General features: G+C 44.6%; 1 protein-coding gene across 1 annotated transcript; it reads left to right on the top strand.

The window, feature by feature from the left end:
- LONRF2 (LON peptidase N-terminal domain and ring finger 2) lies at positions 13,708 to 48,275 on the top strand. Its single transcript, XM_021413280.1, has 12 exons — positions 13,708 to 14,452; positions 29,644 to 29,762; positions 32,536 to 32,658; positions 33,546 to 33,707; positions 34,209 to 34,434; positions 36,587 to 36,683; positions 37,045 to 37,159; positions 37,817 to 37,938; positions 38,764 to 38,922; positions 41,769 to 41,931; positions 43,881 to 44,030; positions 44,387 to 48,275. The coding sequence occupies exons 1-12, from the start codon at positions 13,711 to 13,713 to the stop codon at positions 44,543 to 44,545; spliced, it is 2,337 nt and encodes a 778-aa protein (XP_021268955.1). The 5' UTR covers positions 13,708 to 13,710; the 3' UTR covers positions 44,546 to 48,275.

The raw sequence follows: 71,632 nt of genomic DNA, 5'->3' as shown, positions 1-71,632 counted from the left end.
AGTCCCAATCCCCTGCCATGGGCAGGACTGCCCAGGGCCCCATCCAACCTGGCCTTGAGCGCCTCCAGGGATGGGACACACACAGCTTCTCTGGGCAGCCTCTGCCAGCGCCTCACCGCCCTCTGAGTGAAGAATTTCATCCTAATATCTAATCTAAATCTCCCCTTTTAGTTTAAAACATTCCTCCTTGCCCAATCACTATTAGACCACGTAAAAAGTTGGTCTCCCTTCTATTCATAAGCTCCCTTCAAGTACAGGAAGGCTGCAGTGAGGTCTCCCCAGAGCCTTCTCCAAGCTGAACAAGCTCAGCTCAGTCAGCCTCTCTTCACAGGAGAGATGCTCCAGCCCTCTGATCATTCTTGTGTTCCTCCTCTGGCCCTACTCCAACGGCTCCATGTCCTTCTTGTGCTGGAGGCCCCAGGCCTGGATGCCGTACTCCAGATGGGGCCTCACAAGGGCAGAGCAGAGGAGGGACAATCCCCTTCCCCTTCCTGCTGGCCACCCCTCTGTTGATGCAGCCCAGGATACAGTTGGCCTTCTAGGCTGCAGGCACACTGCTGGCTCATGTGCAGCTTTCTATCCATCAGGACCCCCAAGTCTTTCTTCACAGGGCTGCTCTCAATGGGTTCTCACAGTCTGTACTCATATCTGGGATTGCTCCAGCCCAAGTACAACACCTTGCACTTGGCCTTGTTGAACTTCATTAGGTTCACATGGACGCAGGTCGCCCAGGTCTCTCTGGATGGCATCCCTTCCTTCTGTTGTATCAACTGCATCACCAACTTAGTGTCATTTGCAAACTTGCTGAGAGTGCACTCAATCCCACTCTCCCACAATCGATTCAGCAGTCTTCACAAAAGTTTGAGTGATGCTAATTAAGTCGTATAACTGTCTTTTCACAAATGGCCACTAATGATGAGTTCCTCGTTCACTGACCACAAGCTTTGGGATGTGACTTGCACAAGTACTGTTTGTCCACAGCTGCAACTGAAGACAGCTGATGCCATAGTCTGAATATAAAATTAAATCAGATTTTAGGTGCCACAGATGAGACTTGAAAACAGGTGGACATTTTTTCCTTAGGCTTTCTGTATGTCAGATCTCCACCTTTACGTCTGTGTTAGTACATGCTCCTTTACCTCACGGGCCTTTAGGGAAAATAATTGCTGGCAGGAAAACTCTATAGCAATAGAGTTGATTTTCTCAGTCATGCTCTAGGCAGTGCCATATAAATACCTGATTTGTGCAGGTGTTAGCATTGCTTACCTTTTGACCTTGACCACACAGCTTCAACACTGATCAAGTCTGGGGGAGAATGGTGTTAGTGTGAGCAGCTACGTGCCCTGACAGACTCAGTGCGTTTTTTGAGGGATAGTCACACTAGTTCTCTCTAGTGGTGAATATGTGAAGAGCACATGTCAAAATAAAGTCACAATATGCACTTTCCTAATTCCAGGAAAAGAATTTGTCTGTGTAATTCTTCTCCGTTATGGGATGTGTATTAATGTACTGCGGAATTCTTAATGCATTGCATGTGTTTTGCTTACAAATGCTTGGGGCTGGATGGGGCTCAACCAGAGGGTGATGTGAGTGCCAGGTTGCTGCTGACCATCTACAGAAAATCCTGGAGACCTCCCAGCTGATGAGAAGAGTTAACGCTAATGGATAAGGATTTAAGGAGCAGGATGGCAGTCAACTTCTCCTTTGACATCAAGGACTGTCAAGCACAAGCCCTGGGAATTTGTTTTCAGGCTCATGAAGCTACCAGGTGGCAGACAGGGTCAGGCCTGGTTCTGCCTTCTGTGCTGGGATGGCTGGTTCTGGAGACGGGGGTACAGTCATGGATATGTCTTGTCTCCAGCGTGACTTTTGACATGGCCTCCCACAAGACTCTCATCTGAATGCTGAGAAACATGGGCTGGAGGAAGGATGGGGCAGGCAGATTGGAAGACCTCTGACCTGCTGGACTCAAAAGTAAGTAAGCAACAGCTTGACATCAAGTGGCACAGCATGACAGGCAGGGTGATGCAAGGAGTCAGTATTATTTGATATCCCTGATCTCGGATGATGAGCCAGCATGCACCTTCAGCTGTTGTGTGGGAGGCATTAAGCTACGCACTGGGCAGGGAAAGGCTTGCTGTGCTGGGTGACAGAACAGGACTGTAAAACCTGGGAGGTGGGCCAGTGAAAACCTCATGAAGTTTAGCAAGAAGTGCAGAGTTCAGCACCTGGAGCAGAAAAATCCCAGGCATCAGTGCAGGCTAGGAACATACTAGCTGGGGAGCACGTGTCATATAAACATACCTTCTTTTACCTCATTTAAATACTGTATGACCTCCAGAGATCCTTCCCAACCTTAGCTGCTATACAATTATGGGCTGGGGAGGCAGTAAGCATAGTTCTCCTCTCCTTACTTCTTGCCTTTGCTTCATCTTTCCATCCTTTTTCACTTGAAAACAGAAGCCATACAGAGTAGGAGGAACCTACGGAACATGCCTGTTATAATTCCGTGAAAGAACCAATGCAGTAGGTGAAATGCTGGCCAATTCCATCCACTGCAGATGTGTTAGGGAGATTTCCCTGGCCCTGTCTACTGCTAGCCTTTTCTCTCCAGACAAGGAGCAGTGGCCTAAAACTTGAATGTAGGAAGTTCCATACAAACATGCAAAAGAACTTATTTACAGTGAAGGGTGATGGAGCACTAGAAAAGGTTGCCCAGAGAGGCTGTAGAGTCTCCTTCTATGGAGATATGTAACACTTGTCTGGTCGCCTGCCTGCGTGACCTATTGTAGGGTACCTGCTTTGGCAGGGGGGTTGGACTCAGTGATCTCTTGAGGTCCCTTCCATCCCCTGCAATTCTGTGATTCTGTGATTCTCTCTCTCCAGCCCACTCGGCATGCAAGTAGGGCTCATTGTAGGATTCCTTGGACCACAAACAAAGCAAGCTTGCTTAGCTGTCCTCCTGACCTCCTTACCTTGTTTTCCATGAGCACCTCCTTACCCCGGCCATGTGATCTCCTGCTCACACGCTGTTTTCACAGTAACATGTACTGGGTGTGACGTGCTGAGCAACACGCAAACAGCAATTTCACTTCTCAGGGAGTTCCTCTGGCTTGACAGCTCATGCTGTTGACTCATGACAGGTCTTTAACGTGGAGAACCACTGCTCCAGACTCAGTTTTTCTGGAGGACAGGACTGCTTGTGCACCCGAGCTGCTCTGTGCGTGTGCTGTGCGTTTCAGAAGTGTGCAGCGAGTGTTGGACAGCTGCTAAGTGTTGTATTGATTCACACCCACAGTTTATAGTAGGAACACTAAGCCCCCCGTTTGTTCACAATACATTCACAGCTGCAGAAGCCATAAGGTATTTGTGTGAAGGTAATGAAACGTGCACAGAGAAAATCCTTGTTAATTGGTAATGGTTAGCTTTCACCATTATTGCTTATTTAGCCTATTGGGTTAGTCTTTTGGTTTCTTTTATGGGTTGGGAGGGGGTCCAGCGTCAGATTCTGGAAACAAAGAGAGTCTTTTTTGCTAATTAAGAAAAATGATGTTTGAGTTCTAAATTAAATGAGAATACCCTTAAGCTGCCCTGCTGTGAGTGCTTTTACGCAGAACTTCTGGCTGAAAGTCAAGCGTTGTCACCATTCCTCAGCCCAGTGTTTGCTATTTAGACATGTATTCAGTGATTTCTGGTGAAGACAGGGCAATATTAATGCCTCTGTGCAAGCCAAAGTGAAACTTCACCCAAACATGGGCACACAAATCCAAGACAGTCTGTGTCCAACCAGCATGAATGCACAGGGGCTAGAAAATGTTGTGCTGCAATCTGCATCCTCAACTGGTTCACGTATAGTTCACTGGTTCGCTATAAAGAGACTGTACTCATCTATTCTGACTTTCTGCATCATAAAGCCTTTAAACAATATTCCAGAACTTATTCTGTGTTGACCAAAGGTGCACATTTAGGAAAGAGGAAGAAGAAGGAATCTGACTTGAATTTACAGACGTCCATTAATGGAGAATTCATCGCAGTCCTTAGTAAAATGTCTTAGTGTTAATTACCTTCAGTTGATTACCTTCAATTATCATCACAGTTAAGTATTTAATATTTATTTCTAGTCTAAGCTTTCATCAGCCTTTACGTACCAAAGCTTACGATGCCTCTGTTTGCTGCAACCAGGAGATTAAATGTGATATCAGTTCTGACGTAAATGCTGGACCTCCCCATAACAATCATCAGCACTGGGAAGAACTGGGACTGACATGTTGTAGTGGGGTTTCTGCCTTCCCCAATTTTTTTCAGATACATCACAGCTTGTGTAACCTTCCATGGAGTAAGGCTCTGTTCTTGGCATGGCCTGCAGAAGCACTGTCAGATTTTCAACTTCTTTGACCACATATGCCAGCCCCATGATATACGGGCTGAAGAGAAATGGAAAGGGATAAGTGTGAAAAATATTGCAGAGCTTTGTTTCTCCAGTATTGTTTCCACAGATTTGCTTTAAGAAACAAGTCAGGATGGCATAAGGAGCTCTTTTGTTCCCTTGTGGTATAAATCTAAAACACTTGCTTGCTACGGAGAAGACATTAAATTTTGACGCTGTGCGGCAGCAACCTGTATCTTCCTGGAAATCACCTGCATTTATTCACCCTTAACGGCACCGTCACTTGTTCTCCTTGACCCAATGAAAGAGATGCAAGGATTAGATTTACAGACACTGTGAATCCCTTTCTTAGAGACCGGTTTGAATTTCAGTCTGAAGCAAGACATTTTGCTGGGTGCGTGTTGGAACAAATTCGTCATGAATGCGGTTGTAACCCATCAGTGACATTTGTCTGTGTTACTCTACCTGGTTAGCTGACATCAACTGCATGGTACTTGAAATCTGCTGTCTTTACTGAAGGACTGGGCTTGCTACCCCACCTAGAAAAATAAGGTAGTTGAAAGACACCATTTAAATAAAGTTTATAAAAGATCAGAGCCAATCATTATGGGGAGAAGAGACATCTCAAAGGGACAAGAGTTTTGGAGCCTGCTGATGACTCATTTCATAAAACCAGAAAATCAGCGTGTATATGTGCGATGAATAAAGGTAGACTATATATCGTGCACAGGTTGCTTGAGAGTAGGCTGGAAAAGGGCTTATCCTCGAGGTTATGTATAAAATAATGATCAGCATTAGCAGACAGCTATGAGTATTCTTTACTAGGACATTTAAAATACACCTCCTGTTTGTTGTTAAGAGTAAGCACCATGCAATTCTGGCTGTTGGCCTATGAGATTTTACTCACATCGTTGCATGAGTATAAGAATGAGCTTTATGTATGAGCTTCACACATCTTTGAAAGTTGTACTTGGTTCTACTTAGCCCTATTTGCTGCTCAGAATAAATTCTGCTGGAAATCTTAATGGGTTTAACAGATCTCATTCTAAATATCTCTGCAGAAGAGATTCTTAGCATGTTTTTACTCACTCTAATCTCTGCTGCATTATTAAAAAAACACTTTGAATCAAAATGGCTACAAACTCGCTATTTTGGTACTCTTTCCATTTCTGAAAGGTTTGCTATTCAGGGAGGTTGTAGACTAGCTAATGCAGTGCAGTTGAAATTAATCACAGAAGTTTTTTCCCCCCATGTTTTACTTTTTTTTTTTTTTTCCCCCCAAATCATTACTTTTAATTGAGGAGATGGTGATTATTACGCTGGCATTTACTTTCCAGACAGCATGATTCTCAAAATACCCATTTGTTTGTGATTGAGTTGATACCTACATTTTACTTGCACAGTCCTTCTGGTAGACAGAGCTGCTTTCAGTTATTTCATATAAAGGGACTGACCTAACCTTTTGAAGTTTTACTCTTGGCTTCCTTAAAATATGCATCAATCTTAGACATGATCAGTTCTTGGCTGGATAACACCCTATTAATCTGGATGAAGACGCTGAGTAAAGCAGCATAAAGGATCGTCTGTTGCACCTGAGCCAAGCTGTGCACACGTAACCTTATATTTGGCTGCCAATTCCCTAACATGATTTTGCTTTTGTTTAGTGAGTAATGCATGACTCCACTGGAGGTAGGCTAAAAAAAATCAAACAAAGCAAGCATTTTACCTCTTCCGTTCTTTCACCTTCTTGGTTCTGAAGCTGCATTCAATATTTTTCACTCAAAATCCTCTCTGCTCAGACTCTTACTAACTTCTTCAAAACACACGGACATTCAAGGAGACCTCCCAGCCATCTGGAAGAGTCCATTGTGGTTCACCCCCCCATAGTACTCCTGCCATGGAAGCTTCCAAATGCTTGCTCTCTCCAGCCTCTCCTTCCCCTCCTGCAGCCTTCTTCCTTCTCTTATTGTCATCCATCCCCTTCAGATTCTAACTAGCCTGTCTGGAAGATGTCTCTTCTTGCATCTGTCACCAACAGACTGGTCTGCCCCTCTCCACTGAGCACTGCCCTTCCTGCCTTCTTCCCATTTGCCTCCAAGCATGTTCAATGTACTTCCCAGAGCCACTGACTTTTGCTTTTCCCCAAATCTACTTTAGGTTTCTTCCAGTCTATTTTTGTCCCCTACATAACATATTACATGCTGTTACATCCTATCATCTCTGGAAGGTTCATGACCGTTGTCTTCTGGTTCCCTTCCTTTCAGGTCCTCATCCTTTCCATTCTTTTTGCAGAAGGATGCTGCCCCTCAGGGCTGCTCTTGGCTTTCCTCTCTGCTGCCACTCTGGGCAATGTCAGCCCCAAACACAACTTTGACTTTTATCTTATTTCTCCCCACAGCTATAAAAAAACGTGTCCTCCTGACATCCCTTGGTGGATACCAAGGACCTTGGTCATGGCCAAGAGGCCAGATCTTTTCATACTTTCTCCCAGCTGTACTTCTTGTTACACAGACCTGTAATCTTGGCTTCCTATGATTTGGCCCTAATGTTCAGGCTTTGTGCAAATATTTCCATTCCTTCCTGCCCTGTGCTTTCCAGACAAGTTCTCGTGTCTGTTCATCCTCCTGTGCTATTTTCCCAGTTTCAGCCATTCTGTTCCCATAGGACTGGCTCTGCTCTCCTTGCACTGTGTGTTCACTAACCAGTTGTTCAAGCTGCCTGCCCTGATGATTATTCTGTTATGCTTCCTTCAGGTCCTTCTACCACCTCTTCTCTGCAAACAGAAATCTCCCCTGGTCTCCTCCATCACTTCCTTCAGCTCTACTTGTCAGGCTTTTTGATTCCTGAGATGCTGAGCTTTCTCCAGCTGAAGCCAGGGCAGACGGGCCATTTCCCTGGTGGAGGAACCTCTCACCACGTAACCTTGCTCTTCACCTCAGCACCTTCTTCTGGAGAAGTTCAGCACACTGGTTTTCATCCCTGGGGCAGCAAGTACCAACTTCACCTTCTCAGCTAAGGCTTTTGGAGCCAGCTCCCTGTTCCAGTCCCCCAGTGACCATACAGTGATCTGCCCTGAACTGCACCTCAGCATGGCCTGCTGAGTGGAAAAACAGAAGGCTCTGACTCAGAAATGCCCCGATTTGGAAAGGATGATGGCCGCACCCATGGAACAGAATGGCTGACCTTAGCTGGAGCAGCTGCTCTGCTACAGTGACCCAAAAGCAACGTTAAGTCAAAATATGAAAAGCTGCTATGCTCTCCTTCCAAAGTTACCTCTGCCAAAGAGAAAAAAAAAGGACAAACACTCATTGTTCAGGAGGTGGAAACTTGCCTTGCCCCGTCTGCTCTTGACTGGCAAAGAATAACAGATATTATTTTGCTGTGTTCTCTCCAGTCTGTATCTCCCATCCTGCTTGTGCCCACAAATTTTGTAGCCCACAAAACTCTGATGGCCAAGTATGACATTTGGAGTTCTCTAATGCTTGAACTGATTATAGCATTGAAGGTCAAGTTGACTGGCACCCATGCTGAATGCCCTACAAGGAATCACAGCAGAATTGTTGTAGCCCAGACTCCCAGTGTTCCTGGAGTAGGGATATGAGGGGGGAGATCAGTAGTTTCCAGGGGGGAAGAAGACCTTGCACTCCTCTGCAATGTAGAAATGCGATCAATTTTCTGCCTCAGCACTATCAGATCCTCATAATGTTTTTCCCATCTGACCCACATTTATTTTTCTAAGCATAGTGTCTGGGTGTTTCAGGAAAATGTGTCATGTGCTGACTCACAGTAAAGCACAGTAAAGTGATCAAAGCAGGACAAGAAATTTTCTTTCAGGCAAAGCAGTGGTGTCCCATGCGTGCATCTAACCAATGTTATCCACCTTTCTCATGATGGATTGCAAGCAACCAAAAGCTGGGCAAAGAAATTCATGCCTCAAGTCCACTGTGCCTGTGGAACTCACATGGAAGCCATGGTGCTGCTAATTAATAAACCTGGGTCTCAGAATGCAAACTGTGGCACACCATGGCCATGAGATGCTTGAGCATAGCACCAGGGCATCTTTCTCCAGACTCCTAGAAAATGGGCTCTGACCTAAGAGCCTAGAGCCTCTTGCTCCACACAGGAGCAGTGTGAAGGGAATCCAGTAGTATACTTCAACTAATTGGCTCCTTCTGCATCATCGGATGTGCTAATGATTTGTTGGACAGTTATCAAGCTGTTTAATCTTCAGCCCATGCAGGATGTAGTTAGGAATAATATCTTTTGTACACGATCCATGTGTGTTATGCTGCAAGGACAGGATTCGTCTCCCCAGTGGGATGTTGCAAGGAAGGAGGAAAACCACAAAAAACAATCTTAGCTCCTATGACTCACAGCATCTAGATTAAAGGTACTAAAGTTCTTCTGGGGGTAAGGGGGAAATCTTAATTATGTTTATATCAATGGATTTCAGCTAGCACCTTTTTTATCACTGCACTACCCTACACTTTTCTTACAAGAATGATGCTTCTGCAAAAAGGCTTTCTTTTTAAAAAGTAAAACAGTACTATTGCTATTTCATCTAGGGCAAATTCTCTAAACCAACAAAGAATCTGTTAATAATAATCATACGGTGACCTTTTCTTTTGAAAGCTGGAAAGTTTTTGATAAATGAGGCAGTGATTAGGGAAAGAAAAGCAGTGGAGCACTGGCTAGAAGAGCTGGGTTCTGCACTCTGCTGTGGGTTTTCCGTGTGCCAAAGTATAAGTCATTTAAAGCATGCCTTGGGAGAGAGACTGCTAATTGTACGGCTCTCATATTCAGAGCGCTCATGCTGAGGGCCAAACTCCGAACTCCTGGTGCTTGAGTCCAATCGCAGCTCAAGCAAAGCTGTGCTTCTGACAGTCTGTGTATCTGACAAACAATATTCAGAAATTTCAAGCACTATGTTTGATCAACTCGATCAACACAGGATCGAGTGCCACGTGTTAGTGGCTGCTCTGAACTTTGTTCATCTGTACCTCACCTTCCCATTTTACGGGGGGCAGTATGAATCCCTTTTGACTCCTGTGGTTGAAAATGTAGATGTGAGAGTATTTGTGAAATATTCCAACACAGTAGCCCTAAATTTTCTAGTAAAGCACACAGGAAAATGTGCTACTGCAGCGCAGCATGACTATTACAAATTAAAAGGTGTGGGGGACTGCATAGTGAACACTGGGAAATCGCTGGGAAGCCTGTCAACAGAGCATCTTCTTCCCTGTGTCTTGTAGAGAAAATAGTACAGGATGAATTAAAAAAAATGTAACAGGTAAAGGAGACATGAAAGAAGCAAATTAAATAAGCATACACAGCCTTAATTATGCTGTATGCTAATTTTAGTGTGTTTGAGTTTACAACTTCAGTAACATTTTAGCACGGTGGTGATACTTGTGCACTGATTATATCCGCACACGCCTTTCTAATTAAGCTATTCCAAAACAGTAACAGACAGATCTCCTCTACAGGAACATCAAAACAAACTGGAGTTTAACACTTCAAACTATCTTGGAATGGAAATGTGCTAGAGGAATTGAACATGCCCTCCCGATATGTAAATGCTCTCATTTTCAAGTTGCTTCCTCCCCTCCTTTCCCCTTCAAGTATAATTCTACCCTGGAGGGAAATCTCGGGAAAGCCGGGCCTCAGGAAGAAGCTGAGAACTAGGCTGCAAACTTAAAGGAAACCCAGTGTTAACCCTGAAGAGTTTATCAGTGACTCAGAGGAGTAAGCACTCGGAATTCTCCCTTGGGAAAGCAGATGGACTTCTGCAACTGCACAGTGCTTGATTTAGTGGCATGAGGCCACTCCTGGGTGGAATACACCAGTCACAGGAACAATAATGCTGCTGACCAGGGGCACCTCTAACAAATTGCCACACAGAAGCTAGAGTAGGGTGAGGGGCATTTTATAAGCTGAGGAAGCCGGGAAAAGTTTTGCCTTGAGTACAAGTGCAGGTCCTTCATCTCCTGCAGGAGGCAATGTTTCCAAGATATACCTTTTCTGCTGGTGAAACTGTAAGTTAGTACTGGTGTTTTGATCAGCTTACAGAAGTTCTATGAGAAGTCCACTCAGCTCTGTGGCTGTTGAAATCTGTCACTCTCAGCTCATCCAATAAGAATCCATAAACTGCATGGCCATGTCATGGGGCACCCATTCCAAGGAAAGTTTTTGGCAGGCCTTTCCTAAGTCACGTACTCTGACCTCAACTGAATAACCTGGGAATACTACCAATAATCCCAGTCAGAAGCATGAGTTTTTTAATTATAGGCCACTGATAGTTTTGCTGTAGTTTCTTGCCTTTCGTTCCTTGCTGTTTCACAGGATATCAGTCCTACCTGCTAAGCAATAACAGGCACCTAGATGAATGCTTCACCTCCACGGCCACTGTGCATCCTCTGTCACCATCCCGCGAGCAGCAGCTCATTTTGCTGTCATTTTTCATGCAATCGTAGAATCATTAAGGTTGGAAAAGACTACTAAGATGATCTAGTCCAACTACCAACCCATCCCCACCATGCCCAATAACCGTGTCCCTCAGTGCCACATCCACACGGTTCTTGAACACCTCCAGGGACGGTAACTCCACCACCTCCCTGGGCAGCCCGTGCCAGTGTCTCACCACTCCTTCTGAGCAGAAATTGTTCCTAATATCCAACCTGAACCTCCTCTGCCACAGCTGAAAGCCATTACCTCTCATCTTTCTCTTATCACACCACATTAGTCTCAGCAGACTGGCAAACCAAGGCACCAGCCCCTATAATAACACACATAGCAAGGGAAGCTCAATCTGAAGCTGGCACAGAAGGAAACTGTATTGGAAGAACGACCAGTATTTGGGATGGCTGTATTCTCCCCCTGCAAAATGTTGCTCTTGGGCCTTGGTGGCCTGCAGTTCTATATGAGGCAAGGTAAGAAGGGAAAGATGGCACACTGAGCCAGCCTTGAACGGGAGCGAGGTAATTTTGTCCCCTTGCAAACAGCTGCCTTCTGAAAACCAAAGGCTGCATACCAGGAGACCATCGATAGTGCTGCTAAATAAAGCAGTTCTCTCCCTTGGGGAAAGGTGCTGCTGCTGTGCCTGCTAAGTGCTTATGAGCAGAGGACAGCGGCCACCCAGCAGGCTGCAACACGCACAGCAGTGTGCTGGCTGCCCAGCTGGCCCCACTCGATACTGCTGGCTGAGCTGGTGCCACCATGCCACGCTGTCATGCAGTGAAGAAAGGGCTGTCATGCAGCAGCCGGGACACGTGGGGTGAAACAACGTGGCCGGACGCGCTCACCTGCTGCCTGCTTTCACAGGAGGGCTGCAGGGAGGTTCCCAGCATGAACTGGATGGGGCAATCGGCAAAAATGCTGCTGCTCCTCATCAGGGTCCCAGGAAGCAGAGGCGGGGTGGCTCAAGGGGCAAGCCTAAATGTACTCATCCTTCCATATTCCTGAGACCTGGCCTCGACACAGTGGAGCAGAACCAGGCACATTTGTTCTGCCTTTTATGAATAATATCCCCAGCATACTTTGATAACATGGCAATGGGATTGATGCCATCTTATCTCCAAGTAAAGATGCCAAGGAAGGGGATCATAGAATCACTGAGCTTGGAAAAGACCTCATGTAGTCCAACCAACAGCCCACTCCCACCATGTCCAATAACCATGTCCCTCAGTGCCACATCCACACGGTTCTCGAACACCTTCAGGGACAGTGACTCCACTACCTCTCTGGGCAGCCTGTGCCAGTGCCTCACCACTCGTTCTGAGAAGAAATTTTTTCTAACAACCAACCCAGACCTCCCCTGGCACAACTTAAGGCTGTTACCTCTCATTCTATCGCTGTTATCTGGGAGAACAGGCCGACCCCCACCTCACCTCAACCTCCTTTCAGGCCGTTGTAGAGAGCGATAAGCTCTCCCCTGAGCCTCCTTTTCTCCAGACTGAACAATCCCAGTTCTCTCAGCCGCTCCCCATAGGACTTGTGCTCCAGATCTTTCACAGCTTCGTTGCCCTTCTCTGGACACTTTCCAGGGCCTCGATGTTTTCCTTGTAGTGAGGCACCCAAAACTGAACTTAGCACTTGAGGTGTGCCAAGTACAGAGGGACGATCACTTCCCTGCTCCTGCTGGCTGCACTATTTCTGATACAAGCCAGGATGCCGTTGCCCTTCTTGGCCACCCAGGCACACCGCTGGCTCATGTTCAGCCAGCTAACAACTAATGCCCCCAGAATGATGAAGCAGCAGCACGATGTGGAGGTCAGCTTTTGGATGGCAACCTTGAGCCCACAAGGCAAGCATCAGGCCAGTCATCACTGCTCAGAGAACCATCACCAGAAACATTAACTGTGCAGAGTGGGCAAGGCCAAGAGGCAGTGGGGCTGCAGACCAAAGTCATGGCTGGAGGCATGGTGACAGGTCCCCACCTGGGCCTTGTGGCCTCACAGGAGGAAGGCAGAAACCACAACAACCTCCCTGGTGCAGCTGCAGCCCAACTGGAAAACAGTGCTGCTCCTCGTGCTGCCGGGCTCCCGTTCCTCAGAACGGTTTGTTTACAGCTGTGTCTAAAATAAACGTTGCCTACATTTTTTTTTTTTTTTACTCCTGTTATTCCTGCGGAGCAAGTTGGATTCCTTTCTGACTCACGCATGATTAACTAACTTCCAGCTGCATTATCTTTATTGTTGCTGCCGATGCGCCAGCCAGCGCTCAGCACGACGTGCAGACCCCAAGCTGAGTTGGCAGGGCTGCCGCTTACAGAAAAGGATTTTTTTCTGAGAGCCGGGGCTCGGCAATTTATTGTTATTGTTTTTTTTATTCCTTATTATTTTTTTTTTCAGGCGAGCACACGTGCTCGGCTCTCGGGAAGCGCAGCGCACCCTTCCCGAGCGCAGCCGACCCACACCGGGCGTTACACCGAGCCCAGCCCGTACAGAGCGCGGCTCCACACGGCGGGCAGCCCAGCCCCGGGGCTCAGTGCTCGGGCCTCAGGGCCGGCGGTTAAGGCCGGAGCAGCCCCAGAGCCCGGGACCAGGAAGCGGGAAGAGGAAGGAAAAGGCCGAGCTCAGCGAGAGCCACTCGGCAGAGGACGGGCACCTGGCCCCGGGGCGCCGCCCCTCGCGGGGTAGCGCTGCGGGCCGCCCCCGCCTCCGGCCGTCCGCCGCCCGGGAGCCGCCCCCCGCCGCTGCGGCGCGGCCCGCCCCCGGCCCGCCCTCCCTTCCCGTCGCCGTCCCCTCCCAGGAAGGAGCCGGAGTCGGCGGCGCCGCGGGCCCGGCATGGAGTAGGGCGGCCCGGGGCCGGCGGCGCCGCGCGGCATGGAGCTGGGCCCGGGGCCCTGCGCGCTGCCCGCCGGGGCCGGCGCCGGGAGCGGTTCGGGCGGCCCGTGCGCCGAGATGCTGCAGGTGGCCGAGGAGGCCTTCCGCGGCGGCAACTTCGAGCTGGCGGCCGAGATCTACGGCTCGGAGCTGGCCGAGCTGCCGCAGCCCGAGCGGGGCCTGTGCCTCCGGCGCGCCGACGCGCTGGCGCGGGCCGGCCGCATGGCCGAGGCGCTGGACGCCTACGGCGCGGCGGCGCGGCTGGCGCGGCTGCGGCCCGAGGAGCTGCGGGAGCTGGCCGAGAGCTTGGCGCTCAGCATCCGCGACAAGGAGCTGCGCCTGCCGCCCCCGCCGCTCGGCTCCGAGGGCGGCGGAACCGAGGGCGAAGCCCTGGGCGACCCGGCCTGCTGCCGTCCGCCGGAGCTCTTCGCCTGCCCGCTGTGCCGGCGGCTGCTGTGCGAGCCCGTCACCCTGCACTGCGGGCACACCCACTGCCGCCGCTGCGCCGAGCCCGGGGACTGCGGCCGCTGCCACCGGGCGCGCCGCCCGGCCGAGCCCTCCGCCGCCCAGCCTCAGCCGCCCGCCGCCCGGCCGCGGGTCAACGTGGTGCTGGGCAACCTGCTGCAGAAGTGGTTCGGCGCCGAGAGCCGGGCGCGGCGGCTGCGCGCCGAGGGGGACGAGCTGCGGGAGCGGCAGGAGCTGCCGGCCGCGCTGGAGAAGTACAACCAGGCGCTGGAAATGGGTGAGCGGCGGCCGGGGGGGCGCGGCCGGAGACGGAGGAGCCCGGCGGGAGGGGAGCGCCGGGAGGGGCGGCTGGGGGGGCCGGGAGCGGGAAGGAGTTGCGGCCGCAAGTTTGGAGAACGAGCCCTCCCCGCGGTCGGCCGGCGGGGAGCTGCTATTTTTGTCCCGCGGTTATTTTCGTCCCCGCTCGGAAGGTGTCTTGCGTTGAGCCGCCTGCAGTTGATGACTCATTATGCAGCATTTCTAGAAAACCCCCTCTCGTGTTTGTGGGGGAACCATCTTCCACGGAAGCGTGCGCGGCCGCGTTGGCGTCCGGCTGCGGCGTGGCCCCGTGTCTGGCGGCTGCGATCCGCGAGCGCTCGGTGCGTGCCGCTGTGTTTCCAGCCAGACGCGGCCATCGAAAGCACTCAGTAACATATAAATAGGTGGGAAGGCTCAGATTATTTTTGTCGTAACGCCGTGTCGGGATAAATCAACGTTGTGACTTGTGGAGAGCATCAGCCCGTGTTTTGAATGTAACCTCTTTAGACAATTCTACCTCCTTAGGTTCGTTTGTGCCTGGTGTTCTCGGAGGAGTGGGGGTTTAAATGGAAGGGCCCCCCGGAGTGGGGGGGGGCAGCCCTGGCTGCCTGTGGGAGGTGGGTCCTCTGCATTGGTTGTAGCCCCGTAGTAGCACGGTGTATGGGCGTAGGCACGGGCCTGGGAGCTGGGATCCCTGCACAGCCCCCCCCCCCCCGCCATAGACGTCTGCTTCGGTGGGGGAGGAAGGAGAGCCAGCCGCCGTGGCGTTACGGAGGCGAAATCCTGCGGGCAGATCTCACCGAGACGAATGAAACGTGAAGAAAGCAGCGTTCCCCCTCTGTGGAGGAGCTCCTTTTCCTTCTTTGAGCAGAACTGCGTCCCTCGCCCCCACCTTCCGTTGTCTCAGCGAGGGGCTGAGGCACTTGGCTTTGTTCTGCGCTGGTGAGCAGCGCGTCGCTATGCCTGGACGCAGGCTTCTTTCTCGCCACGGCTCTTGGTTGGCAGTGGGAAGCCGAGGGCTGCGTGCAGCATGGCTGGTCCGGCTGTTCGTGGCTCCTCCACAGCCCGCGCTCTCCATAAAACTATTACACGGTTTAGCTGAAGTAATCTCTGGTAAAGTAGGGCAGGATGGAGAGCTTGGGAAGGAAGGTGAAGCAGAGGGAGGGAGAGGCTCAATGTAGGTCACAGGGAGTTTTTAGCAAGGCAGCCTCTTTTTAAAAAAAAAAAAAAAAAATCCCAAAAAATAGCTGGAGAGGCAGGAGAGGGAGGTGTGGCAGCAGCATGCTCCATGCTGCTCTTTGTGTGGTGGCCCAGGGGGACGTGGTGTGCCTGTCCCTGCAGCATGTCCTCCAGCCCTGGCTGTGTGCCTCAGGGTCCTGAGGTAATGCCGTCACCGTGGCTTATCCCTGTGAGAATAACAGCAGGCATCTTGCTGGCTTTCAGAACCCTAACACCAGAAGTAACTGACGGTTTGCAAGTCCAGATCCATGCTGCTGAAGGACAGCCACCCCACCCCAAAGTCTGCAGCCTCCCCTTGTGTGCCCTCAGGCTGTGGTTGCGCTTAGGCCAAGCTGTCATCAGAGCTCTGAAGGTCTTAAGCTTCCATCACAGGTACCGCCTCTTCCGCCTCCATTGCTGCTGGGTGTCATGGCAGTGAAGATATCCGTGGCTTTTCAGAAACTGGAGTGGAGGCTGAAGGACATGTGGGTAATGTGAGCCCTTTGGTGAAGAAGACTCCAGGCCTCTTGGTCTGTGGCTCAGTGGGATTTTACTCCCATGTCCCTGCAGCACGTGGCTTGGTGTGACAACATTTGTAACATTAAAGCGGACCTTCTGTTAGCAGTTGGGTCGTGCGAGGGGAAAATGCTCAGAATCAAAGATTTCTAATTAGGCAGAGATCTTCGTGAAGTAGCAATGTTTGTTCATTATTGCAATAATGGGCGCACGCCCCCTACTGGCGAGGGAGAAATGGCGCGCCTAGTCAGTGAAATCCATTCCGTTATGTACCCTGGGTCCGACGCAGGTAGCGTATCTCCTGGCACTCACTGGTTGAGCATCTCAGGCTCACAGTCTTCTCGACACTATTGCTACGATACATGTTACCAACCTGTTTTTAGGTACGTTTTTCACTTTTCTGTGGAGGTAGGGCAATGTTTCCAAAAGTTAGCACATTTGTTCTGTCATGTGCTAGCCTCTCCCCACCCTGCGTATTTACCTTATCTTGTGCCTGTCTCAATTCTTCCTAAGTCAGAACGTCTCGATCTCAGCTTTACTCTGTTCAGCAGCTTTCTTTGTGAAAAACAACTCATAACTGTTTCGCAGGAAGGTTATAAGTTCAGTAAGGGCCTACACTACTTACAGAAAATACTGGAAACGTCCACTGCAAAAACACAATCCACCTCTCACAGTCTCGTTGTGGCCTCTTGTCTTCCGATCTGCACTTTGATCCTTGGGGTGCTTCAAGTGTGCTGTAGTTCTCTTCTTCCCAGTGGGATCTGGAGTACCTGCTCCTTGTTTCAGATAGGAAAAGATACCCACGTGCCTTCAAGGTTGTGGCTGTTTCCAGCGGAACTAGTCAGTCTTGCTGAATCTTACTCCTGACCTCGGATACGTTCATCCTTTTGTCCTTAACTATCAGGTTTGCACTGCCCCCGCTGCTTCTGTCTTTATTCTGAAGGATTCTGCTGGAGGTTCAAGTGTGGGGTTTTCTGTTACTGTTTTTGAGAAAATTGGTTTTATGACATGCTCCTCCTGGTCCTCTTGAGAAGGCCACAGTTTGGTTATCTCCACCGCTTACACAATGCGGCAGGCACTTTCACTGCTACAGACATCAGAATAGGTCTCTGTTGTTGCAAGGTATCTAATTACCGCTTCTTCAAAGCAAGCACGTGTCAGGCCACTTGAAAGGAAGCATTTGTTTCCAGCTGGATTGCGCTCAGTGCCAAGCTTTGTGCCGCTCAGTCATCACAACATCCAGCATTGCCATTTGGGCAATACCCAGCACTCTGGCTGCTCTTCAGGCACATGAGGTGGGGGTACCAGAGGTGGATTTCCTCCTTGCCACCCCTCAGTTTATTCTCTCTTCTCTTGCTGGTCTTATGGACATGGACAGAACTGTCTGGGAGCAGTACAGGTGTGCGTGTGTGTGCTCTCAGAGACTGAGGGTGGCTGGATTTCAGTGACAAATTAACAGGTATTTTGTGGATGTGCTTTTGAATGTATAGGTTTTATTTTTGTTTTGTCCTTCCAGAGAGCAAATCCTTATTACAGAGGTAGCAGGTGGCTGTCCCTTACTAGGGAAGTTAACGAGTAAGGCTTTTCCCATGTAAGGTGCGTAACTATAGGGCCAAAGACTACATCACAGCAGGGGAGGGATACATCTACACTGTTCATTCTCAGGGAGCAGTATTTATCGAAAAATAGTCTGTCTCGTGCAGACCAGGGGGGAGCTCATTGCACATTTGGTGCTATAGTCTTCTGGCTTTAAAATTAGATTCAGCACGAATCTGAAGGAGACTGCGCTCTTCTCAGGGTGAGAGCACGCTAGTAAGCAAATAAACACAGAGACCATAAGGGGATTTGGGTACTGGTGACTCATTCCTTCAGCTGCGTCCGTGCCTTTCTTCCTATTGAGGCAGCCTATTAGCATCCCATGGCTTTCCTATAAATAAGCCTACAAATGCTTGCTCAGAGTGTGTGGCTGCCTCCTGCACCAGCTTCAGCGGAACTAGGTTTCTTCTGGGGGACTGCTGATGCACGTATCCACTCAGATTGCCCAGCTCCTTTATTTTTATCCCCTTCGAGGGGTTCAGAATAAGACTGTAGGAGATTGCTGAGGTTGAAGACCATGGTGGAGTTAAGGATGGGTTAGTTTGGGTACAAGGCGTTTTTTTTTTTTCCCAAGCCTACAGAGAGGGCCACCTTGCCCGCACATCTCCATTTCCAGTGGATAAAGGGCCAAAAGAGAGGTGGAGTGCTGGAGGACATGTGGGTGGAATGCTGCCATGTGTGCCTGGTGCTGCCACTTCCATCTCTGGGGTGCAAACTAGCATGCTGGCCCTGAGAGATGGGGTAGTATTTGGAGCATGGCTATAAACAAAACTGGGTGCTTTCCTGGGCTTTGGTGGTGGGAGGAGGCTCAGCCTCTCTTGAGTGAACCTCAGGGGAGAGAGGTTTCTTTTCCCTTCTTTTCATTTCAGCAGAGGTTCGCCAGAAATTGGCCTGACCCAAAAGAAAACCTAATGCAGCCACTCAGCACTAATTTGTTTTGTGGTAAAGCCATTCATGGAAACTTATTTGGCACCCAATGAATTCTCCCTTAATAAGAATTCAATTACAGGGGGGGGAAAGCAAGCCGGGAGGCAGTAGAAGAGTGCCATAAAGGGAGACTCAGGCTCATGAGGACAACACCTCAGGCAAGCTGTGCCTGTTCTCCAGCAGACTTAGCCTTTTTGGACAGCTGTTGAGTGCTAGGCCCTGCACCTCTATCTTGTGCACTGCTTTCTGTAGTACGCTATGGTTCATGTACTGTGCTGTGCCCTCTCTGCCTGCACAGAGCATCAAGGGTGGAGCATCTGCAAGCCATCATGGCCTTCTTGGAATCACATTCTTGGAATGATAGAGTATCCCAAGTTGGAAAGGACCCACACAGGCAATTGAGTCCAGCTCCTGACTCCACACTGCACCAACCAAAATCCAAACCCTATGTCTGAGAGCACTGTCAAAACGTTCCTTGAACTCTGTCAGCTTGGGGCTGTGCCCACTGCCCTGGGCAGCCTGTTCCATGCCCACCGCCCTCTGGTGCAGACCCTTTCCCTAAGCCCCAGCTGCCCCTCCCCTGACAGCTCCATGCCTGTTCCCTCGGGCCCTGTCGCTGTCCCAGAGAGTAGAGCCCAGCGCTGCCCTTCCGCTCCCTGTGAGGAGCTGCAGCCTCCATGAGGCCTCCCCTCGGCTCCTCTGCTCTTTTCCCATTGCATCTCCCCTCTTCTGTATACATGTTTGGTGTTTGTTCATGTCAGTGTTTTTGCATACGAATTCAGTTATGTTCCACTCTGTACCCTTCCCCCTCCCCATAGTTTTACATCAATACTGAGGATGAACATCTGCATTTTCACTGACACTGGCTTTCAGGCTTAAATCTGCTAACAATATGCAGATTTTGGAGCCCAGACTTAGCTTGCTGAAGAACAGCTCATCTGTTCCGGAGTGCAGGGCAAGTGTGAGTTGCCCGTTTCCCAGCTGTGAGGGAGCTGCTAACAGCTTGTGTCTGATTTTGTAGGCTGGGTGTGACTTTACATCAATCTGTTAAATAGGAGGGGGAAAAAAAGAAATTGTGAATAGAAAATAAGTGTCTTTGACCTTCCATACAGACTTTCTTATTTTAAGCAATGCTTCAGTAGAAGTTGATTCCAAAACAGCTGCCATGGATGTTCCTGCCAGGTGAAAGCCAAGTTGTGGGGGACTTCTGCTTCTCCAGAAGCACAGTGTGAATGAATGAACTTCCACCAGAGCATTCCTGGTGTCTGGCTGAATGCTTACAGCTGTGAGTAAAAAAGGCTATGGGCAAGTGATCCCAAAAATGATTTGCTGGGGCATCTGCTTTCCAAGCCTGCATCCAAGTTGATTTTTTAGATTTGAGGAAGAAAGCTGATGACAATTCTTGGTCAGCCTCCTGTTGCTGTCACGCCATAGGAGTGGTGGTTGAGAGATTGGCCACTCTGATCACAGTCAGAAAAAGCAGAGAACTGCAGAGTCCCCTCTGTGTCTGCACAGGGAAGCTGTGCTTAATCTGTTTAGGAAGCTGTGCTTAAATGTTCTGTAAAAATGACTGATGATATAGGACATAGTTTTTATTGTTGCTGTTTTCTTAGGACTTGTGCTTCTTAGTGGTATGCTTGCATTGAAGAGGCGTTGTTCAAAGAGATCATCCACAGTCCCTGCATGTGAATTATGTGCATTAGTGCACTTTAATGGTCTTTTCTTGTTGGTGCACTATTTCTAGAAGACTGCTATCAAAGGTAAGGTCATCTGTCTTTCTCATGTGGTTAAAAAAAGAGATTGACCGAATCTTCCTTTCTCACAGTATGCCTTGGGAACACTTCTGATTTCCAATAGTAAAGAAATGTCTCTTGACTTTGTACCAACCATTAAAGAAAAGGCACAAAAACAAAGGGAGGAAAAAAGCTGGTAGATGACTGTCATGACTCTTGGAATGGCAAATAATTCAGTCATTTTAATAATTCATCAAAAAAGTATTTAATTTTGTAGCTACTGAAGTATGACTTCTAAATGAAGAATGAGAGGTAGTCTTTCTGAAATTGCATGCTGCAAAAAATAGCAGATGCTTTCTTCTTAGAGAAGTTGTGCTAAAAAAGGAACTCTTCCATCCTTCTATAAAAGCACCTTTTGAAATCTGCCTAAATTAAACATGTCTCCCAAACTTGCTTTTTCTGTTTTACATTGGCACTAAAATACGTAAAGAGATTACCTAGAAACTGTGTACACTGAATGTTATTTTAAACTTAAAATATTTTGCAGAGTACTCCGCACACACTTTTTTTTTTTAATACTGAGGTACTGCTTGAAAAAATTGTGTCATACATGAAGTATTTACAGCTTCTGCAAATGTGTGAAGTCCTCTGAAGAAGGAACCTGTATTGCTCTTGATTTTTGAAGAGCTGACAGCTTAAAGCTCAAATCCTGTTGCTGAACCTGACAGTTCTGTCCATTTGCAAGGGCCTGCTTAAGGCAGGGGCTTTGCAGGGTTGCAAGACCAAGGACCACTTGAGTCCTATGCATGGTGGGCAGGGGTGTGTCTGTAGTGATCACCAGGAGATGATCTTTAGGTGTTTTTAAAAGTAGTTAAGAATGCTCCTGTAACTTAGTTATTGCACCACTCAGGATAGTTACTCCCCTCCTGCTCTCTGTATCATCTAGACGTAATTTCCTATAAACAGTACAAAATCCTTCAAATTTTCTTGCGTGTAGGCATAGTTTGCTCTCTAGGATTATTCACATAGCTCTTAAAAGAGCAGCATATTCACTTTTACTGAGATAAAGTGGAACAAAGGTATCTTTTGCTTTTGCAAGAAGACATTTATGGAACTGACTTGCTCTTCTTAATCTGAAGATGAGTGGGTTACTTCACCACTCCTCTTCTCTTATACAAATGTGTTATGTGATCTGCTGTATTTCAGGACAAAAGCAGTGAAGTAGTAACTAAGAAACAAGAAGGTCCTTTTTGCAGTTTGCAGAGAGTCAGAAATCCTAGACTATAATAAACTTTAACTGGAAAAAAAAAAAAGAAACTTGAATTGAAACTTGAAAAGTAACTGCTAGAAATATAGTTTATATGCTGATTGAAAGCAAAAAAAGAAAAGGCAACTAGATAATCATCTGTGAGGTTGTATTATGATAGCGAATCTTGCTGTAAATCGATCTTGGTTTCTGTGATCTTGGGATCTCTTTGCAATCACTGACTTGTGTGCACCTCAGCTGTGCATTTGTATGGGGCATGTGGACATCTGCTTGAGTCTTTTGAAGATTAATCACGAATGTTGACCTCTTGGGTTTGGTTTGTGTTGGTTTTGCTTGTTATATCTTAATACTTTATTCTGTTAGTATTTTGGTTTTTACCTGCTCTTGGAGCGAGTACATTGATTCTAACTGAATCTACTGTCCTCTCTAAGAAAAGGCTTTGTTAGAAAACCTTACCTGAACCCCTAACTAAATGCTGTGAGAACCAGTAAACATTGAAAATGAGTCACATTTGTATGCTCCTCGGTAGTTTTATTATACTAGTGCCAAGAAGCCACAGATAGAGTTGGGGTATGTCACCTAAGACAGTGCCCAGATATCCAAGGGGTAGAGTGGAAACTGACAATGTGGGGAGGAGGTGCTGGTTCATGCAGTCAGATCTGGAAAGAGTGGAAAACATTTAACAAAAATGTGGAAAGACAGGATTTTGATAGGAAATGTGGATAATCCATTACATTTAGCTGTACTCTGAACAATCTTGAATTAAGGACTTGTGCTGTACCATGAAATTCACCACTTAGTTGGTTTGTACAGAAGGTTCTCATTGGCTTTACAATTGTGGGAATGTAAACTAAGCCGTAGGGTAATGTAATTGGTCTGACTTGCTTCTGCCTCATTAAGTTGGAGGTACAGTCTGGAAGACGGGGCACAAAGTTAACTATACCCTCTTTATTACAGCTCTTCTTCTAGGCAGAATACAGCTTCTCTTACAGCGTTTCCCTTGAGTAATCAGGGGAGGTGTGATTAACTGTGCAGAGTGATGATGACAGTCCAGCTTTAAATAATATGCAGAGCTTCCTAGTTGAGGAATTACTCACTGAGCCCAAAATAAAACCATTGGGAATCCAAAGTGTTTTGTCAAACATACAAAAAAATCTGTATTCTTAAGTCTGAATTCTTTCCAGAGGGTGTTCTTGACAGCAAGAGGCAAAGAACCAAGGCCCAGAGAGAACTTAACTTGTCTAGAAATTATGTGTTCTTAATAGCTCAGCTGATCTGTCAACTGTGTTGTATTAGCACTTCAACTGAAGAAAATAAGGAACTGCCTTGATGTCTCCCCTGGACCAGAAAGTATCTAGGTAAGTATGCTCTAGGACAAGGAAGTGAATGGTTCCACATCCTTGTATTTTTAGGAGGAAAGGCAAGGGGACAGAGCTGTAGCTTTAGTGCTACTCATGAAGTAGTGGCTGTAACTTGGACACTCCAATTGTAGAATAGTTTAAGAACCATTTAGGTTGGAAAAGGCCTTCAAGGTTGCCAAGTCCAACCATCACTGACCTACTGAGTTCCTTCACTGGACTGTGTCCCTTAGTGCCACGTCCACACGTCTCATCAATACCTGCAGGGATGGGGACTCCACCATCTCCCTGGGCAGACCATTCCAATGTCTAACCACGTTTTCAGGAAGCACTTCTTCCTGATATCCAATCTAAACCTCCCTTGGCACAACCTGGGCTGTGTCCTACATGCTATCTGTTGAATGGAGACCACACCCTCCTCACTACAGTCTCCTCTCAGGTGCTTGTAGAGGGTGATGTGGCCTCCTCTCAGCCTCCTTTTCTCCAGCCCAAAGCCCCAGTTCCTAGAGATACTCCTCATGTATTGTTTTCTAGTCTCCTTTATGGGTGAAGGGAGATTTTGGTTTGGGGTGGCTATAGGAAATGTGTAATGCACACCTTTGTTCTCTGTACACAGTTACCTTCTCAAGTAGTGTCAGTCATTTGCCTTACAGCTGTGAAGTCAAACACTTCATATCTTTATGAAGAATTAAAAAAAAAAAAAAGAGCTGTGTTGTAGACGGAACTAGCAGTAGGAGGATATGCATTTTCATTATGACTGCTGTGGGTAGTGTGAGCATGGAAGAAGGAAGTGACTTTGGACAGGTCTTTTAGACAGCAGTATGGTGGCCATATTGCTCAGACCTTGAGTGCAGGAGCGTGGTGGTACCCATGCCCTTGCTTCTTGGGGCAGGTTCTCACTACAGCTTGTAGCTTAATTTGCCGCAATGTCTGGCAGCATTGCTCCTGTAGTGGAACTAGGTGCTTGTGTAACGGTCGTACTGTAAAGCAGCGTGCTGCTTCTGCATGGCAGTAAGCTTATGAAAGGGATTAGTCTTACTTTGCTGAGTTGTATAATCTTGGTTATGGATGAGTTCAGGGCTGGGAAGGTCTTGGGGTTGCTTCATGTGATCCTACAGAGATGTGTTCTGGCTACACAGGAAGTTTGAATAATTCTCCTTTTATGGATTTACTTTTTTCTTTAGCGATTTTTAAAGAAACCATAGAACCAACTACTACAGAATATCCCAAGTTGGAAGGGACCCACAAGGACCGTCAAGTCCAGCTCCTGGCTCTGCACAGGACCACCCAAAACTCAAGCCCTGTGTCTGAGAGCGGTGTCCAAGTGCTCCTTAAACTCCGACACTTGGGGCTGCACCCACTGCCCTGGGCAGCCTGTTCCATGCCCACCGCCCTCTGGTGCAGACCCTTTCCCCAACCCCCAGCTGCCCCTCCCCTGACAGCTCCATGCCTGTTCCCTCGGGCCCTGTCGCTGTCACCAGAGAGCAGAGCTCAGAGCTGCCCCTTCGCTCCCTGTGAGGAGCTGCAGCCACCATGAGGCCTCCCGTCAGCTCCTCTGCTCTGGGCTGAGCACACCAAGGGGCCTCAGCTGCACCTCATGTCTTCCCCTCCATACCCATCACCATCATCATAGCTCTCCCATGGGACACTCTCTAATGGTTGTATGTCCTTCATATATTCTGGTGCTCAGAACTGCACACAAACTCTTTACGAAGTCCCCGTACCCATCCAGGACTTGAACGTTGCTTCCCCATATAGAACTGTTTGTAAGTGCCCATTCCAAATCAGCTTAAGTCTGTGGGGCTGCAAGAATGGGCTAGTGGAGAAAGAAGCTCCCAGCTCTGTAGTCTTTCTGCGCTAAAACTTCTTGCATACTGCATCTGGAGTTTTGATTTGTTTTCATGTACTGTAAGACTGGCAGTGATACAAATGCAAGGAAAAATCACTGTGAGGCTCAGAAAGCCTTTTTTTTTTTTTTAATAATCCAATTAGTGTGGGTTGATAAATGAGAAACCATGGGCTTGCTGACTGTAAACATACAGCGTGATTGTCGCCATTCTTCAGTTCTGGGGAGCGAAACTTGTTTTTCATCTTTGCTACAGATGGAAGTTTTATTTGCATTCCTGACTGTCTTTACTGCTTTTGCTAATTATCTCATCAAGCACACTTCTGCCCCTGTTCCTCAACCAGACCACCAGAGCTGAATGCAGAACGCAACAAAGGAAGCCAAATTTCTTGCTCTTTCCAGTGGTGGATGTTATGTCAAAATGTGGGAAAGCTTTTTCTTTTAGAATCCTGTGTGGATTGACTCTTGCTAGGAGGACTCAGAGGTGTTTTTGTCATGACACTGTTTCAAATATGCGTTTAGGAAACGAGCTTAGGGCTGAAGTGGATTTGAATAAAACATGCTCTTCTAGGAAGAAATGTCAGATAAGAAGGATTAGAGAGTTCTAGCCACTTTCAGCTAGTTCGTTCTTTGCTGAATTCCTGGAAGAAATCTCTAGAGTAGTTTATTGCAGAAAAACTCTTAGCGTCATCCATGTCCTGTTTAGAAAATTCTCCAATTGCACTCATTTTCCTCTTAGCACAAGGAGCTTTGGGGGAGTCATGTTCTTTTCTGTCAGCCTCCTGCATTCTGCCATACAGTATTTTTAATACATGAAGCCTTGGGCCTATCTGGAAAAGTAATTTTGGCTGTTAGCTTCTGCCTAAGTAAAAGTGCAATCTAATGAACGTCTGCACATGAGCACAAAGGTGATGTGAGCAAAGTTGAGGTTAAATTTACGAGGAGGGGTAGTAAGCTAATGTTTCTGGAAAATCTGAGCCAGCTATTGCATCAGTTTCAACAAGCTGGCAAGTACTCTCTGTGTTGGTGATACTTGGCTGTCCCAAAGAGGATCCAGGATGCGGGGAGCTGCCAAGCCCCTTGATGTTGTGCAATGCTCAGGCATCATCTCATGCTGTGGGATGAAGGCTGGGAGGGAGGATGCCATGTGCAAAGGTTCCCATGACCTGTGGCTCCCAGGAAATCTGTGTCCTGGCTGCCCGGAGCCGCGGATCCTGGGAGGCTCACTGGTGGATCCGTGATGCTGACAAGAACATAAATTTTGCTGTACAGCTGCAGGCTCCCAGAAGATTTTGATTCAGGAAATGCCATCTGTTGGTATTGTGGAAACAGTAACATTTTCTATGCTTTTATGCTTTAATTTGGCCTGAGATACCAAGTCATTTCATAAAAGAAATCTTTTATTCTTAACCTCAATGAGAAAGAATGGGCGTGTTATGTTAAAGCAAACCACTGGTTATTGTGTGACCTTGTGGTTTTGTTTTAAATAAACTTGACGCTTCTTGTAGTATATCAGCACCTAGCAGTGTTCCTGAACTCTGTACATCCTCAAGCCCTCTCCATCCACCTCGTGATTTTTTTTTTCCCCCCACATGAGTGGAACAACTAAGCAGTGCTTATAGAATCTGTGTCTTTCTTAAAGGTATACCTGGATACTCTTTGTCTTTCTACTCCACACCTACCTGCAGCTATGTTGGCATCAGTCAGCTGCCAGAGTCAGCTCTTCCTGGTGCTGGTTTCACTGTACAGCTATAGGATGCCTCAGTCCATCTAACCTTGGGAAGTCACGTAGCCTTGGGTGGCTTTGTGTTGCTGTTTGTTCTGGCCCACAGTGCCCTTCACATGGTGCTGGTATCTGTTAGCTCATGGTTTCTGAGATGTGCAGCAGAGCCCTGCCACCAGCCTTGCTCCCTCTCCACGGTGCCCAGGTGCAGCTGCCTGTGGGCTGGCCCCAGCCCCATGCTGGTGGTGGGACGTGCCGGCAGCCTCACAGCTAAATGGGGTGAACTTGAATGAAGGAGGCTGGGCAGCGCTCCAGCTACCGAGCCCTGTCTGACCGCCTAATCTCACTATAGAAAACCTGTTATTCTGTATTCTCATAAATGCCATTCCCTTTCTCTTCCTCAATTAATGAATAACTGGCTAGGAATGTTTAGTTAAAATGGACCACACCTTTTGCTTTCTAATTCAGACTTAGTGAACAGAGGAACGAGTCGTGAGTAGATGTAGCTTTTTGTGGTGTGGCTTAAAGTTTTTTCAGTAGCTTATTTTCCCTTCATGTTATGAGAGTCTGTGGACTTCGCTTTGGGAAGATTTGTGGCCCTTGCAACACAGTTGTGTTCTGCGTGACATTTTTGATTAAAACAAAGACTTTTGCAGTTGAGACGATCCCAGAAATGAACTGATGATGTTCTCTGAGTCTGCTGAATGTATGAACCACTCTGAATTGTCTGCTGAAAAACATAAGGAAACGTCAGTGTGGCTGAAATGTCAGTGGTGCGCTAGTGAACAGAAGCAGGAAGCTGGCTTGCCTGCCCAATGAGCTTGCACTGCTTCCTTTCCCTCCTTGGTGCCAAAAAGTACCCCACCCAATGCTCTGCCTAATGCTGGAGCGTTACCACATCTACCCCCATCAATATTTGCAGAAAAAATGTGCAGCAGATACAGTGATGGAAATATAGGCAGAGTATACATGTGGGTTTAGTACAGTCAGAAGATTATTAAGTGTTAACAAAATTGAATAATCTTGTATTTGAGCATCTTTGCAAAGGAAGAAAATAAAGAGCTTGCTTCTGAAGGCACGGGGTTAATTGTTTTCAGTTTAATTTGCAGTCTTAAGAGTTATTCTCTAGTAGTGTGGATCACTGCAGCAGTCTGCATGTGTGATAGTGAAAGGAGAAAACCAACAGCCAGCAAATCAAAGAATGAACGAGCTTTTGTAGAGCTCTGTGTTTTAGAAGTAGGCTGCAGCCTTTGCTGTCTAGGCCCCATGAGGCAGCATCAGCTGTGGTGTATCATTCTGCAGTTAGTAAATCTGGTATTGGTCCGTGCCTTGGCTAAAAAAGGCATCAGTCTTCACTGCTTCTTTCTCTCTCATCCCTTGTCCTGGCATTCGCATTTGTGAGGCTGCACAGTGAACCAGTTGAGGGGAAAGTGATCCTCTTAAACCTTTATATTTATTTGTTTTCACTGTGTTAGCTTTCAGTCAATTAATTTCTTGGTCTAGTTTGATGTGCAACCACGCGGACCTGCTTTGCTGCACAAGAGCTGGCATCAGTTCCAGGGCAGGGAGGGGATGGCGGGGTGGTGTTGGTCCATCCCTCTGTGTGGTGCTTGAACCTCAGCAGCACCCGTTCCAGTTACATGCTTATTCTGTGTCCATACTCACTTGCATACATGCCCAAGCTTCACATGGAGAATGTGTTCTAACTGAGGATATGTTTGGGGTGTTTGTGCAGAACAGGAAGGGTATGGAGATGAGAACCCAACATAGAGCCTTAAAAAAAGTGACGCTAGTTGGAAATGTCTCTGAAGTTAGTTTGGAGGCAGAGTTTCAGACCTGTAGAAACATGGTAGTATTGCCTCTCAGTGCACCTTGAAGTATTTTTGAAGTTTAATCCCAGTTATGAAAGTTTTAACCTGTTCACTTTTGAGTGAGAATTCCACCACCCTGAGGCTTTCCTGGCATGCAAAGGTTGAGAGCACCCAAACCATTAGGGATGGGTAGGAGCTGGCTGGGCTGCTGGGCACTAGGTGCCAGTTCCTGACTCCAGGGCTGTGGGGTGGCTGGATACCAGCAGCAATGCTGAGGTGTTGGTTGTGGGTTTGATGCAGTTTAATATCTTATTAACAATCTTGATGACCAAACGGAGTGTGCAGTTGCCAAGTTTGCGTGTCATCAAACTTAGAGGGGGCAGAAATGGTTGCAGGGCTGCCAACCCGAGGCATGGGCTGGCAACTCTTGTGTGCTTTAGCTAAGGTAAATACATCTGGGACAAAATAACCACTGTGCAGCAGGATAGGTTGAGCAGCATCTGGTTAGATGGCCGCACCGCAGGAAAGACCTGGCCATCTTGCTGGACAGGCTGAATGTGGAGCCGCTTGAGTTTTTCTGCAGTTCCCCAAAACGTCATGCTGAAGCTAGATTGCCATCTTAAAACATATTAGACTTGAGATCTTTATAATCGATGCAGTCTAAAAAGAATTCATGAGTGTACAGCTGCTAAGGCAGTGATACGTGCTCGCCAGAAGTTTGCCTGCTATGAGGATGGCAAGTGGACATAATTTGAAGACTGCATGTGTTTTGTTTAGTGGGTGGCTTCTGGGATGTTGTGTAACTGATGTTTTTCGTGGTGTTTTCTGCACGTAGTATTTTCTTTCAACCAAAACCACAATACGGGGAGAAAAAGCTTGGTGCTTTTTTTCCCTTGCGTAAGCGTCATGTAAGCTAGGCCAGGGAATTAGCAGGTGACATCCCATATGTGAATATGGAATCACTCTTGTGAGAGAGAATGCAGAGATTGCTTACGGACTGAGAGGAATGTATTTCAGGAAGGAAGGGAAGAATTACCTTTTTCTCCATTACAGGGAAGTAAAAATGTAATGATTATGCAGCTGTGCTTTTTAGGTTACTCTATTTGAAATTAGGTTACTGCATTTAACACACACGACTGCTTCTTTTAACCTTCTTGTAACCTTTTTGTCTTCCAGCTTCTTGCAAGTGTTCACTAATAGCACAGCGAGCAGAGCTCTGTACATCAATGAAAAACTACCAGCAAGCTCTCCATGATGCGGACATCCTCTGCCGAAGCAAACCCCACTGGCCTGCGGTATGGTGCTTGCATGCTGCAAAGAAAAAAATGCAAACTGCTTGTTCTCAGGCTTTCTCTTTGGGGGCACTGGTGAGGTCGTCGTTAGAAGAGCATTGTGGTGTTATCAGGACTGGAAACACAGACACAAACTGGAGGCTAAGTTCCTTCATAGGACAAGTCTGGAAGGTCCTTAGCATGGGACTTCTGTGGTGGGCATCCAGTGAAGTGATTTTGTTTGTGCTGGTGCCCATTGATCTGTTAGAGCTTGCGCAGTAGCTTGGAGCAGAAACGCATTTAGAGGTCACCGGTGGCATGGGATCACTTTTCCCTTTGGGATGGTGTGCTCTGGCAGTGAGTGGCTTTGCCAGCCTCCTGGCCACTGTGTCTTTCTGAGGAGTATCCCAGACCGTATTTCAGGATTTCAATACTGAGTTCATACATCAGATTCCTGCCTGTGTGACATAGTGATTCATACTTGGGTGGGATTTTTTCATAACAGATGAGGTTCTAAGAAGCAGTAGTGCTGCAGCTTGCTCTCTATTTGAGCTAGGTAGGATGTGGGTGAGCAAAGAGGTGCCATCTGATGAATCTAGCTTCTAACAAGTTAGATATTCATCTCCCAAAGATACCTGTCTTGTCACTCATTAAAACCTTTTCTGTTTGAAGGCAGATCATAATCTTACCCCCACCTCCAATTCTACTCTTCAAAATTTGACTTTCCATTTAGGATCGCTTTCTAGTCAAGTCAGGAATTCATGCTGAGCAGTGTTGACTGTGTTTCTGCACAAAGGGAGACAAATGAATTAAGCACGTTCAAATGTTTTCTTGGAGTGTCTTGTCTGTTTGCCTCGCATCCATGGAAATGTGATGTGTGTCGGTCGTAGGCAGATAAAGATTTTGTTAATCGCATCTCTGAAGAATGCTAATTGAAAATGAAAGTTGTCATCACGGCATACCAGCAGTATCACAAATACATTTTGCTTGTGTATGTCAGAATTTCCACAGAAGCTTTGGTGATCCAGAATGAGTGTTATTCAGGAATTCTGCTTTGTTCTGTTTCTTGCGATGTTTCATCCAGTGGCAAAGACTAGCGCAAATGTGTAGCGCAAAAATCCACCATAAAATAGACCCCTTCTGGGACTAGCTCCTGGGAGGTGAGCATTCACCTACCAGAAACTTTTGGCATATTGCTAACTGAAATTTGATGTCTTACTGAGTTCCGAAAGCTCTTGGGTCCACTGTAGTAGTTAGAACAATAGGCCGATTTGTTTATTTTCAGTTGCTGAAACCACATCCTTGGAGTCTGTAAGGAAGAAGTTTCCAGTTGTACTTTGCAAGTGGCAAATAGAATTAGATGCCCTCTCCGAAGCTGCTTGACGTTCTGGCTAGATCTTACCCTACAGATCTGATGCTTTACTTGACACTGTGAAAATAGAAGAGGGAAGGTGACAGTGCTTGTAAGTGCAGAGGTCTGTTGTTCCTGGGCATAATTTTTGGTGTTGGATCTTCAGATATTTCTTCCACAGACAGCCCAGATGAGCCCTCAATTTGCAGTATGGGTGAGGAAATTACTCTTGTAATAGGAAAACTGGAAGACACCAAACTACACTGTAGCTTTTCCAGGGCAGGAGAGTAAACTTCTCTGCAGTGTCAGGATGGTTAGGAGCTCCTGAAAAAATGTTTAGAGGGGCTGTGTAAGCATCAAAATAAAAAGGTCAGGGTTAGGCCTCTGCAGTACCTTTCTTCTTATCGTATTCAGAACAAAAAACATGCAGATCTTGATGTGAAATGTCTCCAGCATGCTAACTGTATCCCGGTTCTCAGAACCCAAGAGACATTGCTTGGGAACCAAATCAAGCTCTTGCATGCTCCTTGGACTCAGCCTCCTATTGGAAAATACGACTTCTGCTTGCTGGAATAAATAGGCTGCTCTTTTCTGTGTTTTGGGAAGTAGTCAAATTTACCTGCTCGGTCCTCGTCTTGAGAGATGGCTGCATACTGAGGCTTCTTGTTCATGACATACGGTGATTAGCATGCCCTACATAGTGTATGTTACTTTCTTTTGCTGCAAGCCTCCTCCTTTTCTACCAGACAGTGAAAAGGTAGAGATCATAACAGGCCTCAACTTGAAGGGCTGCACTGAAAGGGTGAGGGAAGTTTACCTGCTGGGTAAGATTACGTGATACTGGATCTTTTTGCAATAGTATGAGGAACACAAAAAGACATCTGCTTATCTGACCAGTCTCTCAGCCTTCAGCACAGCCTAAAGATAATTGTGTGAAGCAGAGGTGGACTAGTGTCCATTTGCAAGAGAGGGTGTTTACATACACATTTAGTTTCTCTCCATCTTTAAGGAAATTATTTCCAGAGTCGGATTAGAACTGCAAATTGACATCCACAGGGAAATTCAGAGGTGAAGCATTCCTCTCTCACCACTAATAAGCAAAGTAGGACTTGTCTCCAAGCTGATTTTTTTTTTTACCTCTGCCACGGGTGTGTCACTCCAGGATGTGGAGAGGTAGGATCAGCTAAAAGGTTTCAGGTTAAACACTGTCAAGTTGCCCTACATTCATAGTATATTGATTAAGTCCTCTGCTTAAAGGAAAGGAGCTGTGTCTTTGGCTGGGTATGCTGCAGCACTGGGTCCCTGGGGACGTTTTGTTCAGCAGGAGGGAATGGCTTTCTTGTTCTTCACCCGCAGAATGGAGGGAATGGCCAAGTTTGTGTGCTGGTGTCTTACAGCCACTTCAGAAATGATCTCTAGATTTGTACGTTTTCTCTGTGCGAACAGGGTCATTATGTGAAAGCAAAAGCTCTTTCTGGATTGGAAAGGACTGAGGAAGCATTGAAGGAGTTTCTCTATTGTGTTGCCTTAAATCCTGAATGGAGCTCAATGAAGAAAGAAGCCCAGAAGGTATCAAATGTGTTTACTGTTTGCTTCTTAGCCATTACACTGCTCTGTGGAGGTGCCTCCATCGCAGAGATTTTGTATTTGTAGATTACACTGCAAATTTGTAGGTTGGACCACTGCCATTTGTAGATGATGCTTGCAGTGTGTCAGCAGGATTTGAGTACACCTGGATTTCATGAGCTCAAGGCTCCTAATTTTAGTGCCCAACAGAAAACCTCTTCACGTGGAAAATGGAAGGGTGGGGGGAGTTCCATGGCAGTAAAAAAAAAAAAAAAACTGTAGTCCTTGTATAACTTCCCATAAGGGGACGCTGCTGTTTGCCCCTAGTCAGGTTTTCTCTTTCAGTCCATACACACAGCTTTTTCAAAAAACAAATGGGGAGTTCAGCAAGGTGCTTGGTGGAGACTGGTGAGAAGGGGAACAGCTGTACATAGCTTTTATCTTGGTTTGAAATCAGCTTGAGAGTAGAGCAGTGACCTGCTTGAATGCAGACAATGAGAACTCAGAGACATCTGTATTAATCTGATTCAATAAAAGAGCATGGTTTGAAGCCTTCTGAAGGCAGAGATCTGAGGATCAGAGTGCAGAGTGACAGCAGCAGGGGAAGAGGAGGGCAAGCTGCCATCCTCAATGCATCGTGGGGAGCAGAGGCCTTTGAGAAGGGAGGTGGACCCCAAGTTCCCACAGAGTGGAGGGCCTTGGGATGTGCCTGTGGTTGTGGTGGGCACTGCCACATGAGTTTCCTGTGGTCTTTGGGGAATGTAGGATGTCAAAGTTGTTGCAAGCCTCTTGGCATTCAAAAGGTACACAGTTTGTTCATCTGTGTTTGTACAAACATAAAGATCTGTGTTGTAATTATTCTTTTTTTCTCTCTCTCTCTAATTGACTAGATAATGTGTGAGATGTTTTTCCCAGCCTTTGAAAATGTGCATGATAGTCTAACAGCACCTTTCTCTAGTCGAACATCCCATACGAGATTGAAACCTGCATTTTTAAGTAGCATAAACACACAGTCAGCTGCTGAAGATAGTTCTATTGCTGGGTCCTCAAAGGTATAGTAAAAAGTATTCAACATATAAATACCAAAAATAATGCAAGGATCTGTCTGATCTGTGTGACATTGTCTTTGTCGGCACTCGTGTAGGTACTTATTTCATGGTAAGCCTGTTTTCTCTAGTTACTGCTGTTTCTCTTGTTGGGACATGTTTTTTCAGAAAAACAGATTGAAACTCTTTCTTCAGAAAACAATGTGAAGCCTTCATGTGGAGATCTGTTCTATTTTGTCTTTCTTTTGTATTTTTTTCTCTCCTTCATGTCCTTTATGCACTTGGGATTTTAGTATGATAGAAATGCAGTTGCTAGACAGAAGCCATAGGGAGAGAAGTGTCTCTATTTAATGCAACTTGAGAGTGGCCTTGTTTCATGTGGACCTTTTGTTCCTTTCTAAGCTCAGTATAGTTACATTGATCTATTACTGACATATATAACTAATAACAATAATAGTAAAATAAAACGTGTCTTATGCTATGTATAACTGTTCTTACTTTCTTTAGGATACTGTGTTCAGGTTAACAAAAAACCCGTCCCAAGAATCTGATGTATTTAGAAGCACTGATTCTCCCGTTTCCCATAATGTACTGGATCGCTATTATGAAGACAGCAAGAAGTCTTTGGGAGCTATTCTCTCCAGTTTACCTGGGGCTGGCTTAAAAAGAAAGCTATCCAGTGATATGAGGGATATACAAAGCTTGGACGTCCCCAGTAAGATCCCTAAAAAAGGTTTGTGCTGTGGCTTGGGGGTTTTCTTTTGCTCATGTTCAAAAAAATAAACTACTTTTTTTCCCGCTCCCTTTTTAAGTGTAAATAAAACATTTCCTGTATGGATGTGTTGTCCAGTATATACATATCTGCTCTTAACAGCATTACTCAGCCATTCCTGTCTTACTGGAACATGTGGAGTTTAAAGATGTTAAAGGCACTGAAGTTCAAATACTATTCACGTTATTCCAGAGCAGTTTCAATTCATTCAGTGAACGCTGCATTTTTCTTCTCATAACTTGTAATCCACTAACAGTTTAGTCTTTGTATTGCTGGCGTTTGCATTTTCGAAGTCTCAGAGGTATAGTGGAATGTCATTGTTTTTCTATATGAAGCAAAGATACAGTAAGCCTGGAAACTGATCTTTAACTGGCATCAGAAAGAGTCACATGCAACTTTACATGAAATTTGCCGAGGAAACAAAGAAGCCTTTTGAAGGGTAATAAGCCCACCCAGTTTTCTGTTGCTTGATAGCTGTGCTTACAGTCAGTATGCTTCTCAGGCTTCCAACAAAGACCTCTCAAGTGTTTTTAGTACTCTGGGAAAAAATGCTGAAGGCAATATATTGCACTGTGTAATGAAATAATTGGTAAAAGAGGCTTTAAAAATGCCACTGTATTAGCGTACATTTTTAAAAAGAAAGAAAAGGCCGCACCTCCTTGACCAATCTGAATTCTGCCTTGAAATATCACAAGTCTTCAAGTGCTGCTGCTTGTCTGCTGCCTCAGCAAATTACCAATTTATGACCAGTTTCTGTTCGTGGTGTTCTGAAGGGAAAAATCCTGTGTTCATCTGTAACTGTAGATTCAGTAAATAGATTGTGAAATCTGACACTCCTCTATCTCCACAGCAAAGGGCAGAGATCGAGTTTTACCCAGAACCATTAGTTTCTGGTCTGTGCTAGATCCTGATGCCACGCGACTATTTGCAGAATAACGCAGTTAGGTTCTCGCTGTTACTAAAGGCTAACATGCAAGATGTAGGTTAAAGATAACACTGTTTTTCTTTGTAGGCCACACCATTGCCCTCTCCCCTTTCCTGTCTGTACTCAAGATAAACCAGATGCTGAGCATAAGTTATCTTTTAACAAAATATCCCAGTGTTTTAACTTAACATAAAAAAGCTGAACATTTTTTTTTTTTTGCGGTCAAGAATTTGGCCAATAAAAAGGACATGAAGGCTCTATTGCAGTTCTTACTGAGCAACAAAGATGTGGACTGTAAAAGAAGTTGCAGAATCTCATGAGGTATTGGAACAGACTGCCCAGGGAGGTGGTGGGGTCGCTATCCCTGGAAGTCTTCAAGAAAAGGGTAGATGTCACGCTGAGTGACATGGTTTAGAGCAGTCACAAGCATGGGTTGACAGTTGGACTTAGATGATCTTAGTGATCGTACCAACCTTTATGATTCTATGATTAATCTGCTTGCATTAATGTCATCAGAACCCTAAGCTGGAAGCTCTTGAGCTGAAATATTGCTATGGAGTTTGAGGCCTGTAATCTTTATATGTGTTCACTACAGCACACACCACCTTCAAGAAACAGGATGGACAGAATTTTTAGTGAAGTATTCTGTCTCTGTTTGCCAGCTGCATTAGCTGTTATAATGCCAATAGTCCTTCGAAGTGAAGCTGTGTGAAACGTGGGATTTCCACAGCAGGGTAGTCTAGAAGAGTGCGAGCCTTTTTATACTGGTAAGAAAAAGTATCCCTGCTGAGACATCTATAATAAACACTGATGAAATAGTTTAACTGTGTGTAAACAAATTAAATTCTGGTCTTAACATACTTAAAAACATCTGGCCTGGCTGATGTGGGAGTAGTGATGGTGGTGGGAAAGCAACAGCAGAATATTTTAAAAACTAGACTGAAAAAACCAACCATTTTTGGAGAAGCAAATCATGGGTATTCAGCTCTAAAATGCTTTCTCTGGCCATCATCCTCTGCTTTCCAAAAAACTTCCTGCCAGAGAGTCTAAAACTTAAATGGAAAATATGTTTATTTGAAACAAAGCTTCAAAAAAGAAAAGAGAGAAATTAGTTATGGAAAAACAACTCAGCATTTGAAATTGCAGCAATACTAAAATATTTACTGTAATCATCACCTTAACTTCTAGATGCAGATGTTTTACCTGAAAACACTGTCATCACTTCAAGTGAGATACCAACAACTCTTGTTGATGCTTCGGATTTCGAGTGTTCCCTCTGCATGAGGTATGGCTGTGTTGACCTGCTATTAAGATCTGAGAGTCTTTCTAGCTTCTGAAAAATGTTTTTGTGGTGTCAGAAGGGAAAGCAGCCAATGAATGCTGAAACCGTTGCTTCATCTCTTTTTCCTGAAATTTGGATCCAATAAATCTTTACAGACGCAGTCTTCATTATGCACCATCTTTATCTACCACTTCTAAAAATGAAAACCTTTTTTTATGTCTTTGGATAAAATTGTCACCTGTAATTTATACAAAAGCAGGAAGGGGTGAGATAGTGAGGTCTGCTCCCTCGTTTCCACAGTTGAGGGATCTGTATTGTTTATGTTGGCAGCTTAGGTGTTTTTGTTCCGTGTTTTCATGTTCAGGTTGTTCTATGAACCTGTTACCACTCCCTGTGGACACACCTTTTGCCTCAAATGCCTTGAGCGTTGCCTTGACCATAATCCGCATTGCCCACTCTGCAAAGAAAAGCTGTCAGAAGTAAGTATATCCTTGCCCCAGTTTATAAAAATGTTCAAAGCTTTGTTCATCTGAAAACATGTATAGGGGGTGAATCTGTGCTCAGAATGATGCGGTAATACTCATAGCATCAAGCTGTGTACAGACCTCATTTGCTCCAGAATGTATTTTGTTGTTCCTTGGGGAAAAAAAAAAAAAGTAGGATTTGCTGGTGCTTGAAGGAATAGATACTTACAGTATCATGTCATGCTCACGCCTGAGGAGTCCCAGTGTGTTCCTACCATCAGTCTGTATTTCTACTAGCAGTGAAGGAGAAATGGGCACTCGTTGGTCAAACCTTGTGCTCCAGTAGACATAATGTGTCTCATTGTTGGAGTAATTCTTGACGAACAGTAGCCTGACAGCTCTAGGTGAAAATAATACATGTATCTTCAGAAGCAAGGAGGAACTGCCTGTTCTTGGTGGTAGTACAAGTTCTGCCAAAAAGAGTGAGGCTAGTGGGCACTAGAGTGAGCCACATATCCTGAAGTAGAAGTTTTTATGCCCAAAGGCTGGAGAGGAGGAGGAGGAGTCACGACAATCAGGAGCTAATTTGCCTTAGGAAAGGGGATGGGTTGGGGGAAAGAGTTCTTACCTGATTTCTTGTTATCAGACTTCAGAGTTGACTCTTCCTTGCAGTTCTTGGCGAGCAGAACTTACAAAAAGACCGTCCTTACAGAAGAACTGATAGTCCGTTACTTGCCAGAGGAATTATCTGAAAGGAAGAAAGTCTATGAAGAAGAAATGAAGGAATTGTCAAAGTAGGCTCTCTGTTTACTGCTGATAACTGTTATAAAAACTGTTATGTAGTCTAAGTTACTGAAGAAACTTCATGTTTGCTTATGAAAATGCACAAAATGAATGAATTTCCAAAACAAACCTGTTACACGTTTTGTAATTTTTACATGGTTGGTGCAGATAAACAACATGCTTGGATGGTAGAGAGGCACAACAGTATTCTTAAAACAAATATAATTGCTTTATTCCTCCGAATCAATATAATATCAGCTTTAGAAGTTTTAATGGGGTTTCTCTAGGTATAGAAACCTGATTATAAATGTGTTATACTTCATTTCAGTAGAAGTTCAAGGAATCATTGCTGTGTTAGTTACATGTGAAGCTTACTCCACAACTTAACTGAAAAGGAAAATAAAACGTGGAATTAAACCTGAAAAAATAACACGAGGATTAGTGCCCTTCAAACTTAAAGGACTTTACTGAGCTTTGGAATTCTCCAGCACTTTGCTTTGAGTGTGATTAGTACTTAGTTACTGTGTTACTATGAAAAGTCATGACCAAAATCTTTGTATTTAAGCTAGCTGTATCTGTATACACACGTCTGGGAAATTGGCTATTATTTCCTGCTTTTCCTTTATAAAAGTAGATTAGATGAGTTGTTTCCTTAATACATTAACAGAAGGAGACCTGAAGTGTACTTGTCCTGTGAAAATGACAAACCACAACCAGACAGGCATTTAACAAGAATGAGTCTAAGGAAACCACTGGAAGCGGTGTTATTTTACAGGTTTATGCTGAATATAGCAGTGCCCAGGAAAAACTGAACTTTTTTAACAATTATCTTACAGTTTGAATAAAGATGTTCCCATCTTCGTATGTACCATGGCCTTCCCTACCATCCCTTGCCCTCTTCATGTTTTTGAACCTCGTTATCGCCTGATGATAAGAAGATGCATGGAGACTGGTACCAAACAGTTTGGCATGTGCTTAGCTGATGAATTGAAAGGGTAAGGAGATGAACTTGAATGTTCTTTGTTGCAGGGTGGTGTCATGCTGATGGGGTACCGCAGCACAGTGTAGTTGTCTCCTCAGACCACTGTGGTTCCTTCCAGTCCTGTATGAACCAATACAGAAGTTGGTGGCTTTTTTCTTTAGTATATCAAACATTCCTTTGGATGCAAAGATGTTATTTTCATTGCTTCCCTGTTGGATGGATAGCAAAAATACAACTCATCTTGCTACTACAGGCTCCAGAAATAGCACTGGATTTGTGTGTGTGGTTGGAAAGCGTTCTAGCCTGTTTGTTCTAGTGAAAGCTGACAGCGTGGATGAGGTTGCTCCTCTGTCTGCTCACTTAAAACAAAGACAAACACAAAAAACAAATCCAAACCTTGCATAGCTTTCCTGCATGGGCAGAATTGTTTGAACGAGACGAAGAATACACTTGGCTGAGAAGCCTGTTTGGCTACTGAACATTGAATTTTGATGTTTGTCTTTACTGCTGTGTTGCAATATCTAAGCTTTGCAGTGAGTGGATTATGTTGTCTTTCTGTATGATCCTCCCTTTAATTCTTTTTTGTAAGTTCCAACACTGGTGTGTTTCCACCTCCGTCTGCGGAGACGGATACTAACGATTAAATAAAAATCTAGATGAAAGGGAATAAGCAGATAGTCTTGGGAAAAAAAAATTGAGGTGGTCTTAAGATACATCTGTGTTATGAGATGTGATAGGAAGTTGTTTACTTCAGAAGAATGATGCGGAATTGCCAGTGTGGGAAGTCTTAAGAATACGTTGAGCAGCCTTTTTGTAGGTGATCGTGGCTGGAGCAGAGAGGAGGGCAATCATACCCAGGTTTGGCAGCCTTTCCTTCTCCACTTCAGGGGTGTTTTCTCTCCCAGACGAGAGGATGAAGGTGGCAGTAGGAATGCAGGAGATGCTTCAGCTGGCTCTGGCTGTGCTCCATGCCATTCGATATGCTGTCGATGGTGTACTCCCAGTGGAGTTCAGGTTCCTACAACAGTTGACACGCTGTGGTCCATTGCAGTCTTATTATCAGTCTTCTGGAAGCAAACATGTTTAAGAATGAGGAGAAAAGGACCCTGCAGCCTCAGTGATAATTCCCTGTACATCTGGGAAGGCTTAGTGCAATGAGACAGGGAATTTTACAGTCCTAAGAACACACATTTATTTGATAGTGCCATATAGAGTGTTTTAAAATGCAATTAGTGTGGTTAGATGCAGTTAGTATGCTCTGTTTGTTTAGAGCTACTGAAATAATTAAACATTTTAAGCATGGTACCTTGCCGTTAAAGTGCAGGAAGTCTTTATTTGTAGTCACCTGGCGGGCCGTTGTGGTATCTTACACAAGTAAAGAAACAATTTTGTTTGTTCAAAATTGCAAAATCTAATGGGAATAAGAAAGTAGGGAAACTTGTTTTGCCTCATCTACTGAGACAAGAGTATAGAAGACTGAGATTCTTACCTCCCTTGAAAGACATGGTGACAAGTCATATTAAGTTCATTACCTTCCTCTGTTTTGCTTGTCCACTTAAAATTAAAACTTAGAGAAGAATTGCTTGTAAACTTCTAAGATATGTCAGTACGTTTTATACTCATTGCCAGGTGCTTTCTTGTCTCTCTTTGATCAAAGTCACTTTCCATCCAGAAGTAACTTCTCAAAGAATGACAAAAAAACATCACTTCCAGATGAATTTTTGAACTTTATACAAATGCCATTAAAATCCTTAAAAAAAAAAAAAACAGAAGAAGAAGAAAAAAGGTTTGTAGCTGTTTAAATAGTGCTTAATCTGATCTTTCAATAATAAATTCACTTGTAATCTCAGTGGTCAAGCACACAGGGCTTAGGGCTGTGCAGCTGTACGCCTCTTGCTCTTTCTCAGTCTGCACAGTACAATGGCCAGAAGAGAATGGCTGTTCACAGCAGTCAGTTTTTTTCCTCCCCAGACCTTGAATTCCAGTGGAATAGAAACAGGAGTCATTTCCCAGCAGCGTTGTTGTTTCTTCATTACTCTGATTTAACAAATGGCCAAGCTCTGGTATAACAAGCGTTTCCCTGATGAAACATTTATTGGATCCTGTAGGGATCTGTTATCTGGAGATCAGGGTAGGTACAGTGCATTCTCTTGGTTAGCAGTAAGCTGAGGTACAAGGCTGCAAACACTGGCAGATCAGAGTATCACAGTGAGGAACTGTTGCGTGATCAGCTCCTGTAATGAACTAACTAAAGCACAGGTGCAGAGTAGATAAGCCTAATTAATTTAAATAAATTTTTGTTGCATGCTACTTTACAGAATGCATTTAAAATTGTGCTTTAAATGTAACAGATGCGATTGCACTTTTATAAAGGGCGTATTTTTTTGTTTTTAACTCAAAGGATACAAGGGCAAGAAGAATCTTGCTCTGTAGAAGCGTTTTCCTCCTAAAGCCTGTAATCCTTTGCTTACACCTCACAGCAGGAAGGTTGCCCTCCTAGCCCTGCATTTGTGTCTCAGTTTCCTTGACTTCCTTATGGTATCTTTACCCATCTTGTTTTCTTTGCAAAGCAAGTGAATTTGCCACAAGCAGCTGGCAACTCACAACTCCATTTAGCTTTCACGTCCCTTCTCTACCTCCCTTAAATACCTAGGCTCTGAAGGTGCTGCTGCCTTGGACCTCAAGGGAAGGCAAAAAGGGTGGGGGTTGTGTGGCTTATGTGCATAAGCAGAAATGTATTGTCAGCAAAGCAAGGACCGCTTTCAAAATAAAAAGTGATGAATTAGGCCCAGTATTTGTCCTGATGTTATATAAATGCTTGTTGATGATTTCCACTTTTATACCCTTCTGTCATTTCAGATTTGCAGATCATGGCTGTATATTAGAGATCAGGGACGTAAAGTTTTTTCCTGATGGACGCTCAGTTGTTGATACAGTTGGTGTCCGTCGTTTTAGGGTCTTAAGCCATGGCCAGCGAGATGGATATAACACAGCAAACATCGAATATCTTGAAGATAAAAAGGTGATCTATGGTGCAAAGTTATTCATACCCTTGTATTGCTGGATTCACTTAAATAGCCTTTCCTTATTGCATTTCAAATTAGCTGTGCATTATTTTTTAATCGATATCATTATAAATACTATAGCTCTATTTTGACAACCATGGAACAAACTTAGCTTGTCTCTTACACAATTCCCTTTCTTCCTTTCTATCCTTACAATTATCTCCGCTTGAAGTGTTGCACTGCCTTCACGAATCTCTTACGTAGCTTCTGATACCCAGGTGCTGAGATCTGTCATGACGTGTAGGTGAGCTCAGAGTAGTGTTTTAAAACTGATAAGGGCTTGTCACCTATCTGAGAACACCTCTGTTAGTAGAGAATTGGCTATTCTCTTTGTCCACTAAACACAGGAGATCGGCGTCTAGTTTTGGCAGACTTCCAATGACTTCCCAGCTCTGGTTTGCAGAACAGCTCTTCAAACAAATGTGGGAGTCCGTTATTAAAATGAGATCTTTGTGATATACACTTACTGTGCCTGTACAAACATCCATCAAAGCTGGCTGAGAGCTGAGAATTGCTGGGAGGGGAGTAATTTTAAAAACAAGTCCTCTTACAATGCCTGCAACAAGTGAGGTGCTTGTGATGGGTGTTGGCCAAAGTGTGGATTTTTGTCCGTACTTAATTATGGCACTGGGGTCATCTTCAGAGCGCATCTGTAAAATCTTGATCACTCTTAACATTGAACTTAGTAGTAATCTTATGCCAACTGATGAAATCCATTCTGATCTTTCAGCTCTTCAGCACACTTTCGTGGTTGAAGTGTGAGTCTGTAAAATCCTGGTAGTAGGGCTCTTGCAGTTTGTACAGGATGATGCAGTGTTGTTCACCAGGGCAGGAGAGACATATTGTGGGGCGCTTCCTCCTTATGGAAGCTCCAAGTATGTAATCTGTTCACAGGGTTTAGATCCTCAGAGAAGGGTGGTGGAGGATACACGTCAAGTCATTGTTTTGTAGATGGTGCCAGAGACTCACCTCTTTATAATCAGAGTGAGATTTACCTTGTCTCACTTCAGAGGCTGATGTCTGAGTTCAGCGCTGTACATTCCTGTTATAGTCAATGGTGAGAAGTCTCTGTCCAAAGCTGCCTATTTATCTGCTCTATTGTAGCTATCTGCCTTAAGATGAGATTAATTGCCCACTAGAGCCGTTCCTCCTCACCTAGGAAGGGCATCCAGAGCAGCTAGCTCAGATCTGTGTCTGAGCAGCACAGAGGAAACACACCATTGGTGTGTACAGATCTAAAAGAAAACAAACAAAAATAATTTGCAGTGTTGTTGTTTTGCTTATGCTTTTTTCTTTTTTCTAATGCCTAATAGTCAGCCCTATGCAACTAAAACACTCTTTGCAAGGGTCTTTTTTTTTATGGCTATTCCTGGTATTGGGAAGTCATTTGCTTTCTCTGCTTCCTGCCTGCACACTTCTGCCCTCCTCCACTTTCTCCTTGGCTGTTCTGCCATGACCTTAACACTTTTAGGAAGTATTGCTGATTTCTAAATGCTGTAGAAACCCTGTTGTTGTGCTGAGTGGCAGTGGAAATTCTTGAATTTTACCAGACAATGTAAGAAAGTTCAGAGGTCATTTAGTGACAGGGACTTTGAGGTTGTGGGTTTGAGATTATTTATATGATATTCTGGGATTAGAGAGCAGATTCTTCTCTTGTGCCAATAGTTAGGAAGGGTTATTAATGAGTTATAAGGGTTATTAACTTCTCTAGGAAATGTCATTTCAGAACACGCAGGGGAGGGTTCCATCATCCAGGTTTGAAATATGGGAGCTGGGTACAGTTTGCTTAGATATGGACATTTGAACAGCTGCAGTCACTGCATTAGTGTGCTTCACTTGCTTCTGGCAGAACATGTGAACTCCATAGTACCAAGCCTGTTTTGTTCCATCTTCTTTTAACAATAAGGTTGAAGGACCAGAGTATGAAGAACTTGTCCGCCTTCATGATTCAGTTTATGATCAAGCTGTTGCCTGGTTTACTTCTCTTAAAGACAATATGAAGGTGCAAATTCTCAATCATTTTGGGTCCATGCCAGGAAAAGAACCAGAACCACAGGTAATAAATCCTTACTATTCATTCATCATTATTCTTTGTGTATTTTTTGCACAAAGCTCTTTTGTCGCAGGTTTTTGCTGTATTTTTGTGCATTCTGAGCTCTTCTTATTTACCCAATTTTGTTCTATTAGCATGAATTATGGAAAACAATTATCATATATTAACATGAATTGATATTTGAAGAGATCGGCCTTAATGGAGCAAAAAGAGAAGAGCGGGTGAAATCAAGTACTTAGTAGCTGCTTTTAGTTTTATGATGCATTTCTGAACAAAAGGAAGGTGGGAAGGAAGGTACTGGTCTTCATCAGGCAGTGTTGGTGAATACATGATTGAATGTCTTTTCTGCCCTTTTACAGAGCAACCCCAGTGGTCCTGCATGGTACTGGTGGCTCTTGGCAGTGTTGCCTCTGGAGAACAGAGCTCAGCTGGCTATATTGGCTATGACCTCCCTTAAAGATCGTCTTATTGCCATCAGACGCGTCTTGATATTTGTGACTCGCAAAAGACCTAGATAACATGGTCTTCGGTTGTGAGTGGGCACTGAAAGCATCTCATGACTGGTTGTTTGCAGGGGGCGAGAGGGGAGGGGTTGCTGGTTTTGGTTTTTTTTTCCCAAAAAGATTCTTTCAAAAATGAACAGCCCTTTCTGACTGTGTCCAGCATCCATCGATTGCATCGGTTTGTTATCCTGGGTATTCACCAAACCTTGCACTCTTCTCCCATTGTCCTGGTGAAATCTGAGCCTCTACAAAGCTGTGCTACGGTTAGAACGTAGTTGATAAATGTGGATAAATTGCTTCAAAGTACTATGATAGAGTTAATGTTTCTAGCCTGCAAGAGAGTTAAGTACTAGAGTAGTAGCACCATTGGCCTACATGTGATTTGGATTTCCGCTTAGTAGGAAAAGGAGACTGGACAGTGAATTAAACAGATGTTTCCTAGACTTTCTTGAAGGTAATGAACAGAAGAGGAGCTGCGCTTCCCGGCCAAAGTATACATGAAGACTATAACGAGCAGTATGCTCTGTTAGTGAACTGGTAGACAGTCCATCATATACCCACATCTCTCTTCTTCAGGAAATATGAGTCTGTGAGGAAAAAAAAAAAACAAAAAAATCCACATAAGCAGTTTGTGGTCAAGGCATCTGAGGATGTTCATCTGAAAGAATAATAGCTACTGAATAAATACACTATTTAGTAGCCTTAGGTAATCCCTTGTGTTATGATATGTGTTGTAGCAGATTGAGTATGTACAAAATGCTTGGAAGGGTGTACTTTGGACTATTTGAAAAGAAAAATCAAAGTAGACCTAGCTGGTCTTATCTAAATTCAAATCATACCAGCTCTCTGAACTATGATGAACGCTGCTGTGAAATAATGATTTCATTCCAAGTACTAGGAAGGCAGACTGCAGTTTTCTTTGAACATGTGTTCTGCAAGTGGGACTGGCAAGGATAGAACACCGTTTCCCATTTGCCTGCAGTGTCATGCCAACCTCATGGTACATTGGAATGATCTCTATTGAACGTGTTTCAAACCGAAAGTATTGTAGCTTAGTACCAGTTGCTGTATGTGTTGGAAATCAGTCCATGATAACAATGAACAGAGGCACGAACCGAACACTATAAAGGCAAGTCTCAATGCAAGCTCAAGTCAGGTGTTAACCTTCATTTGTGTTATTGATTTTTATAGACTGTTTTGTTAATATCTAACTTTGATAGCTCTGAAATTGATTGCTTCTCAGTAAAATGATCAACATTTGCTCAATTGCCAATGAAATAACTAACAGTGTTACCAGTTCAATTGGCATAATTTCTTGTAAGCATTTCCTAGAATTGATAGTACCAACAGGAAAAAAGTTGACTTGAATCTCCATGTGCTGCAAGTATAGCAAGACCGATTTAGAGACTTATTCATGTGCAGAAGTCTGGTAAAATGAAATGGCTGTTTACCTATATGGTCAAAGTGCCTGGTTTCTTTTTTAGTTCTTTTTCCTTACTTGTCAATGAAGATGTATTTAAACCTTTTTTGTTTCAATTTGCACATGAGTTCTGGAAGAAGACTGCATTGAACTGCAGTAATCAACATATATTACCTGCTCTCTTCGGGTATTGTAGTAATAACCTGTGTGGTCTGGGAAACAAAAGTACTGAGTTTTTTTCCTTTCAGCAGACGGCTACCACAAGTGGTTTCTGTAACATACCCTGAATGTACTGTAACTGCCTCTACCTTGAACACGCCTTTTCTATTTAAATAATTTGTAAGTGTATTCTCTGAATTGTGAAGTGACAACCAATGATGTAATAACCTCTACAGTAGCCTTCTACAAGTTCTGCTACCATCACCAAAATACTGAAAATTCGAGTTTAATGCATTTCCTCCAGGATTGAAGATGCCGAAGAAAAAGCGTTGAAATATAAAGTAATTTCCAGAGAATTGTTCTGTGTGTTGGAGAGGAAATGCCAGAATTCAGTAGGTCTTCAGCCCACTGTCAGCTCAGCTACTGAAGGGTGGCTTTGCAAACTAATTCTTAGACCGGAAGATGGACTGTGTTTGATCTTGCAATCCTTTCTGTTCACCTTCCTGTTCTTCCCATCCCTTTCCATGCTGTGTATTTCTCCTAGATTCACTCATCTCGCTCCTTCATGTGTGTGGCCTAGTTTTGAGTATTAGTAGTTTGGCTGCAAGGGACTCTGATGGTATTGTGTATTGCTGGTCCCTGATCTTTCATGTGCTTAATTTTGCTTTTAGGAGTGTGTTTAAGAAAAAAAAAGGTGCTAGTTAGTGTCTTTTTGGCTTTGCCTCAGTATCTAATGTGAATATTCTTCTTTGCAAAAGTGATTTTTCAAGATATCTACTGTCGAGGTACTTCTAACAGGAAACTCTACAGAACAAAAGAGGTTGTTTACTGCTGTTCTGTAAAGTGTAAAGAGACATTTTACATGGAAAGCGACATTACTGTGTTCATGAAGGCCTGCATAATTAATGAAACGATCGTTATCAACGAGAAAGCTGAATTGTAGAGGGATTTTTTTTTAGTCAAGGTTTTTGAGTACATCAGTAGCAGTATGTTTTGGATAACTGATACAACTTCGGAATTGTCTGTGTATGGATGCAAATAATCATATTAGCAGCCCAAAGCTGACATTTCTTCCAAAACACTGAATGCTGATCAAATAGCAAAGCTTTAAGAAAACAAAAAAGTCACCACTATCCTTTGGTACTTGCTTTCTACGGGTGAGTACCAGTTTCATTGTTACCAAATTATCTCTGCCATATAGTCTCTACAGCATCCAGTAGTACCTCATTGGAACAGCTAGCTATCTCGTTCCTCTCTTGGCTGGAGGAAGTGTCTGCGTTACAGCCGTTCTGTGCTTTTGTGTAACTCGTCACCAAGGTACCTATGGAAGCATGGAGCTGAGCTCCTGGAAAAAATAGACAGGATTTGTTGCCTTTCTAGCTCATTACACTTTTCTTGCTTGCTGTCCAAGCAAGGATGCTGGGGTATATGATGAGTCTTTTCACTGTGGTGAATGTGGCCCTTCTTTATACATCATAAAGAGGCCAACAACAAAAAAAAATCCCTCTACCTCTACACCTGTTGTTCACCTGTAAAGCTTCAAGCTACAAAATAATATATATTTTAACCTTTTTTTGTCTTTTAGAAGCATACTAATTGTTTGCCACTGAGGCCTTTTATCTACTGTATTTTAATATGTTAATTTGATAGTCATCGAGATCTCTTTGTACTTCTAACCTGTAGATCTTGTCATGTTTCTTACTGCTCCTTTTTCCTTGTTCTCCAGTCCACTTTTAAATTGATAATAGAAACCTGTACATTCTCTATTCCTATTACATTTTACACTAGTGGAACTGGTATTTTGGTAGCGCCTTAATTTTGCAGTTGTGAAATGATTGTATCAACTCTTATCTGGGGCTTCTGACCAGATTTAAACGAGTATGTTTAATGTAGATAAACTTGAAACCATTTTTTTACTGTTTTAAAGCTAGTTACAAAGTGGAGTGTGTACATATGTATAAATATAAATTATTAATCTGCACCTTTTTGTATCTAGTAAATACCGGAGAAGTTCATGTTCTAACCACATTTGACACTTCTTGTTGCATAAGCAAAGCCAAAACTTTTTTTAAAAATTGCAATGTTCATTTCATGTATATTTGCAATATTCATGGGAAATGTATTTAATTTATGTGATATTTGGAATAAAACAGAATGAATTTATAAGCATGTGAGTTTATGGGAATGCTTTATCACTTTGTCAGTGTCTTGGGGGGAGAAACTTGGGGGCTATGGCTACCTGTACAAAAGTTCCCATTACAAATTTCATTTCATGCAGTTGTGGATGTGCGGATAAGTGGATATGAAATGCTTCTTATTTTTGTAACATGTCAGTGACTCTGTAGTGCTTCTGGCTTTCAGCTGCAAGAAGATCAGAAGCACGTGGTCTGGAGTTCGGGAAGATGACACTGGTCCCAGTGGCTACTGAAAAGCTTGCAGCAAAGAAGCGAGAGCAATTGTGAGGAGTCAAAAGGCTTTAGAGTTACACTTCTCACCTCTGCAGCGCCAATGCGCTCTCAAATATGAGCCTTTTTGGTGTTTGCTGGCAGAGCTGTGCACCTCCCTTCCTATCCACTGGTGAGGAACTATCTTTTTTCTCAGCTGCAAGTTTCCCAGAGCTCCTATTCAGTGTTCAGCGCTATCTGCATCCCCAAGACGTGATGCTTCAGTCAGCAACATTTGCTGTTTGTTATCGCTGCCACGTGTGCATTTGCTGTCACTGAACAGAAAGAAGTCACTGAAGTGCTGGTATCAGAAGGAGACTGATAGTCTGATTCCCTGACAGTTGCCTGGGGAAGGAGAGGGACTCAGTTTTAAGAACCAAACAGCACTTGAGAAGCAGTGATGAGATGTTCCAGTTCATAGATGATTGCATCTTAAGGGCTTTAGCCCCATTGTGGATGCAGTGGAAGAGTCTGTAGGGGACCACAGTGGAGTTTGATGAGGCTTTCAGCCTGGGGGTACGCAAGAAGTGGGTGTAAAAGGGAACAGGCAGTCTCCAGAGAACTTGGGAATGGTGGTGATCCCACCAAACTTGTGCAGCTACATGAAGACCTCTGGCCCTTGGCTCTTGCCTCAGTGGCCTCCTAATCTACCTGAATGGGACTGACTGGAGGCTTACAGGAAGCAGCAAGCAAAATATTGCTGAGAACTGTAAAAAAAACCACGCCAGGCAGCCCCCAGGGGGCCAAGATGGGAGCAAACAAGGAGTTGCTCTGCAGAGGTGCCACAGGCGTTAGCCCATGAAGAGGAGCTGCTGGTAAGCAGCAGCTCTGCTGGCCTTGACCCCAAAGGGATGGTAGTCCTCCTGTGGACTCCTGCCTTGCCTTAGGGCCAGGCCTGCCTGATGCAGTTGCTTGCACTGCCACAGCAGCTGGCCTCAGGACCAAAGAGCATACCTGCTAATGTGTGTTGTGTGCGCGCGTGGAGAGGGATCCTCGGTGTCTGGCAAGGACACAGATGTGTCCCAAATTTATGAGCGCAGAACAGTATGGAAATTTGTGGGGCACACAGGGTAGGAGGGTGATGAAGGAATTCTCATAATGGATGGAGGAGATGAACATTTCAGGAGTGGGAGGCGACAAGGAAGGGGAGAAGTCACAGGGCTGCCTTTTGGTTTTGTAGCTGGTGAGAAATGGATATTTAGCCCTGAATGTAACTTGTTAGGTTTTTATCTTCTCCTACATATATCCTTAGTTAGGAGATAACAGATGTAGAAAGGCATTGTATCGAATGATGCCAATTTCCCTGAGCCCTGGAGCAAAGCCCCCTTAGTGCTGTGTTACCCTGTTTGCATTGCTTTCAGCTTCATCAAAGCACAAACCCAGAATAACTGGTTCTGTCCAGCAGACTCAGTTCTCTATTTACATTTGGAAAGCCAAGTAGTTGCTGGAAGCTGTTGACTGTTCAGCCATAGAATTAGAAAAATGAGTAATTTGGACCAAAAAGTATGAGGCCAAGTGTCTTGGGAGGGTGGGGGAAGATACATGAGTCCATGCCAGAACTTCCCTGAGTTCATTGCATGAATGCATATAGTATGCTCCCTGAAAGGCATGTTTTTAATCACATTTACATTAGGTGGTAGAGATGTGTTGTTTGTAAATGGAGATGAACATCACTTGCTGACAACTTCTGTAGCTCAGTTCTGCCATATGTGGGATTTGGCTTTATCAGCTAAATTTGGGACATCATGAATCCATAGAAGAAATGTCTTCATTTCTACTTTACTTTTGGGGCAAAATCAGCATTAACCCCTTCTCCTGGAAGGACCTGGAGTTTGAAGACAGAAACCGGACCAGAAGCTGATCCTGAGGGCCAGTCCAGTAAACACAGGCTAGACATTCTGGGCCATAGACTTATAGACTATGAGTCAGGGAAATTGTTATGGTTCCTGTTCCCCTTTCCAGTATATTCCAGAGGAAGAGAGGAAATTTCTGCCCTGCAGTTTTCAGTGATTAACCAGGGGAAGGAAGTTGTTGGTGTACAGGCACAGTAGAGCAGCCAGGGCAGTTAAAAGGGGCAGATGATGTGTTTGATGGAAATATTAAGTCAAAAATTCTTCTGGAACTACTTTCCTAGTATCCACTCAGACTCCAGGGTGGCATACTGTGAGTGCCCAAGAGCAATTTTTTTTTTATTTTAATCATGGTGACAGCCAAAGAGAAACACCCATACAGCCCGTTCAACCCACTCACGTAAACTGCGGTATGAAATCCTCTGTTCAACCCACAGAACACGTGGGAGACCCACCACTCATCATAGTTATATTCTTTTCTATCATTCCCATTCCTTACTTGTCACTAGCCCTTGATCATTCCTTGTCTTTTTTTCTTTTCAGAGAAGACATGGAAGGTAAGAAATAAACCAAACACCCATGAAAATTCTGCAGGGTCAGCAGTTGCCAGGGTTTTGGTTCAAGCTGCAGGTGCAGGCAGCAGGACCATCAAGTCCTGCCACAGCAGATTGAACAGAGAAAGACACTTCTAAAGCAGAAGGAGGGAGAAACAGGTAATGTGGTGTCCTTCAGTGTAAGAGGGAAGATATCCAACTCTGAGCCCAGGCTCAGCCCTGCCCTGGAGCAAATTCCTCATGTTTTCTGCTGGTGTCTGACACCTCACGCATTTTCTGGCTGCCCTTGTTGGCTTAAGGAAGATGGTTTCTAGCAGATGGACTTGCTGTGGCTAAGTAGTCACAGTGTCAGAAATGTCTAAATTCTCCGTGCCAGCTTTATTTTCTTTAATCTGAAATTATTCTCCCTGCACAGGAGGAGGCAAGGACATCCATTGCCTGAATCTAAGTCCACCTAGCCAGGCCTTCGCCCAGCACCCATATTTTTTCCCATTCCTTCTCTGTGAATGTGTTGCAGTGTTCAGTTAATGCTGGGAGGCTTCACTGATACGTCTTTTAGCAATTCTGATTAAACCAGTTCTTTGTTACAGAGAACAGGCACTCTAATAAGAATGCCAAGGTGAAGTTAATTTTTGCAGTGCAAGTTCGCTCTATCAGATGCCATGCTGCATCAGGAATTTTGCTGAAGAGTGGCTCTGGGCCTGACACCTTCTGGTAGCTGGAGCCCTGCCTGCACTTTCAGCAAATACTGTGCTGGAACATCTAGAAATATGTTCCTGTGCTCTACAGGTGCATCTGCAAGTGCTTCTTTATGTGGAAGATGGAGAGCAACTCCCAGTTAAGTAAACATGTGAGGTCCTATGTGGAAGTAGGATTCGAAGGATAAATACCCAAAGCTTAATGCCAATGGAGGCTGACATTCAAAAAGAGTTATTCAAAGAAAATAGGAGTTATTCACTTAAAGCCAGAATTCACTATATGTGCCATGTATTTTCATCCCAGGCTGCTCCTTTTCCTCTTGGTTCTTTGTTTCTTTGGTCTCTGCTCTGGAGGGCAGGAGACTGCATCAGGGAGCACCCTAACCTCAAGCACCAGGTTTATGCTGGGATCCAAACAATTCCAGAGGAACGGCTACTACTGAAGTATCCAGGCTGGTTTGCTTAAGGTGTACCATTACCAGAGCTTAAGTGTATTGTGGACACATTCTTCCACATCGGAAGAAATGAAGTTGCCAGGCAAGTAGTGGAGTCCTTAGGGAGGTGGTGGAGTCACTGTCCCTGGAGGTCTTCAAGAAACAGGTGCATGTGGCACTGAGGGACACAGTTAGTGAGCATGGTCTTTTCCAACCTTAACAATTCTGTGATTCTATGATTCTACTTCAGAGTAAGTTTTTATTCTCTTTGTCACTGTTGTTATGGATCAGCTCTCTTCCTTCTCTGCTCCCACATCAGGTGTAACTACGAGGCTCAAAACTGAGCACATTCAGTCCCAGCAGCAGAGTTGTGACTGTAAATCCTGCATAAGAACTGGATGATACTCAAATGTTCTTTCTGAATGTTTACGAGTACCAGACACTTGAAAAGTACAAGAAATGCTTGGATGGAAAAAAATGAAAAGAATCTGGCATTTTTTCCCCCAAATTCCTCAATTAGAGGATTAGATATGTCTTGAAATGCTTTTTCTCTGGCAAACTCATAGCACACAGAATAAGAGGGAGGCTGTAACCTTTAACAAGTAAGGCTGGATAGTCATGGCATTCATAAAAGCTATCCATTCTGTCTTTAATTCTGCAATACTGTGACCTTGGTGCCATGGTGTATTAAAAAAGTCCTCAGATTAATTGTGCACTGAGGTTTTTGTTACTCCTCTCTCTCTTTTTGTTTTTCAGTTTCAGTATCTCTGTTTTTTTTTTTTGCAAGTTTTCCCTTGCTAGAAAGGCCTGAATCAATCACACTTTCCTGAAAAGGTTTTGTGAAAAAACGAACCTCCTTCTCTTCACATATTTGAATGCTTTCTTTGCTGTGTAGGTAGTTGCAGGACTGCATCCAGCAACTTTTTGTCCAAATTTTGGGCTCCTTGTTTTGCAGAGGTGCCTCCTTACCAGATGGTGCTTTCAAGCAAGTAATTTTCCTGTTTACTTTGCAGCAATTGACTTTGCATAAGTGTCAGCTTTGGCTAGAATTTTTCAAATATTGGCCTTATGTGCTAATTCTACAGTGCAGAGGCTTCTTTGTTTTATATTTATGGGTAATAACAGCCAGTTCCTTCTCAAGGATGTGTACTAACTGTTCTCCCAGTTATAAGGCAGCCAGGGTATACCATTTGGTTTTTTTTTTCAGAGAAATCCAATAGCTGCTAGTTCCAGCTTGCCTTTAGCTCAGTGCTCTGTTACTGCTGTGCTTAGGGCTGGAAAATCTGTTGGCACTGAGGAGTTAAATATTTCCGAGTTCTTGCTTGAATCATCTGTCCCTGCTTCAGGAGTCAGTTTGCTTGCAAGCACGTATGGGATTGGAGTCCATCCTGGAACAGGAGCGTGCGGCTCACGTCCAACATGCACCCACTCAGGCAGAGGCCAGGGAACAGCTACTGTACGTGCAAACACACTGAGAGCAGAAGGGGACACAGAGGAGGCAGGGAGGATTAGCTAGGGACATGCTGTTGCTTTGTGTCCTTACATTTTAACTGGAAGAAGGAATCCAAGGAAAGACGTGAAGTTTCTGGCTGTGCTTTTGCTCCTAAACTGCATGTAAGGTTGCTCTCTGGCACAGACGCTGCCTATCACAAAGCAGCCTGTGTCCATAGTGTTAAGTCCTCTTTGCCAGACACGGTGTGAAGCTGCAGACAAAGTACCTGCTGGGAATGGTCCCAGGTTGGGCTATAACCCTGAGCTGTGTCTACGTGATGGTGTGCTCCCCATTCTGGCTGCTGCCTTGCTCAAGCAGCATTTGTGTTGTATAATTCCATCTGTAACAGTCTGGAAATCCGGGGGGAGTGGAGGGGAGTATTACGTTACATGAGCCGAAAGCCTTCCTTAGTACTTCTCAGTTTGCTTGAACAGAGATGGGTTTTTTTTTTGAGCCTTGGTGGCTGCTTTTAGGTAATGAAAATTTCCATGATGAGGGACCCCAGGTGCAGCAGAGGGTGAGCACAGCTGGCAATGTGGCCGTGAGGCTCTGACTGGCTTCACATGCAGTGCTGGTTTAGGGAGCCTTAGGAGCATGCATCTCCTAGGCAAGCACATATGCAAGGCTTTACAGTGCTCTAACTTGATCTCCCTAAATGAAGCATAAGGTCTTGGTCCCCTAAGCATGCAGGAAGGGGAAGAAATGGAGGACTGGAAAAGTGGTGATGAATTTTTGGATGAAATCACATGCAAGTGTCCTAAGGGATGTGCATCAGTTTGTCACATGAGGACAGTACATAAGCCCAGGCTTGTGCATACAGGGCTGCTGGTGACCAAAAAGCCTGCAGAATGCTGCATTAAAAGGAGCAGGACACCAGTCCAGACTGTATAAAGGCCTGACTAGCACAGTGCCCTCCTGCTGGCAGCAGCCAGAAAGCCAACAGGAGAACAGGGTAATACCAACACTTCTGCCAGCCTGCAGCAACAAAGAGACTTCCTGAGACAGATGCAATGTCTGTGTGTTTTGGAGCCCTCAACAGACCTCTCTTCCATAAATTTTATGGCATCTTTTTTCAACCCAGGGGAAATTTCATCATCCACAGCCTTGTTTGCCAAGGATGTCCACAGACTGGCTGGTGGATGTGCAAAGTACTATTCTCTCTGTTTTGCTTTGGACAAGGATCTTAGCTGTTTCCTTTTGTGCTCCCCACTCCTTGTATTGCAGGATTAAAGGTGAACTCTAGGGCCTTCATCTGTTAAGGGCCCAGGTAGGGGAGGGCTGGAGAACTAAGGCAGATTTTGGAAAGAAGCCATGTGGAAGTGGCCTTCCAGTTAGCTCTCTCCCTCTTCTTATATGGGAACTAAGAGGCACCAAAGGAAGGAACCAGGAGCTGACAAAGAGAAGGGATGTGTCCTTGAGGCTCACAGTCTTTTTTTATTCCTTCTTTCCTTTTTTTTTCTTTTTTAACTTTTGCCATGTTGTTAGTGCTGTCATATACCTTCAACAGAACAGAGAGCCCAGGCTTCATGATTCATTAGTCATAGGGCTACAAAGATGGTGACGGATCTGGAGGACTAGATGTGTATGAGGAGCGGCTGAGGCCCCTTGTGCTCAGCCCAGAGCAGAGGAGCTGAGGGGAGGCCTCATGGCGGCTGCAGCTCCTCACAGGGAGCGGAGGGGCAGCGCTGAGATCTGCTCTCTGGGACAGCGACAGGGCCCGAGGGAACAGGCATGGAGCTGTCAGGGGAGGGGCAGCTGGGGGTTGGGGAAAGGTTCTGCACCAGAGGGTGGTGGGCATGGAACAGGCTGACCGGGGCAGTGGGTGCAGCCCCAAGTGCTGGAGTTTAAGGAGTATTTGGATGACAATCTCAGACATATGCTCCAATTTTTGGTTGGTGCTGTGTGGAGCCAGGAGCTGGACTTCCATTCCCTTCCAACTTGGGATATTCTATGATTCTATGATTCACACCCACAGATTCCTCTTGCAACCCCCCATAATCAGCCTCCATCCATAGAGCCCCAAATATGTTAGTAACATCAAGAAAAGAAAGAGACATCTCCATGGCAGAAGCACAAGGACGTGACCCAATTGAGCCACACAGTATGAAGCCCCAGAGGTGGCAGGATAGGTGCCACTGTTTGCCTTACTGCTGGTCTTTGTCAGAATAAATTAGAGATGTTTCTGCTGGCAGTGAAGCTTGTGTTAGGTGATCAAAACATATTTGTAGCCATTTTTTTCTATTCAACAGGCAATTTTACCATTTCTTCTGCCCACAGCTTTAGAAAGCCAGACAGCTAGCAGAGCGGAACAGATGGTAGAGACAAATCAGCCTGCAGCACCCTAACTAACTAGATAATGTTTCTACTATCTGTGAGAGAAGTGGCCACAAAATATAGATGCTAATCAGACTGAAGCCACGAATCTCAATCCCCTTTAAGCCACCATTGGAAGGTGGCATCTGAGAGGCCCCTTCTGAGCTTTAGGAACATCAGATGACAGCAGACTGTGCTAGTGCTTTCAGTTAGGTGCTGAAGTAATAGTTGTTACCTGGTGTTTGGGAGAGTCAGAGATGCTCCCATGTCTCACTCTGCACAGCCTGGATTTGTTCTGGCCAAGATCTGGGCCCAGCTTGCCTGCTGACTTCTTCTTCTGCCTGACCTCCATCAATGGCTGGACTAGATTATCTTAGTGATCTTTTCCCACCTTAATGATTCTGTGATTCTGTGACCATTTCAGCCTCCTGCTGGCTCCTCACTTATTCTGAAGCTGCACGCCTACCTAAAGCATGTTGGTGAGAGAAGTATACACAAGAAAAGGAGAACTAATGCTAGGGACTTCCTGGCACGGTTTGGTTTCTGCAAGTAGTGCTGCTGCAGGCTGAATGTAGTCCTAGATGGATGGGCTGGCTGGTGGCACAGACCTAGGTGACCACACTGTGCAGCAGGAGTGAGTCCTGCAGCTGGGCCTACCACCCTGCTCCCTCCTTAGTACAGCCATGCTTTGGAGGCAGAGAGGGAAAGTGTACCAGGACAAGGTCCAAGTCAAGATGTTTTTCACTGACCTAAAGCCCAGGTACCAGGAACCAGGCCGACTTGAACCGTCACCCTCAAATCTCTCAGCTCATGCACCCACAAAAAATTCTGCCATTTGCACCCAAGGCCTGTCCTTCAGCCTCTCCCAGCCACAGGCAGCACCAGTCCTTCTTTGCTCAGCACCGTGTCTCACTGGGTCTGTGCATGACCTTATGCCTCCGAGCGGGGCTATGTCATTGCTGCTAATCACTGTCATGGCTAAAGCATATCCAGAGTGTATAAACCATGAAATAATCCCTCCTGTCCTTCCTGAGGGCTCTGGCTATCCCTGCCAGCAGTGGCAGAAAGATGTCTCACAGTGCGATTTAAAAAAACCCCCATTTTAAAGCTAAACATGAGAGCAACTAAGAGCAATGCAGAGCTGGCAGCATTACCTTTTTTGCCTCAGCACCTATGAACAACCCTTCAGTTTGTCCTTCTTACAGCTCAACAGACCCTTCTTGTCTCCCTCTGTCCTAATTCTGCTGTTTTTTTCTCCTTTTTCACTCCCACGGCAACCTCTTACAGTCTGAACTGACTCTCCAAGCTCCAGTGGGTGTTCCAGATGTGAGAGCACAAAATTACATGTTGTACTGCTGTTTTCTTCCTGCAGACACATTGCCTTTGGGGAAGGGGGTGGTGTGAACAGAGCTGTGTTCGGCCGCTGGATGTGTGCGTGACTCAGCACTGTTTTTATCTCTGTGCCTCCCAGACAGGGTCCTGGCTGTCCTGCCATTGTGACCTTCCTGCTGTCTCGCCCCAGCTAAGGCAGTTTCCCTTTCCCTTCTGCCAAGCAATGGGACATGGTGATGCTCCTGTGATAAATGAGCATTGCCTGGAGGTGCAGTACCTCTGTGCTGCCCAGAAATCACAGGGAGGTGCATCTCAGCCTCTGTCTTGAGAACTTCATGTCTCTGGTACAGAATAATAGCTGGATAAACACTGCTCCGTTTGGTTTTTCTCACCCACACACTCTGCCTTGGCCTGAAGGAGCAGAGCCATTTCCTGAATTCCTTCTCAGAGTTTCACAGGGTCTTATCAACAGGAACACCTGTGTGAGTTGCAGCACAAACTTCATTTGCCCTTACTACTGCCTTGCTCTACAGGCACCAGTGTCCTGAGCAAAAGGAGGAGGATTATATGGCTGCAAATGGCTGTGTCTCGCTTTCAAGAAAGGTAATTGAACATCTGAAGGCCTCAGACTGGGATTAATGACAAGAGGGCCCAATCAGAAGCTGTGGGGATGGTGACACCAGCTAGATGAAATCCTGATCCTCTGGCTGCTAAGGGAGCACAGAAAGCTGGCTTGGTGCTGTGCTGATGTTTCTGAAACTTGAGAGAGATGTTTTGAGATGTTGAGATTTTGAAATTATATTAAGTGCTGAATGTTAAGAGGTAATTACAGAAAAAGAAAAACAAGCAAAATGAACAGTGTTTTTTCCCCTCCTCCACCAAGTGAAATGGTAATGGAATATGGTCTGGTATAGTATAATGCTTTAAGTACTGTGTGTCCCAGTTTCACAATGCTCAGTACAATGTGTACAAAAACAAATATGAGTATGTTGTGGTTAGGCTGTTTTATCAGCTATCTGCTTTGCTGAATATATATTTGGGTATGTGTATTATTTTTCCTGTGAAGTAACTGTAAAATAAAGCAAATGAAAAATCCACTTCCACTCAATTAAATTTCATAGGGTCCTGCAAAAAGCTACAGATGATGGTTAATGTCAGGATGTGAAACAATCTCATTGCTTTTATTTGGTGATGTTTAGTGTTAGTAAGTATCCCCTGGATAAAGAAAGCCACACTGGCAACATTTTGCAAAGCTTGCTGTGTCTCCTGTCCCCTGCTATAAACCCTCTGATTATAGGATTATTTTATAGCACTGGCAGCATTCAGCCAATGCTAATAATGGAAATTGTTGGTATGTGCCGAAACTCCATTTACAAACACTGATTCATATTTCAAATGAGTGCTCATTTCAGCCACGCGTGCACATCTTTTTACTTGCTGTTCATGAAGATTACTTTTTCATAAATGTAAATCGTAGCTTATGTCTACACCACGATGTATATAGAAGGGGTGTTTAGTCTCTCTTTTTATTCATGACACTATGTTTGCAGTCACATCAGGCTACTCACATTATCAGGGGATTGACCACAGACAATGACTGATCAAAGCAAAGATGGTGAAAAGCTTCTAGGCTCAGTAGCTGGGGTATAATTTACAGATTTTTCCTTCTGTGTCCTTCAGCTCAACAGTAATCGTGCAGAATAACCATTACCATCTTCAGCCTTCCATTTGCTAGCATGAACAGACCAGCTCCTTCTTTTTCCCTGATGGTCAAAGGAGCCCATCTCTGCACTTGATCCTCTTTTGAGTTCCTATGCTTTAATATACATGCCTAGAAATATGCTCTGTATTATACTCTGGTATTTTCTTACCCTTATTGGATGTGTCTCCCTCAAGACTGAATCTTCCCCTTAATGGATCCCAATGCCATGGGTAGGTCATGATAAGCTTCTCTTCCTCCTTTCATAATTTCCAAGTTTCAGTTTGTCTGTATTGATGTTGTTCATCTTTATAAAACATATCCACTGCTTATGCAAACCTCAAAAGTTATTAAAAAGAAAGGACATCTCCCAAGACTGATCCTTGCTAAAAACCACTACATACCTTTTTCCAGCTGTGGTGAGGCTCTTTGCTGGCAAGGTTAAGTGATTTACTCAATCCAGAACAAAAGAATGTAGGTTACCAGGTGTACCCGCTCAGAACAGGTGCTGCCCAGTTCCTCTTGATGGGACGGGATTGCACTGTCCCACACAAATCAGGCACAACGACCTGAAACAATACATGTTCCTAATGACGTGAAATACAGCACGTTCCTAAAGGCAACATACTTCGTTTTCAGAGCCAAAAGTAATCAGGTGTCAAAATTCACCAGTGCATGAAAAAGGTCTTCCAGCCTTGTTGTATGGTAAACATACAGTTTATAATACTGCTATTTGTTGTTTGGCATTGCACCAGAGGGGCTGCCCCATGAAGGAGATGTCCAACATGGTGACAGGGAAATGCAAGTCCAGTGTACAGAACAGATCCAACTGTTGATCTGTTTGGGACTTTAGCAATTGCTTAATGCTTTACTTTCCCTCTTTGACATCCAGTTATGTCTTCTACTTATCACTGGCAAAAATAGTCTTTTGTTTCCAGAACAAATTATTGTAAACCTGTTTTTGCCTCACAAATCACTTTGTCATTCGGTATTCAAAAAACATTCTTTGTAGTGTGACACCATCTGCAGCCTCATAGTATCTTTTCAACTTGCCATGACTACATCCCGTAAGCCTTATGATTTGTTTGTTCATCACCATTTCCTTGACCTTCATTGGAAGAGCCCCATGTTGAACTGTGCCAAAACCAACTGAGACTAATTAATTTCTTAGAACAAGGAAATGCAGATATCTCATTAGGCTCAGTTGATTTTACCCCATTTTTTTCATTTAACTCCAGGTCTGTAATTATTCTTTCATCCCAGAGATGCTCTAAAGTCTTACGTACTGTTAACATCAGCTTGGTAGGTTTGTAGGTACCTTCATGGTTATCCTTCTTCTTAAATACTGGTATTGCATTATTTTAGAAAGGCAGCATTCCTAACTGGGCAGATGCATATAAAACCCATCCACTGTAAAAACCAGAAAATAAAAATGTGTGCATCAACTCCCTCAGGACTGAGGGCACTTGATGTCTCTGTAGGTAAGTGAATAAAGATCCATGAGCTTTTTTTTCAGCATTGGTTTCCACCTCCATGATTTCCATCTCCTTATCTACTTCACACTTAACCTCCGGTGAAAATCAATGTCCTTACTGAAATTTACACTCTCACCTAGGCCATTTCTGTACCATCCTTAGCTGCTGGTTCCTCTTTCTTCGATTTATTTTATTTACGAGTTTAAAGAATTTCCTCCTAGCTGTTGGCATACTCTTTGCAAAGCACAGAGTTTTTAACAACAGAGGTCTGGTAAATCTTCCAGCAGTAATTAGATGCTGCTGCTGTGTTTATCTACCACATCTTCCTGCAAAAGCTACCAGTTCCTTTAGTAGAGCGTAGATAAGATTCAGCTGCTTTGATTTGTAGCTCGGTTTGCAGTGTTACACACTGATGAATGTTGACTGCCGATCAGACATCCTCTATGAATTTGAGCAATTGTAACAGGAGAGCTAAAACCAAGTGTAAAATGACATGACATCCAGACAGACCCAAAAACTACAGCTAGGTTGAAGTAGTTTGAGTTAGATTTTGGAAATTTCCACAAGAGGTCACTGTTATCATTAGCAATAGATAAATAGACCTTTCAGGACTTGTGAGCCAGGCATAAATTCTCCCTGAGAGAAAAGGTAAGGTCATTTGGAATAAATTTTTCTCATATTACATCTACCCCATCTGCTTTGCAAAATGAATCTATGGATATAAGATTTTTTTGTCCCTCCTAAATTTGCTACAGGAATCCTATATTTTAAAGATGCAGAGACTATCCCACATCGTCCTTGCCAAAGAATGACCTTTGCAAATGAAGATACTTTAATTAGAAGGATTTACAAGAACATGCTCAAGGTTCTGCTTATCGTTTGTCAGGACACCACAGCAAACACCATACATAAAAAATCATTGAGATTTTTAGTGGCATTTACTTGGATTGGCAGAGAATGGCAACCTCACTCTGTTACATATTCCTTGTCCCAGCAGGGGCTTTTTCTTAACTTAAAAGACACATGGTCTGGGGTCAGTTTGCAAGATTGTTGCTAGAAGTAACTGCAACCATTAGGATATCAGGCCATAAATTCCCCTAGAGAGAGGTTCTATGAAATAATAACCTGGTATCCCAACAGTGAAATTTGGTGGGGAAAAGAAAGGGAAAGTTTTGAACCAAGACCTGAGGAATGTCAAATGTTCAGTCCTCCCAAAATAGAGGTGCTGACTGTAAATTCCACAATGCTGAATGCTGCGGGAGAGTGGGATCTCAGCTATTTGAGCATTCTCCTCTTTCAGCAAAATTGCTTTCCGTTATCTTGAAAGAGTTGCAGAAAGGCAGCACGCTTGAACATCGCCATGTGCACAAGGGCGCCTTTCCTTTTTAGATCCTCATATGAAATGGAAAAGAAAGGCAGGGATGTCACTTAATGTGCTGTAGAGAGTAATTCGTAGCAGCAGCGGTGCTACCTGCTTAGCATGAGCGCTTCAAAGTGCTCTGCTGTCAAATGGAGGCAGCCATTCCTCACAGAAACAGCAGCCAGCTTCCTCAGAGAGAAGCAGGATGGAAAGAGAAGAGGGATATTACTTTAGGACAGATGCAGATCAAATGAAGCAGTGCTTTGACTTGGGCTTTCTGCCCAAATGACAGTGTAACTGCTGTGTTAATGGAAACCCTGGAGGTGGAATGAATATAGGCCCTTCTCTGGGCAGGCAATAGCTGGACCAAAGTAATTCTATACTGTGATTGAGGGGCTGGCAATGGGAGACAAAAATAGACTGCTTTTTTTTTCAGTGTCAATTGTGTGTGTACGGAAAGCACTTAGCTAAAATCTTCCACTCCATACCAAGCAAAATTGCTCCGTAACCTCCAGGTAAGCTGGTCCAAAAGCATTTCTATTCAACACCTCTACCAACCTTATCCACCCAAGCAAACCGGCTATAATAACTACTGCAGACTATATCGTCTCCCAGTAGCTGCTGGGGAATATGTCCCACTGAGATACACTATTTGAAGGAAAGCCACTGCATGTCCAGAGGATCATGATTATTCAGGAGAAATAAACTTCCTCACGAAAGCAAGGCCACCAGATGAGCTATTCCAGAGCAGTTCTCACACTCATAGAATCATAGAATCACAGATTCGTTGGAGTTGGAAGGGACCCTTAAAGGCCATCTAGTCCAACACCCATGCAATGAACAGAGACGTCCACAACTGGATCAGGTTGCTCAGAGCCCCTTCCAGCCTGACCTTGAGTGTCTCCAGGGATGGGGCATCCACCACCTCTCTGGGCAACATGTTCTAGTGCATCACTGCCTTTATTGTAAAAAAACTTCTTCCTTATATCCAATCTCTTTTCATTTGAAACCATTACCCCTTGTCCTGTCTTGTCTCCTGCTGGTGCTAGAGAAAGATGCCGAGGTAGAACACTGGCCAAATTTTGTAGTGCCCCATTGTCTGGTTTGGACCATTTCATGGATAGAACTCAATCCAATGACCTGGAATAGAAACTGGTCGTGAAGGGGGCAGGCAGTGCATGAATGCCAAAATAGCTCTCAAACAAACATTTTCAATATGACTGTCTCAAATAGTTCAAGCAAAATCCTTTGTTTTACTTGCATGCCACAGCCCGCTTTGGGTTGTCCTCTGGCTATGGAGTACAAAGCTGCTTTGTTATTGACACATCTTGTATTTCTCCGATGTAGAACCAGGCCTTAAACACAGACATCTATTTCTTCTTATGTCTTAAAATCTTCAAACCCTCCTTTGGACAAAGATCCTTGGTACCTGTGACTTTTTCATGTTGAAAATAAAAAAGTTTTATTGCAAACTCTGTGTCCACCACTACAATTACTTGACAGTGGCATTAGCCATAGCTTGTTGTGAGCTTGCTCTTAAACACTTTTTACAGCAGCTGAAAACACAGCAGAACCTGAACTAGGGCATTGAAAATCTAAATGCTATGAGTGGGAGAGGAGCAGGGATGGCAGCAGGGAACAGAGCTGCAATCCATTTTGTGATGGTTTTCCTGTGGAAAGTGAGGAAATATTCTGCTGGTAACAATTGAGTGAAAGATGTGTTGGTTTGAAAAATGAGCACACACCTTTCTGGGCCATTAGTTTCCTGAATCTGGGAGGCAATCCAGTCTGGCACTGTGTTCCCAGTCACCTTTCCTGGTCAGCAAGAGATTTATCCTTCCTGAAGTGGAAACCTCTCCGAGGACTAGGTGCCCAGTAGTGTCCCTGCCCTAATTATAATTGCTTAGATAGAGCTGGAGGACAGGAGCTAGAAGTGACATTTTTTGTTCAGCTGGTTACTGTAAGGCAGGAGGATCTGAGGTGTGCACTCTGATGTACTTTGCCATTGAAATCAACATCTGTGACACAGTTTGATTCAGAGCCACTGAATATTAGAAAAGCAACATTCATGATAGTGATCAATATCTGTGCTTCATTTAATGGTGGTGGTTCAGGTAATTAGGAAGGATGCCTAGAATGAAGCTGGTTTCTGAAACCTGCAGGTTTCCCTTTAGAGAAAAGCATAAAGGAGCGAAGCAGAGGGAATTAGCAGATTTGTCTTTTAAGCCCTGTGGAAAGATCCTCTTCGCCAGTGGCAGAAGCACTATCAATAGGAGCAGGAAAAGGATGCCTCCTTTGAACCTCTCTGCTTTCTTACCCCATAGAGCTTCAGACCATATCAGACCGAGGGATGTCGGAGAGGATGTGTGCACACAACAGCAGCAGGTACAGGCATTGTAGCCACAAGAAAGAAAAGCTTATTCCATTCAGCCCTTGTAATCCTGGGCAGGCATTTATTTAGATGTTTCTAATTACCACAGTATGTTTAAATAGATACCCAGAGAAATCAGCAGGGAGCAACATCTCTCCTCACTGCCTGGCAGGGCTGATGATGACAAGGGTCATGTAATGGCTTAATATGATGCCACTTAATATCCTACTTAAGCAATGTAATTATGGGGTTTATTTGATAGAGCAAGAAGGTTTATCTCCTGCAAAAGGCATGAATGAGATTGCCAGATGCAGGTGCTGCTGTGTTACAGGACTCATTTTTCATATTACTTAGTTTTTACAGCCTTGTCCACTTGGGTGATTTTCATTTTCTGAATCCAGTGCAGTCTGTCTCTTCAGTCTGTCTCAGTGGTGCCCCTGTATAAAAAAGCCACTTTCCTTCTAGTAGTTGGCAGCTCTCATTACAAATATTTTCTGCCAGCTGTTCTCGGAAGATTTCTTTATTTGAGCTCTTCGCAACAAAATGGAGATCTCAGACACTCATCCCATGTTTTAACACAGTGTGTCTCAAAGGAAGTGACTCAGTCTTTGTATGCAGTCTTAGGCAGAAGCTAAGTTTTCATGCAGGAGCATAAAACAGAGATTTATGTAACTAATATAGCACTGAAAATAAACAAGCCCTCCAAGCAAGTTCACAGCACCAGGTTAACACATACTTTCTAAATAAATATGATGCTTTCAAATTTGTCTAGACCTTATGGTCTAAATCTTAAGATACTCAAAGAATCAGGGGACTGAGATTTCAGAGTCATTGTAGATTTCCTGTAAGTATTTGCAGGTGTTAAGTTCCTGAAGGACTGAAAAGGTGAGATAGGGTGCCTCTGTTGGAGGGCGGGGGGAAGGAGCATCTGAGGATGCGTGCGCCAATCAGTGCAACACCGACTCCTGTAAAAATGCTGAAGCACATAATCAAACACCTGGGAAGAGGAACTGCCAACATGGATTTGTCAAACTGCCCTTATTTTCTTTCGTGACAGGGTGACAGATCTCGCTGACAGAAGCAAATGCATGTCTGGTCACAGCATCTCACATGGAGTGCTCACAGGCAAATGTGTGGTCTAGACAGATCTTTGGCATGGTGGGCACAAAATGGGTTGGAAAACGTTACGCAGGGAGTGCTGGTGATTAGCTCATTATCAAAATGGAAGTTTTGATCAAGAAGGGCTCAGCAGGAGGCTGCCTTGGCTCTATGATTGCTCACTGTCTTTGGCAGCCAAGGCAGTAGTGCTGATGACGAACTCGAGAATGAGCCCAGCCACATTTACAGACAGCAGCAAGGGGTGAGGACCCTCTGCAGTGCTGGGGTAGGCTTCAAATTGCTTCATGTCTTTGAGATATGACCTTAAAAAAAAAAAGAAAAAAGGAAAAAAAATACATTTAACAGGGAAATGTCTAAAGCAGAAACTGCAAAAGCCAGAGAGGGGCCAACTCTGCAAATAGAACTATAAATCAAAAAATCTAAATGTTGTCATGGATTAGAGGCTGAATGTGAAATTACTATGTCATGGTATAGTGAAAAAAATAAACCTAATGCTCATGCATGTATGTAGAAATATGCAAAGTAATCTTTCAGCTCTATTCAGCACTGACATGAGCTCAGCAGGAAGGCAATGTTGAATTTAGGGCACTGTATCTGAAGAAAGGTGCAACACAACTGGAGAGCACTCAGAAAAGATGCTGTAGACTAGATGCAGCACAAGCCCTTTTGCAGCAGAGTAAAAGAATGATAGAAACATTTGAGTTAGAAGGGATCCTTGAAGGTCATCTAGTCCAACTCTCCTGGAGTGGACAAGGACACCTACACCTATGTCATCCAGCCTGACATGGATGACTCCAGGTATGGGGAATCTACCAGCTCTCTTGGCAACCTGTTCCAGTGCCTCACCACCCTTATTGTAAAAAAGATCTTCCTCATATTCAGTCTAAATCTCCCCTCTTTTCGTTTGAAACCATTTCCCCTTGTCCTATCACAACAGACTCTATTAAAAAGTCTGTTCTTATAGCCCCTCTTTATATAATGAAAGATCTTCCCAGAGCCTTCTGTTCTCCAGGCTGAACAGCCCTAGCTCTGTCAGCCTGTCCTTGTTGGGGAGGTGTTCCATCCCTTGGACCATTTTTGTGGCCCTTCTCTAGATGCACTCCAACAGATCTGTGTCTCTCCTGTACTGAGGACACCACATCTGGATGCAGTACTCCAGGTCAGGTCTCATGAGCGCAGAGTAGAGGGGCGGGATCACCTCCCTCGCCCTGCTGGCCACGCTTCTTTTGATGCAGCCCAGGATACAGTTGGCTTTCTGGGCTGTGAGGGCACATTGCTGGCTCATGTCCAGCTTGCCATCCACCAGTACACTCAGGTCTTTTTCAACAGGGCTGTGCTCCATCCTTGTACTGGTAGTGGGGGTTACCGTGACCGAGGTACAAGACTTTGCACTTGGATTTATTGAACCACATGAGGATCTCCTGGGCTCTAGCCTGTCTAGATCATAAATTAAAGTACTGAGTGTTCAAAGAATTTCAATCCCTGCAGCTTGATATTCTTTATGATATTTAGGTACTTTCCAATTCTGAGAGATGTTTAGGTGAGGCTTGAGGTACAGGGCCTACCTGAAAATAGACTATTTCTTACATTGCTCCCTGTTCCTCTGTCTAGTCAGAGGACACATTCATCAAAGGCTTTTAAAGGAGTAAAAAGAACCTGCTACTGTTTTTGCTTTGAGAGGAAGCTGCTTTGTACCCCCGGGGAGAACACAGGTTAATGACAAGCACAGGGGAAGGGCATCACACTCTGCCTGTCAGCCTCTGAATGTCAGATCGTGCCCTCCAGGCTGGCACGACCAAGGAACTGTTCTTCTTTATAGCCGCAGGGAACGAAGGCTGACTAAAGTCATGCAAAAAATCCGGAGTGATTCAGACAAGCATGACTCAGCCACCATGTCGCAGAAAGTTTATAATGCTGAAGAAGAAATTTACATATTTGGAACATATTTTAATTGACATGCCAGATTACATACATCTTACAAAATAAAAGATGACAGACTTCCAACATCTGGTCTAATTCCCTGTAACTATAATAGCAGATGTAAACTCTTATGTATTCTATTAGTAAATATCCTTCCTTTATTTCCTTTTTCTAAGCACATGAATGTACTTATATATTCTTTTATTATAGCTATAATAATATTCTTTAATTTTCTATATTCACAATTGAATTCTGAATTTAAACAGAAACTACTTGCGGTGGGCAAAATTCTGCTTGTAGAAACCGGTAGGAGTTTTGCTAATTACTTGCGTGGGGCTAGGATTTTGCTCAATGAGATTATGCATGTCTCAGGAGTTTCCATAAGCAGTGTAAACTGTGAGTCTGAAGCTGAAGCTGTGTTTACATGGCACCATAATTGCAGCAGAAAAATTCCAGAGTGTTGTTGCTGTTGTTGTTGAGCTTATTTGCAGTTTTTACTTGAGCTGATTGAACAAGGAGTGCTTGTGAGCCCTCATCTTGGCTGTCTCACAGTGATCAGGGGATGACAGAGTGGAAGAGCTGTGCCAGCCTCACGCGGCGCATCCCTTCCTACAAGCCCTGTGATGGCAGTCAGTGACAAAATCCCTGCTTTTATTGACCGTGTGGAATCATTTGGGTAGGGCATTGCTCAAAGCGTAGAGCACACTTAGCCAACAAAGGGTACTAATAGAGCAGGAGGGAAAGCCAGCCTCCATACCAGCAGTAGGCCATCAGCAGATGCACCATGGTGCTCATTCATCCAACATCATCCTCTCCAAATATCTAAGCTAAAAAGTAAGCTTTGAAGACAGCCTGGGAGGTGAAAATTGGAGATGAGAAATTTGCATCTTTCTGTACATTCAGTCAAATCTGCTCCTGCAAAAACACATAAAAGCCTCTAACCATTATGCATCTGTATATGCAGATTTAGTTCTTCAGCTGCTTTATGGTAAGACACAGAAACCTGTCAACAGAAGCACGGTCGCTCTGTTCCATTAGCATGTATTTATTTACATGGCTATCAGAAACCAACCACTTAAATAAATTACTGTTAGGGAAGTGGACTGCTTAAAGAATGTGTGGCCCATTTGCCCATAAAGCACTAATTATCACAGCAGCACCTCTCCCATGAATCACTGGTAATGAGACACCATTATGGAAAGTATCAATTTTAGGTGCAACTCAGTCACACTGTGCATGATCAAGTAATTGTACCGAAGTGCCTAACAAGTAAAACTTTTCCAAGAAAACACATTGTTCTCTGAGCAAAACCCTTTCCAAAGAGGGCTTGGTGATTTTTTGCAATTGATATTATGAATAAATAATACCTCAATCTGTATGCTGCTTATTGCTGTTTGGAAACATGGCTAGCTCTCTATTCATAACAAGAAGAATTCTGTTGAAACCTTTCATCCTCCACTTTGAGGTCATTTTTATGTATCTGTGCTTCTTACCAGAAGGGAAGAAGACTCACAAGGCCTTTAAAAGCAAATGTAAGTGCTGTCGTGATGTGGATATGCAAATAGAAATATCTTGTGTCCGATACTTCCAGCCACTTTTTCATAGCATCTAGATGCAGCTCATCCTTGTCATGAGACGGACAAAACTGTTTGCTCAGATTTCCTGAAAGCCTTCACAGGACTCTCATGGGGAGTGTATTTCCATACAGAAAGGAGGAGAAGAGGCAGTGTAATACTGGTGCAGAACAGGGCAAGGCAGGATTCATGGCATCTTGGGTGACTCCAGTCCTTCCAGGGCTGTGGAAGTAGGCAGCTATGGGAAAGGAAAGGTTTATGATAGGCTGGCAGCTTTTTAGGCTGTGTGTGAAGCCCTGCTCAGGATGCACAAAGCTGGGCAAAGACATCATTACACAAGCTAATGTCAGAGGTCAGCTTCCTTCCACGTACATTAATGATGCAAAATGGGTCCAGGCTGAGATTTGCTATTAGTACTTATAGTGGTGGCTCTAAAAAAGAGAAGATGTGACTTTTTATCTCATTCTTGATCTATATACCGGCTGTGGGTCTGTTATGAAGAAATAATCAATGATGAACGCATGGCATCCATCCACTACAGAGGTATATTTCCTCCCTACTGCTCCAGTCCTAGTGACAGGCTTCCTTAGTGCTGAAGTGCATTCTCATATGGATGCGGGCTTCTCCTGCATCCCACGAGGATCACAGTTGCACACTCACACATTTTTACACATCTCATGCACACAGCCACATGCTGCATTTCTCTTTGCAGTAAAATAGCTTCTTTTGGAGGTTTGCATTTACGAGGCACCTGTGGCTACCTGTGACACTGCTGGGAACAGCAGAGCAGGGCATGGAAGAGGTTTGAGATGATGCCTTTGAGGTAATTTGCTGTCTTTTCCTGAGTGGTCCTGTTTGGAGCCAGGAGTTGGACTCGATGATACTTATGGGGCCCTTCCAACTTGGGATATTCATCTATGCACCATGTACGTACCTGTGCCAAAGGTATTAGACCACAGAGAATGGAGTCTCCAGGTTGAAGCTGCTGACACAAGGCACCATGTAATTCCAAGCTACCGGTGGGCAGCTCTGTTTTGGCGGGACAGGCACCTTCCCTGATCCGTGAAACACAGCTGAGTGGTGACTCCACAAACCATTTTTCTCACTGCACAAACCCCTAGACTTCACAGGGTTTGCTTTACACCCAAATTCCTCACATAGCTGCCCCTTGTCAAATTTGGGCCTTCCTCAGGAAACAAGAATTTCCCCATGTTCTTAAAGAACATCATATATCTTCTTTTCGAATGATACACCCAGGTGAGCTATAAATGGAGAGTAACTACCACATGCAAGAACAAAGGGTATTGCTGAGCAGCGATACATAATAAATTGCCCAGGAAAAACACATCCCCTACCTTGGGTTTTGTTTTGCTTTGACTTAGCACAATTTTCACGAAATTTTGGCAATCATGCTGCCATTAGCTTTTGATGATGGCAGCTCTAGGAACTTGTTCAGCCTGCAGCAAGAGCCCTTTATGTGCCTACTGATGTGTTGGTTCACAGACAGGCTGTGCGAGGCTGCTGATCTGAATAGCAATCAGATGCCAGCGTACGCTGGCTCTGTGCGAGAGCCGTGGACATTAATAACGTCTCTGGGGAGTGGCTGCAGCTGTAATAAAAAAAAGATAGCTGCAGTGTTTGCACAGCTCTCCTCATTCATCCTGAGATGTAGTGAAGTGTGATAATAAGGACTTTACCAAATTTAACTGACAGGCCTGGGGGGGCATCTTTCATGAGTGGGAAAAAGAGGGGAGGAACATTTGTTTCAGCTGTACATAGGGGAATCACAGATTTTTAAAAGTGGCTCTACGGTTTTTGTTGCAATTCATATTTTTTCATATATGAAATAGCCACAAAATTGATAGTTCTTTCTGGATATAGAATCATAGAATCACAGAATCACAGAATCCTAGAATGGTTTGGGTTGGAAGGGACCTCAAACCCAGCTCCAAACCCTGCTGTGGGAAGGGCTGCCCCCCATCAGCTCAGGCTGCCCAGGGCCCCATCCAACCTGGCCCTGAGCATCTCCATAACCCAAGGGGTTTTGATTTGGAGCACCAGAATGTCTCTTAGCAGCACTGTTCCAAGTGCTTGAGCATTGATTTCAGGGCAAAATCGCCAGTTTCCATGAGCTGGGCACCACTAAGTGTTGTGGGCAACTCTATGGTTCCCATCTCAGGAGAGCTTTTGGTGACGGTAAATGCAAGAAGATGAGAAAATGCCTGCAGCCAACAGAAGTGCCTTGGTAATCAACTGCAAGTGAGCTTATGTGAATACAAATGTAAACAAGCACACTGTCAAAAATTGGAAAATTAAGAGTTTTTGGCAGCTCTTTTTATGAGTTTCAGGCTGACTGATACTTTTTGAAAAAACTTCTCTTGCTGGAGTCTTTTGATTATGGGAGAATATCATCTTTCACTTCAAATAGTGGTTGGGCTGCTCTTCCTGCTGGCTGAGTTTAAATGTCCTGAAGTGAAGACTTAAAGACTCAGAAACTGAGAGACATATAAAAGGAGCCTCACATTTATTAACTTCATAACTGTTTTGACTCTTCATTCAAGTGATGCTTTTAAGACTGGTATTGCAGTTTCATGAATTGTTCAGTTTTAGCACATCTGAGCACCTTACACATGCTCAGGGTAAGGTTTTTCTTCACACTGCAAACATATGACAGGTGTTCAGGTAGAAGCAATCACACATGCGCATATTAATGCCTTTCTACAATTTCTGAAGATATCGGGAAGGCAGATGACAAAAAAAGAAAGTCCCTACGAATAAAAATGTCGGTGATTTCTTGTACAGGTTGGTTGTTCTGTGGTGGGGTTTTTTTGTTTGTTTGTTTGTTTGTTTGCTTGTTTGTTTGGGTTTTTTTGCTTTAGACAAGCTGG

Source organism: Numida meleagris, chromosome 1, assembly GCF_002078875.1.
Source record: "Numida meleagris isolate 19003 breed g44 Domestic line chromosome 1, NumMel1.0, whole genome shotgun sequence".
Taxonomy (NCBI): Eukaryota; Metazoa; Chordata; class Aves; order Galliformes; family Numididae; genus Numida; species Numida meleagris.
The sequence above is the reverse complement of the archived record's forward strand: the minus strand, read 5'-3'. Positions and strand labels throughout refer to the sequence as shown.

Coding starts and splice junctions, on each gene's coding strand:
- LONRF2 (XM_021413280.1), top strand. CDS start 13,711: ATGGAGCTGGGCCCGGGGCCCTGCGCGCTGCCCGCCGGGGCCGGCGCC. Junction 33,708..34,208: donor CTATTGCTGGGTCCTCAAAG/GTATAGTAAAAA, acceptor TACTTTCTTTAG/GATACTGTGTTCAGGTTAAC. Junction 37,939..38,763: donor GAAATGAAGGAATTGTCAAA/GTAGGCTCTCTG, acceptor ATTATCTTACAG/TTTGAATAAAGATGTTCCCA.